Genomic DNA, 72,089 nt, shown 5'->3' on the forward strand with positions numbered 1-72,089 from the left:
AACAGGTATACTAATGCATTGTTGATGGTGTTGTGAACTGGTCTAATTATTCTGGAGAACAATTTGAAACTATGTCTATATACGGCTATATATTTTTTAACCCAGTAATACCATTGCTTGATCTGTATCCCACAGAGATCAATGAAAAAGGAAAAGGATTTATACATACAAAAAAATATCTATAGCAGCTGTTTCTATAGTAGCCAAAAGTTGGAAATGGAGGGGATACTTATTAATAGGGGAACAGATGAATAAGTTGTGATATATGATTGTGATGGCATAGTATTGTGTTATAAGAAATGGCCAAGAAAAAAAAAAAAGAAATAACAAGCAGGACAATTTCAGAAAATCCTGGAGAGACTTATATGAATAGATACAAAGTAAAGTGAGCAAACCCAATAAAATATTGTACACAGTAACAACAATATTGTAAAGATGATCATTTGTGAAATTCTTAGCTACTTTGATCCATACAATGATCCAATTCCAAAGGACTAACAAAGAAAAGTGCAATCTATATCCAGAGAGAGAACTGATAAATCCTGAATGCAGATTGGATCATATTATTTTTACTTGTTTTATTTTCTTTGCTTTTTATTTTGTAACATGTCTGATGTAAAATATATTTTCTATGACCTTACATATAGAATTAATATCATAATTGCTTGCTTTCTTGATGGATGGGGGAGAGGTAAAAAGGTAAAGAGAGATAAGGAAATAAATATTTTTTAAAAAATTAATGTTAAAATAAAGTATTATTCTTTTCTAAAGAAAAGTGGGTTATTGAAATTGGAAGCATGGTATAGTGGGAAGAATACTTAATTTGGAGTCAGAAAACGTCAACTCAAATCCCTTCTGATTCTTGGATTTTTCACATAATATCTTTTTAATAAACAGTGCTACTCCTCTCCTTCCCCCCTTTTCTACTCTGTTCTTTTTAAAATAAGATATGCCCTTCTGAACCACATTTCAATAATGAGTCAGATTCTTCTCACTCCTTATATTAACTTTGAGGTAAAATTGGTCTCCTTGAGTAAAGATCATCAATTGCTTATTATTGCATTGTGCATTTGTGCATAGAAATCTGAAGGTACATAGACTCTGTATATAAAATAAAAAGATACATTTTCAGATACATTTTATTTATATTAAATATGATTATTGAAAATCTGATATCCCAGATATAGATGAAATTAATGAAAATTGACATATAAAAAGACAAAGCAATTTCTTCAATAATCAGAGACATAGTTATCAAAAGAACCGTAAGTTATAGGCAACTGTATGAAAACTTTATTTTTTTTTGTATGAAAACTTTAAAAAAAACTTTCAAAATGCTTCAAATCACTAATAAGAGAAATATAAATTAGAATGATCCTGAACTATCATCTTATATCCTAAAAATGGTCAAACAACAACAAAAAAGAAATAGTCAAAGTGGTAGGGATTATGGAAAGAAAAACACCTACTTTACTACTAGTAAATCTGGGAAATGGTCAAATCATTTGGATTTCATTTGGGAATTATGCAATAAATTATGCAATAAATGTCCAAGTTCTCTATGCTCTTTAGTCCCAGCAACCACCCTATTGGGCACATATCCCAAGGAAGTCAAAAGATAGGATGTATATACATATATATGTATAGTATTGTATATATGTATATATAAACTCCGAGCAATTATAAAACCAGCAATGATCCTAGGAGAAAGGTTGAAACAAAGAGCTTCATCTCTAAGCAGAAAGCAGAAAGAGCTTCACCACTTAGCAGAGAGGTGACTAGGGAATAAGGTTATGCTTTACACAACAACCACTTCCCTGATACATTTGTTTCACTATTTTTCTTTGTTATTAGGGTTACTTCTTTTGCAAAAGGAAGAAGGGGGAAGATGTCTGGAAAGAACTGCAACATAAAACTAAAAAAGTATTTATAAAACATTTTAATACAGAAGAAATAGGGAGAGATTTATGTTCATGGGCTTAGTGATGATCCTTCTCCTAGACTCGATTTCCTATAAATTATTGTGAATCTTTGCTGCTATTCTTTTTATAATGTACCAACTACTTACAGTGATTGATTGTGGTGGATGTATGCCGATACTTTTCTCCCTTGCTCCTTCATTTGTATTTATAATGCATGACCAACCCCAGGAATTTGGGACAATGTTCTTAAACTGTTTCAGAAGTTTTCTAGGACACCATGGTAAAAAATGCTATCTACTTGCAGAGAGAGAACTGATGGACTCTAAGTGCAGATTAAAGCATACTTTTCCACTTTATCTTTCTGGGGGTTGGGTGTATTGTTATTTTTTGTTTTAGTGTGTTTTCTTTTGCAATATGACTAATACGGAAATATGTTCTACATGACTTCACATGTAAAATCAATATCATACTGCTTATGTCAAGAGGTGATGTGAAGGAATAAAAATCCTTGGAACACAATAAAAAATGCTAAACATTTTTAAGCTTCTAATTGAAAAACATTTAATGAGATAAAATTATTTTAAGAAGAAGTTATTTCATTGGCTTAAGAATTTCCCAGTAAGGTAACTCCATGTACTAGATGAAGAGGTTGCTAGATGTTATAGTAGACCTAGAGTCAGGAAGATCCGAATTCAAATCCAGCCTCATGCACTTAGATCAGTGATCTCTGTTTCCATATTTGTCTCAGTTTCCACATTTATAAAATTAGAATAATAATAGTATCTGTTCCCTAGTGTTATTATAAGGATCAAAAGAAAAACTATTTTTAAAGTACTATGCAAAACAAAGTGCTATAAACATGCTACCTATTTTGCTAGCTGCCAATAACTCTCCTATTTACTTTGTCAAGATTTTAGGAGACATTCTGTTTTCCAGAGCTAAAGCCCAGCAAGCAGGCTATGTGTGCCCTGAGCTTGGCAAAACAACAATCCTTTGCACTAACCCTCTGAATGCTTTCAGCCACAGGAAAATCCCAGAATTGATTCACGCCAGCATCAAGTGGTCTCTGAGCTTGAACAAGTAGTACCTGTGTAGTAGTATCCATGTTCTGGTCACAAAGCCCTGCTATGAATCAAATTTGTCACATTGTTGCTGTTGATAGTTAGGGCTAAGACGCACTATGCAGACATTGATATAAGTATCAGATCTCCCCCACATTGCCTCAGTCCCACTTACCCCCAGTCCCCACTAAACATGGGGCTCTGGAACATATGTACTTGGTTCTATTATTTCCCTCACTCTGATTCCTGCCTCTCCTGTTTCTAGCCGGTTTGTTTAATTCCTGAAATACAGGTTAGAGACTGATTATGATCTAGTTGACAGCTGATTCTGTAGCATGGTTTTCCATTTCCATTTCTATTTCTATCCCATCCTCCTAAATGACTGAGAGATCATTGAAGTCAGTTACCAAGTCTTAGCTGAATTCTATTTATGAAGACTCACTTATTATGGTTCAGGCACTAAGATAGGCACAGAGCACACTAAGATAAATGTTAGTCTATCAGATTAGCATTTATTTAACACCCACTGTGTACCAGGCATTTATCTTTGAGGATTGTATAATGTAGGTTGAGGAGACAACATTTATATATGTGCAATACAGATACAAGATAATTTTGAGAGTTGTGGGAGATAGGCTGGGAAGAAAGCATTATGAGTTTATGGGATTTTCTTGTTGCAGGTGGAGGTTGTGAACTAAACCTTGAAGGAAATTAAATTTTGAGAGGAAGAAATGAGTGAATAAATTCTAAGGATAAGGGGGAAAAAACTATTCATAGTTTCAGAGACAGGAGTAGTGGGTGTGTGAGAGAAAGTAGGAAGGCCAGTTTAGCCATACTGTTGTGAAGAGGGGATTGTCTAATAATGCTGGAATAACCCTTAAAAGTTGGAGCAGTATAAATACCAAATTATTTTTGTTTGTATTTGCTTTTGAGATAATAAGAAGTCACTGGAATTGACTGAGAGGGAAATGACATATTCAGATTGGTGCTACAGGAAAATCATTTGTCAGTTGTATGGAGGATAGGTTAAAGTGGGAAGAAAGCAGGTGGAAACCAATTAGGTCGATTTTATTGAGTAGCGTTTCCTAAACTTTTTCCATGTGCTTTTCACGTGATTCCAGGTATATAGGCATATGATATAGGCATACAAATCAAACATTTACTGATAGTAAATCATAATTTCATGAACTTCACATTCAATTATGAGATCCCATATGGGGTCGTGATCCACAGTTCAAGAAACTGGGGTACATAGGAAACTATTGTAGCATTAAAAATACGAATTTTGTAGCAATAGTATTGCAATAAATTTCAATAAAAATAAGAATAAAAACTAAAAAGGAAAAAAATGGTAGTAATACAGGCAAGAGAGCCTGAACATAGCTGATGGTCATTTGAGTGGAGATAAGGAGATAGGTGTGAGAGACTTAGAGGTAGAGTAAGATTTGGCAATTGATTAGGCATATAGGGAAGAAAGAGTAAGAGTCAAATTTAATGGCAAAGGTGTAATGGAACCAGTTTCCAATTCTCCTATGGGGTAGGAGAACTGACTGATACATTTTCAACATGAGCATTTACAACCCAGAAATCAGCAAACTACAAATCAGGACTTGATTTATTTTATGTTTTATTTGTTACCTATACACAAGAAACTGCTGATTGATAATACATATTAAACTTAAAAGGGCTGCATTGACCTTTTTATCCAGACTGTTGGTTGTTAGATATTTACCAGGACAGCTCTGAATGGTGCTTCCCCTCCCTTCTCCCTGTGCTTAATACAGTTTAACAAATAATTGTTGAATTAATAAATGAAGGAATCTTGGGCAAGAGCCTGAACAGCTCTGAGCTTTATTTCCCTCATCTGTAAAATGAAGTTAATAATACTTATGCTACTTACTTCAGAGGAAAACACATTTGTAATTTGTAAAGCACTATCAAAGTGAAGCTATTTTGGTATTTATTATTCATAAGACACTTATGAAGAGAGATGAAGAAGATAAAGTTGTAAAGATTTTACTGCTCTTATATACATGGAGTCATAGGATGTTAGGACTGGAAATCTTAGGAATTTTCTTGTCTAACCTTCTATACAAATGAGGAAATTGACACCCAGAAGAGAGAGAGGACTTTTTCAAGGTAACCCAGTTAGCAAGTGGAAAAATCAGGATTAGATGGCTCCTGTCTGCTACTTTGTCTATAATACTAGTTTGCTTTCCACTGTAAAATAAAGTTAAAAATTTGTGCAGGGTTCAAAACCACAGCTTTAACAGTATTAACACCAAGCTCTAAAGTTGGTATAAGAAAAGTAGAAATTTGAAGATTTTTTTTTCTTAATTTAGGGAAAAACAAAGTGCTTTTTGGTGGAAGTAGAATATATATATATATGATGAGGGAGTTTATGAACTTTTAGAGTAAGCTCATTTTTTTGTTTTTAACTTTGAGATGAAATAGAAGTTGTCTGACCATAAAGGATGCAGTAATGCCTTCATCAATGCAATTCCTTTATAAGATTTTGTCAGGAGTGAGTATAATTCTAAATTCATTTCTTCAATCAATCAATATGTCCCAGGCACTGTGAGTGGGGATAAGAAGAAAAGTAAAAGACAGTTCTAGCTCTCAAGAAGCTTATAATTTAAATGAGGAGAAAACACTCTAACAACTATGTTCAATCAAGCTATCACTAAGATAAATGGGAAATAACAGAAGAAGGCACTAGGATCAAGAGGGATAAAAAGATTTCTTATAGAAAGTGGGATTTTGTCTGTGATTTGAAGGAAACCAAGGAAACCAGGAGGCAGTCAGAGAATATGCCTCAAGTTGTTACACATAGCATTTTCTCTGAAGAACAACAGAGACTGGTATAATTGTATCAAAGAACGGATGGAGGGGATGAAAAGTCAAGTGTAAGATGTTTGGGAGTTGGGGACCAAAGAAGTGAAAAAGGGCTTTGAACATCAAACAGATTTTGTATTTAATCCTTGAGGATATTAGAAAGAACACTAAATGTTAAAATTTGTGGATACTTACATCAAAATGCCATTGTTAAAGATTCTATCTCTTTCAAGCAGGTTAACTTCATAAATTGTCCATTAGGGTAAGTATACCATACCAGGCACTGACCCTATGGCTCAGTGGATAGAATAGAGAACCTGAAGTCAGGAGGACTCATCTTCTGGAGTTCAAACTTAACCTCAGACACTTAGTAGCTATGTAATAGGCAAGTCAGTTAGTCTTCTTTGCCACAGTTTCCTCATTGTAAAATGAGCTAGAGAAGGAAATTGCAAACCATTTCGGTATCTTTGCCAAGAAAAATCCAAATAGACTCACAGAGTCTCACATGCCTGAAATGACTGAACAACATAGCTGTTAAGGACCATGCCTAAGTGAAGGGGCAGGTCAATTCTCCAAGAGCCTCCACAGCTGTAAACCATAACATCTGAAGGAGTTGCAAGGCAGCCTTTGCTGATGCAGATGTTCCTTGTGGACTGGGAAGGAAATAAATTGGAGGCAGAAGGAAGAAGGGAGAGGTCAGACAAGGCAACTGCCTCTCAGGAGAGAGGTCAGAGAAGACAACTGTCTCTCAGTCTCCCTGTATCATCATCATCATCATCATCATCATCATCATCCTCTCACATGAAGGAATCCATGCTACAGGTCTGAATTAGACCTCCAGCAGCCACTGGCAGATGGCTCCCGTATCTCAACACATAGCCACACCAATCTAGCTGATAACAAAAGCCAAGAGAATGGATAAGAAAAGGCTTTATTGCACACTGTTTCTTCCAGACAATTTTTCTACTTCCAGTTTTCAATGGTGTTTCCTCTTTTGAGTTCAGTGAAGTACAGTTATTTCATCTTTCACCCATTCTTCCAGGGATTACCTTTAGGCTATTCTGCTGATTTTATCAATAATTTAGTACTTGACTCTTGGTCTTTTTTTCCAACCAATTTCCTTCGATAATCCTCAAAAATCTGAATATTCATCTGAATATTTGAAAACCCCTTTCAAAATTATAACATGCATTTTTGCAAAGTTCTTATTTCCAACTAAAGAATTTTCCATTCTGCTTTAACTACACTATCATCCCAATCCAGATCTTGCCATCTTTTGGAAAGTGAAACAGAGATATGATATTATGAGTCTTTAAGATACATGGCTAGAAAATTTCACTATCTGACTACAACTTTCTTTCTACTTTACCCCACTCAGTCATACACATTCATGTGACCTGTGTGGCCTTATTTCTGACCATTGGTCCCTCGACCTATCCTTGTTTTTTAAGAATATTTCACAATTTATTTCACCTTTGAGATTTTGCATATATTATATCTCATGCTTGAAACTCTCTTCTTCTGTCCTTGCTCTTGGAACCTATATCTCTAATATCTCTACCCATATTTCTGTACCCATATTTCTGTCTATAGAGGAAGCTAGGTGTCATTCTAGGTAGAGTGTTAAGCTTGGAACTTGGAAGAAGAGTTCAAATCCTGCCTCAAGCACTTACTTATTAGCTGTGTGACCCTAGCAAAATCACTTTCTGCTCTTTCTGTTTCCGTTTGCTCATTTGTAAATGGAGGATAATAACAACACTCATCTCATGTAACACTCATATCATCTAATTTTACTGTATTTATTCATTATATATAAAAGATGTTTTATAAACTTTAAAACTCCATATAGATGCTAATTGTTATTGCTGCTGTTTTGAGAGTAATTATAGAGAATTTAAATGAAAGTGTACAAATACATTTATATCATTTTGGAACTTTTAAAGTTCTATAATTTAATCAGTATGGGTACTCACTCCACTGACACAACCAAAATTCTCCTTTAATATATACACATATGAATGATATACAACAATGACCCTATGTAAAGGATGGTGCTCGGAATTCTAGGCTAGGATGATGAAAGAATCTAACCTTTAGTAAGAGAAAGGAAATTTCTAGGGTAACACCAACTTGATGATTACTTCATGATTGACTTTAAATTCATGAATTTCTGTGCTTACAGATACTAGGCACTGGATGTTCTTGGAGGAAATTTCCTGATATGTCCTACTCCTTTCTGTTTTGATTGGTGACAGTTCATTATATCTAGCTGATCCAAGACCCCCAGATCATGTTTTGCTTTCAACGTCTTCATGTTGGAATCTCATCTAACCTATACTCTTCCTCCCCTGACTCATTCCCAAGTTTTAATTTTTGTTCTAGAAATAGTCATCAAATATGTACTACCATTGCTTCTGGAATGAATATGTCAATTATTTGCCCTATAACTCCACTCACCATGTCTGGAATTTCCAGACAAAGCAACCTTTTCTAGCCAACCCTTTCCTACATCTGTTGATACCTTCTATTATGTTGTCTTTGGAGGTGGGAACTGTTCTTTGTCTTTTTATTCCTAGTATTTAGCACAGTGTTTGGCATCTAGTACTTTTAAAAAATCCATTCATTTACTCCCTCACTCATTCATTCTCTTTCCAGATTCAGGATTCAGAGGTCCACAAGCATGCCAAAGAAATTCTCATTCTTTGTTAGAACAATGTTCAATAAACCATCACTGGTTGTGGTTGGATACCACTAGATACAAGACAGTGAAGAAGCAGAGACTGGTTGGCTTGACATTGAGGTGAAATTAGAGGTTCAGGGACAGTAAGTAGCAGTCCCTAGGAGAAGACTTCATCTGGTCCCGGAATTTCGATGAACTACATAATGAGCCACAAATGGTGTAGTGAGACAATATGCTTCACCACACTGATTGCAACATTTGGGGGGATGAAAAATATTTCTCTTTGGTCTATGGCTCTGGGAGCATCTTTTTCCCTTGGGAAAACTGGGATTGTAAACTTATTCAGTAACAGGGATTGTTGCTCCTGGGACTAGAGATGGCTAAACCTTAACTGAACATTAGAAGCTTCTTGAAATGTTAATAGCACATCCTTTAAGTCCTAGTTTTTTTGCTAATAAATGTATTCTTATAATGATATATGTAACATATAAAATATGCTTTACAAAATGCATTATATGTTACATTATTTATAATACCATGTGACATATAATGATATGTAATAATTATAATGATAGTACTTCACTTAGCCAGGTATATAATAGATACATAATAAATGCTTGTTGACTTGACTTATTTTCACTTTGGTGGCTATAAAAGGGATGAAGAGAAATAAGAATCTTAATGAGAAATGAAGTATGAAGTATTTTAGAAGATTTCTATGAGTTTTGAGTAAGGATAAAGGAACAAATCAATTTGTGATAGATTTATGAAATGTTGAAGGCAGATGATTTTACATTTTAGATTTTAAATTGAGTGGAGAGATATTTAGGCTATGATGAAATTGGGAGGGGTGCTTCTCTAATTAAGAAAATTTCCTAGACTATCTGTAGCTACAGGATTAGGCTTGTACGTAAATAAACCCTCCTATTCTACAGGTAGTGATATTAGCTACTCCTGCCATCACGATTGAAATCACCATCCTGTAAGAGAGAGAAGTTCTATAATTTCATACCTATCTAACTGTTGTACAAAAGAAAGGGAAAAGGGAGACAGGACACCCAAAGAAGGCTATGGGGAAAAGGCATTCCCAAGAATGGGGGCCTGAAGAGAGTTTGCTTGGGGTTCCATAACTGAAAGATTGTGCTACTCATGCCTGGCCCAAAGAAAGAAAACTAAATCTTGAGTTACTGCATAGTATATTACTGAGTTATGTATGTGCATAAAGAAGTTGGCACAAACAAGAGAACTGTTCAGTTCTGCACATATATATTGTATCTAGGAGATACTGTGACATATTTAACATGTATAGGACTGCTTGCCATCTGGGGGAGGGGGTGGAAGGAGGGAGGAGGAAAATCGAAACAGAAGTGAGTGCAAGGGATAAGGTTGTAAAAAATTACCCAGGCATGGGTTCTGTCAATAAAAAAGTTATAATTATTTAAAAAAAAAAAAGAAGTTGGCACATGTGAAAAGAAAGGTTTGCCAGAACTTTAATTTAAGAGAGATTCTTTAAGGAGAAAAATAAAATTGACTTTAAATTATCACAGTTAAAAATAAATGTAGTTGCTCCTTTTATTTTCCAAATCCTGAGTTCAAGAGTTTCTTAAATAGAGAATGACACACCAAACAAAATGAGGTCCTAATAACAGCTCACATTTATATGGCAAATTAAGATTTGCTAATTATTTTCCTTAGAATAAACTTACAGAGTAAGCATTGCAAGTGTTTTGATCCCCATTTTACAGATAAGGAAACTGAAACTTACAAAGAAATTCAAGGACCAGACCAGCATCATACACCAATTAAGCAGCAGAGTTAGGAATTGAGCCCAATTTTTCTGGCTCCAATTTTAATATATTAGACTCTAATCTCCAAATAGTCACAGTTTTTGAATTGAAGACTCTAGGACCCAATTTAAATTTAGATATATAAATAAAACAGAAAGAAAGATTTTTTTCTGTCTTAATTTATATGCCCTCTAAAAACTTCCTCCCTTATTTTGGTGGGTTGTTGAACATTGTTCTAAGAAAGAGCTGATTCTGATGAATTCTACTGATATAGAAAAGTTTTGCCTGTACCATAATCTGTTGTGGAAGGTCTGGCTCCTATAAGGGGGATGAGACTTTTTCACAACTAATAAAAACAAAGAAAAAATGTTGCAATCTCTGTCAGTGGAGGAAGTACTTACACCAAGAAAAATTCAAAGTACTAAAGTGATTTAGATACATTTATGTTTTGGTTTGAATTTACTCTTTGTTACTCTATTGATTTTTCCATTCCTTTATCATAAGCCATTTTCATTTATTCTGCAAAAGCATCTGTCACCATTACTAGTCAAAGATTGAAAATATTTTACAAAATAGGTTTTGTTCTTCACTAGATAGGTTAGATAGTATCAGTATTATTACAGGCAGGGAAGTCATGGCTTTACTTTTTCCTACTAAGCTAGCTGAAGAGATGGTTTCCTCGTATCTACCTAAAATAACATATCTGAGAAACTCTGGTACTCTGTCTTAAGAAAGCATTGTAACCATGGAAGAGGAGTAAGGGTGTATGGAAAGGCGGTAGTGAAACAATCATTGGTTTGGGAATCAGGGACTTTTAATTCTAGTGGTTCTGTTACAAATTGGCTATGTGACATGAGTAACGGTTCCCTTTCCTTTTACGTGCCTTGATCATCTCTAATATTAACAGTATAGACTAGATGATATCTTCTTGACATTTTTCCATCATTTTAGTTGTGTATGACCCTTTGTGACCCCATTTGTGGTTTTCTTGACAAAGATATTGGAGTGGTTTAGCCATTTTATTCTCCAAATCATTTTACAGATGAGGAAACTGAGGCAACCCAAATTAAATGACTTACTCAGGGTGTTTGAAATGTCTGAAGCTGAATTTGAACTCAGGTCTTTCTGATTCCAGGCAAATGATCTATCCATTTTACCATCCAGTTTGATGATCCTAAATTCTTTTCAAGTTCTAAAATTCTGACTCTATGAAAGGAACCCTATTTTCAGTTCAGACATCAACAGATCTCTAACAACAAATCTTAGGAGATAGTGAGTGGGGTACAAGGGTATAGCAGTGTGGAGTACAGTTGGTAATTGTAATAAGAAATACAAACTTTTAGGTTTAATCTGAATTATCAATACTTCCCCATCACTTTTTAAGTCTAAAAAGCCAATAAAATAACAACTTAAGTCCTGATTTGTAGTGATTGTTGATTTCTGAGTTATAAATGCTCACAGAAAATTAACAGTTGAATCCCTTAGGCCAATAACCAGAACAAGGTATGATTCCAATACATTTTGTTGGTAGGGAAGGAGAAGAGGAGAACACAAAAGAGAAAGGGGAGAGAAGGGAAGAGAAGGAAAGGAAAGAGAAAAGAAGGAGGGGAAAGAAGGAAAGGGAAGGGAAAGGAAGAAAAAAGGGAAGGAAGGGGAAAGAAAAGGAAGAATAGGAAAAGAAAGAGAAAGAAATAGAACAGAAAGAAAAAGAAATGAAAGGAGAGAGGAAAGAAGCATAAGGGAGATAAGGGGAAGGGAGAGAGGAGGAAAGAAGGGGGAGGAGGAGAGGGGAAGAGAAGGGAGAGAAGAGAAACAGGGAGATGGACAGGTCATAGAGGAGAGTTCTGACAAAAGACAAAAAAAAAAAAAAAAAAAAAAAAAAAAAAAAGTGATTCACTGGAAAAGGAAATTGCAAGCCATTGCAGTATCTTTGCCTAGAAAATCCCATGGGCAATATTAGGCAATATTAAAATGATAAAAGATATGACACTGGAAGAGCCCTTCAGGTTAGAAGGTGTACAACATGCTATTGGCAAAGAATGGAGGATTACTATGAGTCACTTCAGTATTAATGAAATGGCTGGGCCAAAGCCAAAAGGAAGCTCAGCTGCAGATGTATCTGGTGATGAAATGAAAGGCTAAAATAAAGAGCAATATCACTAAGGAATCTAGAATATAAGATCTATAAACCAAGGTAAGCTTGATGGGGTCAAACAAAAGATGGAGAGATTTAAAAATAACATTTTGGGTATCAGTGAACTAAAATGGACAGGAATGGGGTGAAATTAATTCAGATGATCATTGCATACACTACTGTGGGCAAGGATCCTTGAGAAGAAATGAATTATCCTTCATAGTCAATAAAAAGGTGAGAAAAACAGTGCTGGGGCATAATCTCAAAAATGACAGAATGATATCTAAATTCAAGGCAAAGCATTCAACATAATAGTAATATAAGCCTATGCTTCAACCACTGATGTCAAAGGAGCCAAAGCTGATCCGTTCTATGACAAGATGTAACATCTTTTAGAAATAATACTCCCCAAAATATCATATTCCTCATAGGAGATTAGAATTCTAAAGTGGAAGATCAAAAGGTAAGTGGAATAACAAGTCCTTGTCCTTGAATCTAAAATGAAGCAGGGCAAAAACTAGTAGAGTTCTGTCAAAACAACACTTGGATCATGGCAAACACTCCTTTTTAACAACTCAAAAAGGTGACATCAGATGGTCAATATAAAAATCAGATTGATCATTTACTTTACAGCCAAAAGTAGAGAAACTCTATACAATCAATTAAAATAAGATCTGGAACTGGCTGTGGCTCAGATGATGAAATTCTTATTGCAAAATTCAAAGTTGAATTAAAGAAGGTAGGGATAACTATCAGACCATATAAATTTGACATGAACAACATCTCATGAATATGAAGTAGAAGTGATGAATAGATTTAAGGGATTAAATCTAGTAGATAAAGTGCATGAATACTATGGATAGAGGTTCACTATGCTATATAGGAGGAAACAACAAAAAGAAGAGCAAGAAAGCAACATGGCTGTCTGATGAGGCTTTATAAACAGCAGGGGAAAGAAAGAAAACAAAAGAGGAAGGAAAAAGGGAAAGATATACCCAACTGAATGAAGAATTCCAAAGAATAGGAAAGCTAAGATTTTTTTAAAATGATCAATGCAAGGAAAGAAAAGGAAATAATAGAATGGAGAAAGACAAGCTATATCTTCAAAAAAAAATTAGCCATAGCAAAGAAATCTTTTATGTAAAAATGAGCATGATAAAAAACCAAAACAAAACCAAAAATAGGAGGGATTGAAAAGTAGAAGAGATTAAGAAGAGGTAGAAGAATATATAGAAAACTTTACTAGAATATCTTAACATTAAAAATAACTATAATGCTATAGGTCCTGATATACAATCAAATATCCTGAAAAATGAAGTCAAATGGGCCATAGGAAGCATTGCTAACAATAAGGTTAGTGGAGGTGATAAAATTCCAGCTGAGCTATTTAAAATTCTATTATGCAAGCAAATATGGAAAACTTAATAGTGGCTACTAGATTGGAAGAAATCAGCTTACATCCCAATTCTAAAGAAAAATAATGCCAAAAATATTCAAATTATAAAACAATTGTGCTCATTCCACATGCCAGCAAAGTTATGCTTAAAATTTTGTAAGCTAGCTTTCAGCAATATGTGAACTGAGAACTAATACAAGAGCACTCTGAATTTTGAAGACAGAGGAGTCAGAGACCAAATTGCCAACATTTGCTGGATTATGGAGAAAACAAGGGAAATCCAGGAAAGAAATCTACTTTTACTAAAGCTTATGATTGTGTGGATCAAAACAAAATATGGCAAGTCCTGAAAGAGATGGAAGTCACAGATTATCTTACTTGTTTCCTGAGGAACCTCTATGTGGACTGATTAGTTTAAGATTGGAAAAGGAGTATAACAATCTTAAATATTATCACCTTATTTATTTGATTTATATTCAGAGTACATCATGTGAAATGTCAGACTGGATGAACCAAAAACTGGAGTTTTCTAGAAAAAAATATCAACAATATCAGCTATGGAGATGATACCACTCTGGTGGATGGCAGAAAGTACAGAATTAAAAAGCTTCTTGATGAGGAAGAAAGAGGAAAGTGCAAAAGCTAGCTTGAAGCTTAACATTAAAAAACTAATTAACTAAAATCTTAGCAACTGATTCCCTTTACTTCCTGACATATGGAAGGAGAAAAAATGAATACTGTCAGATTTTATATTCTTAGGTTCAAAGATCACTGCAGATGGTGACTACAACCATGAAATTAAAAGATGCTTTCTCCTCAGAAGGGAAACCATGGCATATTTGAACATCATAGTAAAAAGCAGAAGTATCACCTTGTCAACAAAGGTGTCTGTACAGTCAAAGCTATGGTTTGTCCATTAGCAATGTATGATTAGACTATAGGGAAAACTGTGTACTACAGAATCAACACTTTCAAATTATGGTGCTAAAAGATTTTTGAGAGTCCCTGGGAGACAAAAGAGATCAATTTGGCCAGTATTTAAATTAATTCAGACAATTCACTGGACAGTCAAATATTAAAGTTGAAGCTTAAATACTTTGTAAGTTGTATTAAGAAGATATGACTCATTAGAAAAAATCTTGATCTTTTTTTTTTTTTGAAGATGATATGATGATATAATCAGAGAATTCTAGAAAAGCATCCAAAAACGTACTGGAAACCATTCACTCCTTTAGCAAAGTTGCAGGATATAAAATATACCCACACCAATCATCAGCATTTCTATATATTATTTTTTTTAATTTAATAGCCTTTTATTTACAGGATATATGCATGGGTAACTTTACAGCATTAACAATTGCCAAACCTCTTGTTCCAATTTTTCACCTCTTACCCCCCCCCTCCCTAGATGGCAGGATGACCAGTAGATGTTAAATACATTAAAATATAAATTAGATACACAATAAGTATACATGACCAAAACATTATTTTGCTGTACAAAAAGAATCAGACTCTGAAATATTGTACAATTAGCTTGTGAAGGAAATCAAAAATACAGGTGAGCATAAATATAGGGATTGGGAATTCAATGTAATGGTTTTTAGTCATCTCCCAGAGTTCTTTTTCTGGGCATAGCTGGTTCAGTTCATTACTGCTCCATTGGAAATGATTTGGTTGATCTCGTTGCTGAGGATGGCCTGGTCCATCAGAACTGGTCATCATATAGTATTGTTGTTGAAGTATATAATGATCTCCTGGTCCTGCTCATTTCACTCAGCATCAGTTCGTGTAAGTCTCTCCAGGCCTTCTGAAATCATCCTGTTGGTCATTTCTTACAGAACAGTAATATTCCATAATATTCATATACCACAATTTATTCAGCCATTCTCCAACTGATGGACAACCATTCAGTTTCCAGTTTTTAGCCACTACAAAAAGGGCTGCCACAAACATTCGTGCACATACAGGTCCCTTTCCCTTCTTCATAATCTGTTTGGGATATAATCCCAGTAGTAACACTGCTGGATCAAAGGGTATGCACAGTTTGATAACTTTTTGAGCATAGTTCCAAACTACTCTCCAAAATGGTTGGATTCGTTCACAACCCCACCAACAATGCATCAATGTCCCAGTTTTCCCACATCCCCTCCAACAATCATCATTATTTTTTCCTGTCATCTTAGCCAATCTGACAGGTGTGTAGTGGTATCTTAGAGTTGTCTTAATTTGCATTTCTCTGATTAATAATGACTTGGAGCATCTTTTTATATGACTAGAAATAGTTTCAATTTCTTCATCTGAGAATTGTCTGTTCATATCCTTTGACCAAAAATGGTCAAATTGGAGAATGGCTTGATTTTTTATAAATTAGAGTTAATTCTATATATTTTGGAAATGAGGCCTTTATCAGAACCTTTGACTGTAAAAATATTTTCCCAGTTTATTGCTTCCTTCTAATCTTGTCTGCATTAGTTTGTTTGTACAAAAACTTTTCAGTTCGGTATAATCGAAATTTTCTATTTTGTGATCAGTAATGATCTCTAGTTCTGCTTTGGTCCTAAAGACCTTCCCTTCCACATGTCTGAGAGGTAAACTATCCTGTGTTCCTCTAATTTATTAATAATTTCATTCTTTATGCCTAGGTCATGAACCCATTTTGACCTTATCTTGGTGTACGGCGTTAAGTATGGATCAATGCCTAGTTTCTGCCATATTAGTTTCCAATTTTCCCAGCAATTTTTATCAAACAGTAAGTTCTTATCCTAAAAGCTGGGATCTTTGGGTTTGTCAAAGACTAGGTTGCTATATTTGTTGACTGTTTTATCCCTTGAACCTAATCTATTCCTTAGCCAATACCAAATAGTTTTGGTAACTGCTGCTCTATAATATAATTTTAGATCTGGTACAGCTAAGCCACCTTCATTTGATTTTTTTTTCATTAATTCCCTTGAAATTCTTGACCTTTTGTTTTTCCATATGAACTTTGTTGTTATTTTTTCTAGATCATTAAAATAGTTTTTTGGGACTCTGATTGGTATAGCGCTAAATAAATAGATTAGTTTAGGTAATATTGTCATCTTTATTATATTTGCTCGCCCTATCCAAGAGCATTTAATATTTTTCCAATTGTTTAGATCAGACTTAATTTGTGTGAAAAGTGGTCTGTAATTTTGATCATAAAGTTTCTGATTTTCCCTTGGCAGATAGATTCCTAAATATTTTATATTATCAGTAGTTACTTTAAATGGAATTTCTCTTTGTAACTCTGACTGTTGGATTTTGTTAGTGATATATAAGAATGCTGATGACTTATGTGAGTTTATTTTATAACCAGAAACTTTGCTAAAGTTGTGGATTATTTCTAATAACTTTTTAGTAGAATCTCTGGGGTTCTCTAAGTATACCATCATGTCATCAGCAAAGAGTGATAATTTGGTTTCCTCATTGCCTATTCTTATTCTTTTAATCTCTTTCTCAGTTCTTATTGCTACAGCTAGCGTTTCTAATACAATATTAAATAGTAACGGTGATAGTGAGCAACCTTGTTTCACTTCAGAAAAAGAAATAGAACAGGCAATTAAACAACTCCCTAAGAAAAAATCCCCAGGACCAGATGGATTTACATGTGAATTTTACCAAACATTTAAAGAACAATTGGCCCCAATGCTATATAAATTATTTGATAAAATAGGGAATGAAGGAGTCCTACCAAATTCCTTCTATGACACAGACATGGTACTGATACCTAAACCAGGTAGGCTGAAAACAGAGAAAGAAAATTATAGACCAATCTCTCTAATGAATATTGATGCTAAAATCTTAAATAAGATATTAGCAAAAAGACTACAGAAAATCATCTCCAAGATAATACACTATGATCAAGTAGGATTTATACCAGGAATGCAGGGCTGGTTCAATATTAGGAAAACTATCAATATAATTGGCCATGTTAATAACCAAATTAACAAAAACCATATGATCATCTCAATAGATGCAGAAAAAGCATTTGATAAAATCCAACATCCATTCCTATTAAAAACACTTGAGAGTATAGGAATAAATGGACTTTTCCTTAAAATAATCAGCAGCATCTATTTAAAACCATCAGTAAGCATCATATGTAATGGAGACAAACTGTAACCATTCCCAATAAGATCTGGAGTGAAAAATCTTGATCTTGAGAAAGACTGAAGCCAAAAGGAAAAGGGGATAGCAGAGGATGAGATAGATAGCATCATGGAAATAATGAACATAAGCTTGGACAGGCTTCAGAAAATAGTGGAGGATTGAAGGACTTAGTTTATGTGGTAATGAAGAGGAGAGCATGATTAAACAACAACATACTTATCAGACTTGCAGATGACACGGAACTAAGAGAGATATCTAACAATTAGATGTCAGCCTCCTCACCATGGTGTAAACTTTTGTCTCCCCATTTCTTTATTTCACTTCTCAACCCCTAATTTCCAGTTCTGGAAATATGAATCACAATCAAAACAACTCTGTCATTTTTCCTATATGGGGTAGTGTCAATCTGCTTTCTGATGTTCCTACTATTCATGGAATATTCTGTTTCCAAGGTACCCTTCCTGGCATCCACTCACTTATGCATATAGTTTTTCCCATTACAACCTTAAGTCTCAATCAACCAATCAATAAACATTTATTAGGTGCTTACTCTGTGCCAGACAGTGTTCTAAGTGCTGAGGATCTAAGAATTTAGTGTTATTTTTTGCAAAAAGAGTCAAAAGACAATTTTTGTCCTCAAGGAGCTTACAATTTTTTGGAAGCCACCTCCAGGGTGAAGCCTGTCAAAGCTTCTATATTTGTATCTCTAATATTTAGCACAGTGCCAAGGGCAGAAAATGTCCTAAATGAATCATTTTCCTCATTTATTCATAATTAGGACCCCCAAATAATCTAGAAGATGGAATTAAATCCAATGAAACTAGAATTGATAGGGGAAAATGTGATGTTACACTAGTGTAAAAAAATCAACTTAAGAATTACAAGGGAGAAACACACATAGAGAGCAATTCATCTGAATGCTTTAGGATTTAGAAAAAATTTAACATATAAGTTTAATATTTGAGTCATTGTTATGATATGTTAACCAAGAAAATATATTCTTAGGCTATAGTAACAGGCATATTCAAGATTTATTTGGGGGGGCAGCTAGATAGTCCAGTGGATAGACACACCAGCCCTAAAGTAAAGAGGACCTGAATTCAAATCTGAATTCAGATAATTAACACTAGCTGTGTGACCCTAGGCAAGTCATTTAACCCCATTGCCTCACTAAAAAAAAAAAAAAAAAATTACTGGGCAATAGTCCCACTGTACTCTGTTTTAACCAGATATATTCTGGAGTATTGTGTTCAATTTAATTGTGACATTTTAGGAAAGATGTTGATATGTTCGAAGACATTCAGAGGAAGATCAGCATAATTGAAGACCCTCAATATTAGGCCATACATAGAGAAGTTTAAGGAATTTGGACTGTTTAACCTGGAGAAGAGAAAATGTGGGGGACACATAGTATCTTTCTATAAATACTTAAGGACTATTATTGATCACAAAATAGAAAATTTTGACTATATCAAATTAAAAAGCCTTTGTACAAACAAAACTAATGCAGGCAAGATTAGAAGGGAAGCAACAAACTGGGAAAACATTTTCACAATTAAAAGTTCTGATAAAGGCCTCATTTCCAAAATATATAGAGAACTGACTCTAATTTATAAGAAATCAAGCCATTCTCCAATTGATAAATGGTCAAAGGATATGAATAGATAATTTTCAGATGATGAAATTGAAACTATTTCCGCTCATATGAGTGTTCCAAATCACTACTGAGCAGAGAAATGCAAATTAAGACAACTTTGAGATACCACTACACACCTGTCAGATTGGCTAAGATGACAGGAAAAAATAATGATGAATGTTGGAGGGGATGCGGGAAAATAGGGACACTGATACATTGTTGGTGGAGTTGTGAATGAATCCAACCATTCTGGAGAGCAATCTGGAATTATGCCCCAAAAGTTATCAAACTGTGCATACCCTTTGATCCAGCAGTGTTTCTACTGAGCTTATATCCCAAAGAGATACTAAAAAAGGGAAAGGAACCTGTATGTGCCAAAATGTGGCAGCCCTGTTTGTAGTGGCTAGAAACTGGAAACTGAGTGGATGCCCATCAGTGGGAGAATGGTTGGGTAAATTGTGGTATATAAATGTTATGGAATATTATTATTCTGTAAGAAATGACCAGCAGGATGAATACAGAGAGGCTTGGAAAGACTTACATGAACTGATGCTGAGTGAAATGAGCCGAACCAGATCATTATATACTTCAACAACGATACTGTTTGAGGATGTATTCTGATGGAAGTGGATTTCTTCGACAAAGGGAAGATCTAACTCAGCTCCAATTGATTAATGATGGACAGAAGCAACTACACCCAGAGAAGGAATGTAATGTAAACTGTTTGCATTATGGTTTTTCTTCTGAGGTTATTTTTACTTTCTGAATCCAATTCTTCCTGTACAACAAGAGAACTGTTCGGTTCTGCACACATATATTGTAACTAGCATATACTGTGACATATTTAACATATATAGGACTGCCTGCCATCTGGGGGAAGGAGTGGAGGGAGAGACGGGAAAAGTCGGAACAGAAGTGAGTGCAAAGGATAATGTAAAAAATTACCCAGGTATATGTTCTGTCAATAAAAAGCTATAATTAAAAAAAAAAAAATACTTAAGGACTACTTTGTGGAAGAGGGATTTGACTTGAGTTGCTTGACTTCAGGACAGAACTACAAGTAATGAATCCAAATAAAAAAGAAAATTATGGTTTGATATAAGAAACAAAACTTCTTAACAATTAAAGCTATCCCCAAATGAAATGAATGTACTCAAGAAAAAAAAAACATTGGAAATATTCAAGCAATTACTTGACTAATTGCTAGATATGTGATATAGAGGATTTTTTTTTAAGATATAGGTTGGCTTAGTAGTCTCTGAGATTCTGTGAAAAACCTGATTATACACAAGAAGAAAAAAACAGTCTGAGTGCCAGCCCTGTTTCTCTGTTTTCATATAGCCACATTCTTTGCTTATGTCTGGATTTGTTGTATTGATGTATTCAGAGAAGGAATAGCCAAATTGTCTCGGCATAAACATATAACTTAAATACTAATATGCTTCAAGGTCTAGAATTACTAAAACATGGCAGAATTTAAACTGGATTACTCTTTGCTCCAATTCCTTCCTTTGTTGCTCACTTTCCCTTTTGAAACTCAAGAACAAAGGCATCACCCACAACTGAAATTTTAGATTCAGCACTGAAAATCAAAACAGCAGATACCTATTGGAATTCCAAGTATCAACTTTACCTGTTAATAGGAAATTGAAGTTAAGAGACAGTGAGTATTTCCAAACAACTCCCTGAGGAATATATTAAGATTTTGTGCGTGCTCAAGTCTGTGCATCTGTGTTCTGGATATTCAGCGTGTTCTTATTTATTTGTTAAAGTGACAGGAAAGCAATCCTTATAGTTTATTACTAATGATAAGGGGCGGTACAATAACTTGAAGTTGAAAATGTGGAAGTTTGCTGGAATTAGTCTTTGGGATCAGAGATGTCCTGTCTGCATCACCCTGTTGAAAGGATTTGATTTAAATCACAGTGAGTCTTTGGAGCCCCTTTGATCTCAAAGTAAGAGAAAAATCAATCAAGAGTGCAGCAGCACTTCAATGTTAATTTTGAAGCTGAGATACAATCCATATAAAGTGAGGTGGCTCATGGGAGAGATTAACACATTCTTAAAAAAAAAAAAAAAACCCTCCGGATATTGGAACTTTGGATGGACTAAGCTGTCAGAATGACAGGTCTCCTAGATGTCTCTTTCAATGTGAAAGTAGTATAGTTTTACATCCCCAGAACTGCCCGACTGGCCTCATCTCACTTTTTACCTTGTACTGGTATTTCTTGATTATTGTTTCCATCAAGGGCTATTCTTTAAGAAATCATACCTTAGTGTGAGGAATTGTATGGGCACAGGGCATATTTTCACTATGACTCCTATAACTAAATAGATTGAAAGCATTTATTAAGTGCTTACTATGTACAAAATGCTAGAGATATAAACACAAAAGTAAGACAGTTTGTTTCAATGAACTCACATTCTAATTTAGATAATATTTATGGAAAGTTTTAACTATAAGTCAGATGGAAAGGTCTCATGATACATAGGGGACAATGGTAAATCAGATGATAATGTCTCTTCTTTAAGGTCATTTCCATTAACAAAATATTATCAGTTTCTGATGTGGATCCATTTAAAAGTGCAGAGGACTTTCTTGGCAAGAACTTTCTTTTATATGTTTGTTAATAAATGTGCACAATTACCAGGCTGCATCCCCCTAAGATTTGTTTCCCAGGATGATGGCTATGGATATTGGGCTTGAAAAAATTGCTCTTCCAAAGGCTCTTGAGTACTTGGATTCTGGGCTGTCTCCACAAGGCTTAGAGGGGTGATGATGGTTGAGATGATGGTGGTGGTCATTTGACTTGCCTAGCTGTCTTTATATGTCCCTGTCTCTTCTCCAGGGTGCTTTGCTGCTTCAACTAGACTGGCTTGCCTCCCTGTGAAAAACAGTGGTTTGGCATTTGTTGGAGATGGTTGGAGAGCTCCCATGGGAGCTGCCTCCTTAAAAAGTCTTCTTCCTGTGGTTCTGTCTTTTTTAGCTCCACGCCTTATAAATCTGTCCTTGAATACATGTGGTATCCATTGGGAATTCTTACAGGAAACCACAGCAGAGCCATGAAAAAAGAATGAGTCTTAAAATTTGCTTTTGGGTTGGAGGCCAGCAAAGGATTAGAAGGAAAGTATATTTGGTAGTGATGGTGGTCAAGTAAGTGTGAGAGAAAGGAAGGACAGGAAGCAAGCCAGGGTATAGAACTATAAAATCTAAGGCTATTTCTGTGGTTTAGAGGAGATTCAGGCATTTTAAGAAAATCAGTGATTTTTTTTTTTTAACTATATAAGCCTATAATGTTTCCTTCTTCCTCCTTCAAATTCCTGCATGTTTTATCTGGATAGTTGATAAAGCAGAGTACCTGATATTTACAACCTGCAAAGTTGTTTTTCTGCCTGAGGGTATTTTTATCCATGAGGGGAAAAGATGTCTATTCCTGTAAATCTCCAACATTACATGCATCAGAGAACTAAAGGAAAAGATTTTTATCCTCTTGAGGCAAATGCAAATAAGTCCAGTTCCTCATAGCTCTCGTTTAAAGTCACCTCATAAACAGAGAATCAAAAATAAGCTCCTAAAATGGATTGTTTAGCACTGGGCAAAACTATATTTGTATATACATACAAATACACACATACAGGAAAACACAAAATACAGGTATATAGTGTATACACATTATGAGTGATTTGAGGAAAACTCCAAAGGAAATACATAGGCAAATTTTAAAATCCTTTAAAAATAGAAGGGAAAGGGAAAATTTTTATCAAGCCATTCCATGGAAAGGGAAAATCACAGGCACTTGAACAAAATTATCCTTATTTTTCTTTCCTTTCTGTATAGGCTTTTAAGAAAATGTCAATGATAATATAAAGAAAAATGTCAATCCTCAACTTTTTTTAAAGAAGAAATAAGCACTTTTAAAAACTAATTAATAAAGGATCTGAAATATGAAAACTTCCACTGCAGAATACTAGTTTTACCTTGCAAAAATATATTTCAAAAAGTATATTATCTGTGATAATATTTCCACATTCATTGTCTAAAAAAACCACTTCATGCTAAAAATCTTCTATTCTTCTACCAGTCTAAATATTAAAGTTTAGTCATTATTTGATAGGAAAATCTATTTCAAACAGAGTGAATAACTCCATCTTGCATCATAATTTTATTTTATAGTTGAATTTTAAGGTACTAAAAGGTACTCAAAATACATACAATACTAGCATCATAAATGATTTCATAGTTGGCATTTTTCCTCACATTTCCTTAAACACCATCTAAAATTCAGATTCTCTAACAGGTAGGAAAATGCCATATTTTAACTATGCCATCTATTCAACTGCTGTAATTATTTAAAAAAAAAAGGTTTTAGAAAATTTAATTGAAATCTCAATATCTCCAATAAGGTTTTAAAAAAATGTTTGAGACAATTTGCAGGTAGAACAGGCAGAACAAAAAACATTGCACTTGACAATAGCCATTTAAATTTCACATTTTTTTATGGATGTTACATAAAGCACGAAAGATGTTTTGTAATAAGTAAACTGGACAGTTTTTTTTTTTTACAGTAGAGTACTTTTTCATACAGGATATTGTTTACCATTTTAAAATCCTCTTGATAGGGTTCAAATACACAAAAATATGAAGGCTGTAACTCCCTTGAGAGACTGCTTTATAAATCTAGGGCAGATCTCAGTGGTCTGTTTTCTTTTTCTTTTTTCCCTTTGAATTTCTCCTTGATATTCTTGCTTGGCATTATTTTCAGCAAACAATAAAAGAATCAATTTCAGATTTTAATATTATAATTACTATCAAGTGAAAAGTCAGTAAGTATATTTCACCTTTTATGCTAGAAACCCAATAAACTGTTACCTTAAAATATTTGGGTCAATGTGAGAGTACTAATTGGCTTTATGTAAACTATATTATCTCTTCTCTTCATTACATAAATGTTTTTGGTTTAGCATGCTGCTTTTATTAAGGTGACAAAAATATCCATAATTTAGTTGAAATGAAAAAATATAAAAATTTACACTAATGTAGCTGCTTAGATTCACTTGTATCTATTATTTCTAATTATCTTTAATGATGCATAAGTGTGAAGATGGCAGAGTAAAGGTAGGAAGTTACTCAACCTCTCCCCAAAAGGTTCCAAATTCCTTTAAATAATGACTCTAAACAAATTTTAGAGCATCAGAACACCCAAAAAGACAGAATGGAACATTTTCCAGCCAAAGTCAACTTAGAAGCTCAGCAGAAAAGATCTGTAGCAGCAGGGTGGGAGTCCATTGGGTAGTTCTGGTACTAATGCAGCCCTGGACCCAACTGGCCCCAGCCCTAGTCAGGGCCCAACCTTTGAATCAGCAACAATATGGTGGCTTCCAGACACCAAAGAGAAGCTGGAAGGTCAGCAGAAATGGTCTGTGGAACCAGGGTAGGAGCCTTCTGGGCTGTCTCCCTCCAGGCCTGGAACCCAGCATCAGAGAAGTGGGACCTCTGAATCAGCAGCTGGGCTTCTGGACCTCTCAGTCCCAGGGACACCAGGGAGAACTCAAGGTCTGTGGCAAGCAGTAGGGAGTCTGGTGTGCAATCCCATCATAGCCCAGCTCAGCACAATAGATTTGACAGCTACAGTGGAGCTGGGACACACCGAACAGCTCCAGGGCAGAAAAGAATGCTTGTGCTCAGATTCTTAGGAGGCTTTCTCAAAACATCTGCACAAAACTCCTGAAGCTTGGGACAGTGACCCTCCACTGAGGAAACAGAGTCCTACTTTAACAAAGAGTTAAAAGCAGAGGAACAGGCTAGGAAAATAAGCAGAAAACAAAAAAAAGTTTCTGACCATTGAAAGTTATTATGGTGACAAGGAAGATCAAAACACACTTGGATGATAACAGTCAAAGCTCCTATATGTAAAGCTTCCAATATAAGAATTGGACTCAAGACATGGAAGCTATAGAAGAATTCAAAATGGACGTTGAAAATCAAATAAGAGAGATAGAGGGAAAATTGGGGAAAGAATTAAGAGAGGTGCAAAAAGAAATACAAAAAGCTAATGTGGAGAAAAATGCCTTAAAAAGCAAAAATGGCCAATAAGGAGGTACAAAGGCTCACTGAGGAAAATAATTCCTTAAAAAGTAGAATTGAGCAAATGGAAGCTAATAATTTTATAAGAAATCAAGATACAATAAAGCAAAACTCAAAAAAATGAAAAAAAAACAGGAAAAAATATGAAATATCTCATTGGAAAAACAATTGACCTGGAATATAGATCCAGGAGAGTTAATTTAAAAATAGATCCAGGAGAGTTAATTTAAAAATTGATCATGACCTGAATGTCATGGTCAAAAAAGGGCCGGAACATCATCTTTCAAGATACAATCATGGAAAACTGTCCTAATGTTCTATGAGTAGAGGATAAAATAGAAACTAGATACTGAAAGAATCCACCAATCACCTTCTGAAAGAGATCCCAAAATAAAACTCCCAGGAATATTATAGCCAAATTCTAGAACTCTGGAACTTTTCTCAAAGAAAAAATATTGCAAGCATCCAGAAAGAAACAATTCAAGAACATTAGAGCCACTGTTAGGATAATACAGGATTTAGCAGCTTCTATATTAAAGGACCAGATATATATGATATGATATTCTAGAGAGCAATGGAACTAGGATTACAACCAAACATCACGTACCAGCAAACTGAGTATAATCCTTCAGAGGAAAAGATGGACATTCAATAAAACAGGACTTTCAAGCATTTGTCATGAAAAGATCAGAGCTGAATGGAAATTTTGATGTTCAAATATATGACTCTGGAGAAGCATCAGGAGGTAATCAGGAAAGTGATATGATAAGGTACTTAATAAAGTTTAGTTGTTTACATTACTACAATGGGAGTATGATGCTTGCAACTCATAATATTTTCATTATTATGGCAGTTGGAAGGAGTATATATAGACAGAGGGCATTCATGTGAATTGAATATGAAGGGATAATATCTTTTAAAAAATATGATGAAATTAAGGAGTGAGAGGGGAATGTACTGGGAGAAAGGGAGAACCAGGGAAACATTGTACATAGCAACAGCAGGATTGTACAATGATCAGCTGTGATGGACTTGTTTTTTCTCAGCAGTTCAGTGATCCAAGGGAATTCCAATAAACTTTATTGTAGTAAGTTTATTTATTTTTTAATATACATTGCTTTATGCATCATGTTGGGAGAGAAAAATCAGAGCAAAGGGGAAAAACCATGAGGGAGATTAAAAAAAAAAAAAAAAAGAAGAAGAAGGGAACATCGCATGTATTGATTTACAGTCAGTCTCCTTAGTTCCTTTTCTAGATGCAGATGGCATTTTCTTTCCAAAATTTATTGGGCTTGCTTTGGATCACTGAACCACTGAAGAGAACAAAGCTTTTCATAGTTGATCATTGCACATTCTTGCTGTTACTGTATACAGTATATTTTTGGTTCTGCTTGTTTTGCTCAGCATCAGTTCATATAAACCTTTCCAGGACTTTCTATAATCAGCTTGTTCATCATTTTTAATAGAACAATAATATTTCATTACCTCCATGTATTACAACTTGTTTAGCCATTCCCCAAATGATGAGCATCCACTCATTTTGCAATTCTTTGCTATGACAAAAAGAGCTCCTACAAACATTTTTGCACATATGGGCCCTTTCTCCTCCTTTATATTTATGTATTTCCTTGGGATACAGACCCAGTAATGGCACTGCTGGGTCAAATGGTAGGCACAGTTTTATGGTCTTTTGGGTATAATTCCATATTGCTTTCCAGAATGTTTTTGTCATTTAACAACAACACCAACACCAGTGTCCCAGTTTTCCTATATTCCCTTCAGCATTTATCATTATCTTTTCCTATCATCTCAGCCAATCTGAGAAGTATGAGGTGTATCTCAGAATTGTTTTTATTTGCATTTCTCTAATCAATAGTGATTAAGAGTATTTTTTCATATGACCATAGATGGCTTTAATTTCATCCTTTGAAAATTGTTCATATCTTTTGACAATTTATCAATTGGGTATTGACTTGTACTTTTATAAATTTTACACAGTTCTTTATATATTTTAGAAATGAGACCTTTTTCAGAAACACTAGCTGTAAAGATTTTTTCCCCAGATTTATACTTCTCTTTTAATCTTGTTTCTGTTGGTTTTGTTTGTGTAAAATCTTTTTAATTTAATGTAATCAAAGTTGCACATTTTGTCTTTCATGATGTTCTCTAGTTCTTTTTTGGTCATAAATTCCTCCCTTCTCCAAAGTTCTGATAGGCAAATTATCCCTTGTTCTCCTAATTGGTGTACAGTATCATCCTTTGTGCCCAAATCATGTACCCATTTTGATCTTATTTTAGTATGGGGTGTGAGATTAGGTCTATGCCAAATTTCTGACTTATTTTCTAGTTTTCCCAGCAATTTTTGTCTAAATAGTAAGCTCTTATTCCAGAAACTGGAGTTTGGGGGTTTATCAAATACTAGATTGCTATAGATCTTGATTATTGTATCATGTGTATCTAATCTATTTCACTGTATCACCACTCTATTTCTTAGCTAGTAACAAATTGTTTTGATTATTTCTGCTTTATAATTCAATTTTAGGTTTAGTACTGCTAAGCCACTACTTTGTATTTTTTTTTCATTAATTCCCTTGATATCCTTTTGTTCTTCTAGATGAATTTTGTTATTATTTTTTCTAGTTCTATAAATTAATGTTTTGACAGTTTGATTGGTATGGCACTAAACAAGTAGACCAATTGAGGTAAAATTGTCATTTTATTAATTAGCTTGGCCTACCCATGAACAATTGATATTTTTCCAATTGTTCAGACCTGGCTTGATTTGTATGAGAAGTATTTTGTAATTGTGCTAATATACTTCCTGGTTTTGTCTTGGCATGTAGACACACAAATATTTTATTTTGTCTACGGTTATTTAAATGGAGTTTCTCTTTCTGTCTCTTGCTGCTGGGCTTTGTCAGTAATAAATAGAAATGCTAATAATTTCTGTAGATTTATTTCATATTCTGCAACTTTGCTAAAGCTATGGATTGTTTCCGGTAGGTTTTTGGATGACTTTCTAGAATTCTTTAAGTATATCATCATATTATCTGCAAATAGTGATAGTTTTATTTCCTCGTAGCCTATTCTAATTCCTTTCATTTCTTTTTCTTTTCTTATTGCTAAAGCCAACATGTCTAGTACAATGTTGAATAATAGTGGTGATAATAAGCATTCTTGTTTTACCCATGATCTTATTGGGAATGCGGCTAGTTTGTCTCTATTACAAATAATGCTTGTTGTAGATTTTAGACAGATACTGCTTATTATTTTAAGGAAAGCTTCCTTTGTCCCTATGTTCTCTATGTTTCTAATAAGAATAGGTGCTATATTTTGTCAAAAGCTTTTTCTGCTTCTATTGAGATTATCATTTAATTTTTGTTGGTTTTGTCATTGATATGGTCAATTATGATAATAGTTTTCCTGGTAATAGTTTCAAAGGGATTGAACCAACCCTGCATTCCTGGTATAAATGCCACTTGGTTATAGTGTACTATCCTGCTGATAAGTTGCTGTAATCTCTTTGATAACATTTTATTTAAAATTTGTGCATCAATATTCATTAGGGAAAATTCTGTAATTTTCTTTCTGTTTTGGCCCTTCCTGGTTATCAGTGCCCTGGTATCAGTGCCCAATTCCAATAAACTTTAGATAGAAATACCATCCAAATACAAAGAGAGAACTAGGAAGACTTGATGTAAATTAACATATGCTTATGTCTGCTTTTTTCTTTTTCTTCTGATTTTTCTCTCCCAATATGATTCAAAATGAAATACATTAAAAAAACCAAAGGTATCTGTATAACAAAAAAAAAGTTGTTTCTATATGTAACTGGGGAAAATAAATTTAAAATAAAATAAAAATAAAAACATATCACTCTACATATATGTATGTGCATGTATATATGTACACATGTATGTATACACATACAAATATACACACCATTTGATTTTAAAAAGAGATAGCATGCTGTAAATAAAAAATAAAGATAAATGTTTTCTCCTGTCTCTTCAATAATACTTATTTCACTTTTCTCTGAACAATGACATGTTATTTTAAAAATTATTCATGTACTCCTCTTCATTTCTAATTCCTAATCCAAATGATGCAATTTTATCACTGTTCATTTTCTGATTTTTCAATACTGAGCTTAAAAATTTTTTTTAATTTCTTTTAGTAAATATTTTCCAGTCAGGGAGCTAAGTCCACTTTTTAAAAAGGTGATACAACAGAAAGTAGGACAAAGCTTCCTAATTGCTTGCCTATTTGACTTTTCCAACCATATTTTTTTTTCTGGCTTAGGAATAGGATCATCAAAGAAATCTCTATCCATGTCATCTTCATGAGACCATCAATCACCTTTGTTTTTCCCATTCAAAGCTATAGTGCTTAAGGAAGAACTAAGTTTTGTTTCACTAGCTAACAGATGAAGATTTTTGGTCTTTCTTTTTAATGAGGAGATACTTGTATAACTGATATTTCAGTGGTCTTGGTTTTATATGAGACCTTGTCATTTTTCCTTCTGAGGATTTTGGTGGAGAATGTATATCAGATGGATTCAATACTCCCTTCCCACTAAGCAAATTTTTTTCTTTTTTGCTAACATTGTCAGCCTTCTGCTTCAACAATTCCTAAATCTTGGGCTAAATTCTCTCAAGCTTCAAGTCTGGCACTGTGCTTGTTTCAGGCTGAAAAATGGCCCAAGTGAAGTTGAGATTGAAAAACTGAAGGAATTCTGCACAAGCTTTGCCACTAAATGACTATCTTTGGTATTTACAAAACACGTTTTCAAGTTTTCATTGACTTTCATTGTTTTGCTTTCTAATTTTTTTTCCTTGTTCTTCCACTGCTAAAAATTTAACTGCCTGTAGTTCAGCCTTAATCCTATTGAGGACCTTGTTATTGTGTTGTGTCTGCACTAGCAATCTCACATCTCTGTGTTCTCAGTAGCCGATGTCATTGCTACAGCCACTATCATGATTCTCAACTTTTGCAGGGGTAATATTCCTAGAAATTTGCACAAAAGTAAAAACACGAATGTTGATTCATTGAACCTATGAGAAATAGGGGGGTTAGGTTCCTGTACGCACTAAAAAAACCATAATCTTTCACTAAAGATTCTTGAAAATATATTTTTCTGCATATAATTCTTTATAACAAAACATTAATTCTGATAATCTGTAGTTTTCCTAACATAGTAACCATAAAATGAAGTACACAAAATAAAACTGGTAACAGAAAACATTTTTTCTTGCTAGCAATTTTCTAGAATTTTGTGACCTTTTGTACTAACATCTCAGTAAAAACCATTATTTTTAGACAATATTCCCTTTTCATAATAAATGAAATCTGTAGTACCATAACTAATGTACAACAAATCAAATTCTTAAAATTAAAATTCTTTTTAAATCTGAATTTTAACCTTCCATTTTGTCAGATGGCAGTGTGAGAGCATTGTACTGTATACTGTAGTAAATGTCTCTGTCTTAGCCATACTCTGAAAACCAAGGAAAAGGTTGCAGATATTTTTTAATAGCTGCTGTCAGAAATCACTATGTCTCAACATCACCTCTGATACTCTATCCTTCATGGCTGGTAGATTGCATTGGAGATCATGAAGGATGCACCAGTTTGAAATTATCTGTCAATGATGTCTGCTTCTGCAGCATTTAAGATCTTTATGGATCTCCCTGCTAATAGTGACTGCAGACATTCTGGTATGAAGTTTATCTAACACTTTTATTTTTTCATTAATCTTCATAGCTAACTTTGCACACTTGGGCTTAGAACCTGAAGGACTTGCTCTATACTTCGGGGGAATAATTGCAATTTGAGTTTTAAAGGCAAACAATAAAAATATGCAACAAATAAATGTGGAGCTCTTTGCAGCAGTAGAATGAACAAGACCTGTGAAATATCCAGTAATATACCAGCCATTCCATAAACTGCCTAGATGTTTTTGGGGAGATAAGATAACTGCTTGGACCACTGTGAATTCCTTGAAGATAGGTAACATGTTTAATAATTTTTTCCATCTCTTCTTGTACCTAATACAACATATCAATAATATGAAAAAACAAAATATAAAGATTCAAGAAAGATTTATTGAAGAAGTAAAATTCTTGCTTTGTGTGGTTTTTAGAGTTTATGCTATGCTTCCATACATATGTATATGTGCATATATTTTGTACTTATATATATGTGTGTGTATATACATATATACACTACATTATTTGTAAAGCTGGAAGGGAATTTTGAATTAAACTTTTCATACTGTTGACATACTTTCAGGCAAAGGTAAACTGTTTTGCTCATGAACTCTAATGCCTGCAGTTTGTCTGATTCTCTAAAATATGTCCTAGAAATTCTTACTCCCCGATTAGTTTCCTTTGCTCTCTTATCCTTCACAGTTGGTCATCATTTTTGAGCTTTTACTGAGGAGGAGGTGGTGAGGGCTTGAAGTACTTTTGACAGTACTACAAAACATTGAACCAAAGAATCTTGAAGAAACTGATGCAACCAGTCCTAAGTGCTGGTTTGTTATAATGCAATTATCTCTGTTTCCACTAGTTCCTTCCCAAGAATTTAAAGATGCAATTAGTCCACCCCAAATACAATTCTACAAAACCTTTCTTTACACTTTGAAGACCCTCCAACTATAATACCATTTACTTGTCTATAAGCTCAGAGGTAGGACTTATTTAAGCAGGATTTATTACTCTATATAAAATAACTGGAATTGCCCTGATTCTAGAGCTGCTAGTGAGTTTTGCATAGAGTGAAAATAAACCTAGGAGTCTTAGCAAGAACTTGATATAACAACACAACAAATTGTGGGTCTCATAAGACTCTAATGGGCTCCCTCCTCCTACTCTGACCTGAAGACCACAGTGCCTGAGGATCTCTACCTAAACTACTGGTTATATTCCTTCCTTATCCTTTTCTTTCCCATTCTGAAGTTGTCAGTTCTGCCCTCAGTTGGGGGAAGGTTGTTGGAGGATTGATTAGTCTAATTGGAAGTGTCAGTCTTGGCCTTGTAGGAGAATGGTCAACTTCCTCAGTTTTGGAGGTGGTTTTCCCAGTTTGGGAGATAGATACTGCCCTAATACTCCCTTATTCCCCTTCCCTCATCCTCTATACTACTTTGGGTTTTTCAGTTACACTATGTCACATTATCGAATATCAGATAAAAAGGCCTATTGTTCCAGCATTGAAGGATTCATCTGATTCACATGAACATTTAATGTCATCAATTGACCCCAAACACATATACATGTATATGTATATATATACATACATACATATAATGTATATATACAAGCACACACAAATATATACTTAGATATAAATATATGTTTATATAATTAATTTCTTCTCATATTTAGGATTTATTAATTTTTGAAGAGACATATTAAAATCATCTTCAATTGCTTTCTTACTATCAAAATTTTTTGCATTTAAGATATCTTTTCCTTTATTTAAACACTACATCATTCAGTGGATATATATTTAATATTGATATTGTTTCATTTTTTGAAATATGCCTGAGGCCATGACACAGGCCCAGACTTCCTATTCCCTTCTCATTTTTTATATTCTTTCATTATCTCTGGTTTCTTGTAAGCATAATTATGCATTTTCTCTATTCCTTGTCTTTTTTTTCTATCACTGTTGTTTTATCTAAAGTTAGGCTTACATTTTTGGCTTTTTGTTGTTGTTGCCTAAAACATATTACATTTTATTCCTTCTTTTATTATTTATTCTTTATGTTTTAGGTATGTTTCTTTCATAGAATAAATTATTGGGTTGTATTTTCTAATCAAATCTGAAGCTTTATTGAACAGTGTGTAGAATTCTGGACATGAAGTCATGAAGACCTTTATTTGGATCCTGCTTGTATGATCCTGGCTAAGTAACAACCTTCAGGAGGCTTGGTTTCCTTGTCTGTACAAGAGAATATATTTCACAGGATTGTTGTATCAAATGGGTGAGGAAGAGAAAATAATAAGCATTTATAAATCACCTACTATGGCAGACATTGTGTTAACTGCTTTACAATTATTATTTCATTTAATTCTCAAAATAAACCCTGTGAGATAGATGCTATTATTATTTTCATTTTACAGTTGAGGAAACTGAGACAAACATTAATGTCAGACATGTATACTTATGTTGTATTTAATTTATACTCTAATATATTTAACATGTATTGGTCATCCTGCCATCTAGGGGAGGAGGTGGGGGGAAGGAAGGGAAAAATTGAAACAAAAAGTTTGGCAATTGTCAGTGCTGTAAAATTACCCATGCATATAACTTGTAAATAAAAAGCTATTAAAATTTTAAAAAATAATGTCAAACAAATAGTCATTAGACTTAAACTCGGGTCTTCCCGAATCTGGGCCCTTATTCTATCCACTATATGGCCTCTAGTCAATTAATAAACTTAAATATGTAAAATGCTTTTCAAACCATAAAACAGTACATAATTGAGCCATTATTATAATCTATTTTGCCCCCTTGGTCCATTTTATGGATGAATATAGAATTTAGAAATGGAAGGGATCTCAAAGGTATTCTACTCCAATACCTTCCTTATTTATATGAGGGAACTGAAGCTTAAAAAACTGAGATGACTTGCCTATAGTATAGATACACATAGTAAGGGGCAGAGTTAAGGCTTGAACCCAAATTTCTATGATGTCAAAACTATTTTTTTCTGCTGAAACTCTATGCCTTCACTATTGAATTTGTTTTTCTCCATCAAAATTTGTTATTAAAAAATAGAACATTATAATTTGATTTCCTTGAAGTAATTAGATATCATTTTGCTTCCCAGAAATATCATTCTCTTTTCACTGTCCAGGCTAAGTCTCCCTGATCTATTTTTTCTGTCAGTGTCTTTCCCTCCCTCTTTTCTTTGACTATCTTTGCCTCTGTCTATCTGTCTGTCTATCTGTCTCATTGTTTAGGATCCCCCTTCCATCACCACCATCATTCCAGCTCTTTATTTAAATAGCAGAACAATCTTATTTTATTTTTTTTTACCAATATTCTCATATAAGGTATGATTTTTAAAAGACAATAACATTTTCTTCTCACCTATCCAGATTGGATAGATCTTCTCACCTATCCAGTGTGGATCCAGATTCCACCTATCTCTACTCATCCTACATTTTCATTTGCCTCATTTTTGGTACTTTATTTTCAGAAATATTTATTCCAGCTGAATTATTTAAAATCATAAAAAACCCACATTGTTAAAATGCCGCACTCAATATCCCAGCAAATTTAGAAAACTTGATGGTGGTCACACATGACATAATGAATGAAGGTCTAGGTCTGGAGTTGGAGGACCTAATGAATACATTGACTAGAATCCCTGATATGTTTCAGTTTTGCACAGCTAACTTTCCATAGAGTGAAAATAATGGCTGCCTTAAACACACAAATGCACACACACACACACACACACACACACACACACATGAGTTCACCTGCCTAATGACAGGCTGATCTTATCTTTTAAACTACTTTTATTACAAACGCTGCTGGTTTAGACACAGTTTTCCATCAACCTCTACCTCTGATGGATGGACTCCTTGGTTCCATCTCACTAGGCAGTCCCAAGGTCATTGAACAGGACCCCTAATCATGTTATTGTGAAACAAAGGGGCAAATTTGTTTCTCTCACTCCCTGCTGAGACATTTGTTTAATTTTTTTAGGCAAAGTGTATGCATATAAACATGTGCATACATACACACATGAACACACAGAGGATCCTTTTACAACAAATATACTCTGCTTCAGTAATTTGATATAGTAGATTATAAGAATTTGAAAAAAAACAGAGACTTAGGATACAGTAATAAGAATGTCAACAATTTGACTGCTAAGAAAAATTAGAATCTTCCCTTTACAGAATGCTTTTTCTATTAAATCTGGTTCTTCAGATGATGTGGAAAATGAAATAGAATGTGAGGAAAGTGCATGAATGGAACTGTATAGTGAAGAGAAGAAAAACTTTGAGTGACATCTAGAAGCATGTCGTTGGGGTCACACTGGGGTTTTGTCCCATGGCAAATTTATAGAGTATCTTTCTCCCTGGTCTTTCCCCCTTTACCAATAGTGTACTCATACCTTAAACTACTTTTATTTATTGCTTTGTAGGCAACTCTCCCATACACCCAGAAGTACGCACACAGACACAAATTTCATTTCTTCTCCTTAGCAGTAGCTTATTATTCATCAGCTGAGATTCTCTGGGGGTATCCCAGGTCTTTGCTTTCTCCTCCTGGCAGTGATATCCAAAGTAAGCCTCTCTCTGACACTATTATCCTCTGCCCCAAGTAAAAAAAATTGCTAGTTGTAACTTTGGTACCATGAAAAGGCTAGGAAAAGCATTCACAAAGTAATAGAGAATAACTTCTCTGTTCTTTCAGGGCATGTCATCCCAGAAGGAAGCCGAGTCCTTCACAAACATGAATTCATTTACTTGAATAATGCTTTTATATAAGCCAATTTTCTTATTTGCACTTGCATAGTTATTTGTATATGAAAGTGTTAAAGAGAAGAAAAAATCATTTCTCCTTTTTATTTCATCCTTTCTTTATACCTATACTGTCAATGTCCCTTTTTGTTTTTGACTGATATTTTATCTTCAACAATCTGGAGTTCTATAAAAATTTAATAATGTTTCCTGGTCATTCTTTAAGACCTTTTTGTTACCTCCTGTATCATATTACCTTTGCATAAGAGATTGTAGCTGAGAATTCCTTTCTGGGCAATTCATTCTTTTCTTTTCAATGCCTCAGTATGATTTTTTTTTCACAATCATTAGATGACAGGTGATTCAATTCAGCATTTCTTCTAGAATGCCTTTAATGTCCAAAGCATCTAATAAAATACACAAGGAACCCCAAGCTTCCACTTCCCTTTGGTACATTTTTAATTATAGGTAGTAGAGTGCTTGGACTTTCCTGTGCTCCTAGAATGTGTTTAATCACCCACAATAGCTTCAGAGGTCCAGCTGCTTCTGTCATCACTCAAACTAAGGAGACTCAGGTGAACCAGTGAGCAAAGTAATCCACATGGGTTTTAACTGTGCTTGTTTAGGATTATAGTCATTGTTAAAAACCTTTCACAAAGTTTTTGATTTGATTTTCTTTTTCAAAAAGAATAACAAAAGGTCAACTAGCTAAGCTTGTTTTTTTCTCCCATCATTATAGATACCAATCATATAAAGAATAAATTAAAATCTTATAATTTATTTTACAGTTTAACTTGGATTTAATGGAATTGGAAAAATGAGACTTTCCAGAAAGTGCTCTTCTATCTTCTTCCATTATTACACTTAAGCCATGAACTTCCATTTGCCTTTGCCTTTAGGCTCCGTGCTAAGCATTTTTAGGGAGTGGTTCTTAATTTCAATCTAGTAAGAAATAGAGAAAAGCTTCCAAGTTGAAGCAAAAAGTAGTCTCCATATAAAAGTTTCTCTTTTTTACATTTAATTTAATATCAAAATCTCTCCCCACGCCAAAATGGACATTTTCGTATACAAATTAAAACAGGAACAGAGAACTGAATGTGAAATTGTGTGTCTATCACATGCAACTTGTTTTAAATTTTCAAATATAGAAAATTATTATCCTTTTGCTTTCAAATTCTTATACTTAACCTATTTTTCTGAACTTATTTTTATTCTCTTGTGTTTATTTTTTTTGAATGCTCCAATGATCCTCTTTTGTTTTTGTAACTGTTATAAGCTCCATTCTCTTCCACCGTCCTAATTCTCTCCAAGTAAAAAATAATAATTTTTAACAAATATAGGTAGCAAAGCAAAACACATCCAAATGTATGCTGTGTCTAAAAATGTATTCCATATCTTACACATGGGCTCTATCATCTATTATTCAGGAGAAGTGTACCTTATTTCATCATCAGTTTTTTTTTTTTTTTAAATGTTTAGCTGATCATTTCATTTGAAAGAGTTAAGAACTTTTTACTTCTCTTTCTATATCTTTGTATCAGTTCATACCGCTCTACTCTGGGTTTTTTTTAAAATAGAACTTTCTTAATTTCTCATGGCACAAATTTTTTTTTATGTTTATCTAGCATAATTTGTCCAGACATTTCAAAATTCTACTTTAATAGACAGAGAGGCTATAAATAGGCATATATATATATATATATATGAGCTCTTCTCTGCTTTCTTTGATCTCTTTATGGTAGAAATCTACTAGTAATATCACTAGGTCAAAGGGTAAGTACCGTTTAGTGACTGCATCATTTTATTTTATAGATCCTCCAATAGTGTTTCAATGTAACTATCTTGTCACTTGTAATTTTCTCTTTGTCATCTTTGTCAATATGATAGATGTAAAGTAGAACATGAGCTTTTTAAAAATATGTATTTTAAAATTATTAATAATTTGGAACATTATTTCCTTTTGCTAATAATAGCTTGGATTTCTTTCTTTGAGAATTATCTGATTATTTCTACTAATGTCTTTCTTAGTACTGACATCATTTAAGGTCGTCCAGTTCCTTGCCTTGATTCTTACCTTTTTGCTATATGTACTCCGCCTAATGAGGAGGATCTTTTGAATTTTTATTAGTGTAGTAGATACCAGAGAAACCTCTTGAATAACATTAATTCAAAAATATTATTGATCAACCAACAAAAAAAATAATTAAATGCCTTCTATATGCCAAGTACTGAGGACATAAAACCATTAGTCTTTGAGGATAGAAAGCTGAAAATGAAATAGTCTCTGCTTTTATGGAGATTATGTTATCTTGGGAAAATCAACTTTTATATACATATTTACATACATATGCATATATGTAGATAGATTAGATAAGTAGACAGATTAAATAGATTGATAGGTAGATAAATAGAGTTTGTTCTGTGATTTCACTGATATAGGGTACCTTGGTAAGGAGCCTTCTTTTACTGCTATAGGTCAGCAACATCTCTGAAACTTAAGCACTTAACATAGTGTCAAACACAAAACACCTAGAACTTAATAAAGGTAGATTGAATGATTGGTTAATTGGGTTAGTCACACCAATGAGAATTTAATTTAATTTAATTCAAGTGAATTGCTTAGGATCTGTATGGATCAGAGGTAAGACTTGAAACCAGATAATCTGGACTCTAAAACTAATTCTCTAAGCCCTACACTATACTCTGCCTGTCTTGCTCCCTAACTCTCACCATCTCTGTTTCTGTCCATTTTTGTCTATCTCTCTCATACACAAATTAACATAGCAAATCAAGGTAGTTTAGGAGTGGCGGGGGTCAGCAATTGGAAGACTTAGGAAAGATTTCACGTAGAAAATAGTGACTAAACTAAGACTTGAAGGAAATAAGGGATTCAATGAGAGAGAGCTGAGGAGATAGAATATTATAAACATGAGAGATGACTAGAGTAAAAACACAGGGAAGGTGCAGTGTTGAGTTTGGGTAAAAGCAAGAATACCAGTTTGGCTGGATCACAGTGTGTGGGAAAGGGAACAATAGAATAATTTCTATCTACTATTGAGAGTGAAATTGTCTTGATAGGGCTTTTAAGAAGATAGAAAGAAGATTAAATTGATTGGGAGTGAATTTAACAATGAGAATTTGAGGATGACATGAGGAATCTACTGGGCAATAGAAAAGAGGCTAACATTGATCATCAAGTTTGGTGAAGGAATAAGATATCTAACAGTGTAAAGTTACAGACAGATCTTATGCCTTTCAAAGAGCATTTAGGTGCTTGCTTTGGCAGCACATATACTAAAATTGGAACGATACAGAGAAGATTAGCATGGCCCCTACGCAAGGATGACACGCAAATTCGTGAAGCGTTCCATATATTAAAAAAAAAAAAAAAAAAAAGAGCATTTAGCCCACTATCCATGCCTATATGCTTGTTTTTCTTATTTTGCTTAGTCTTTTCAAGTTATTAGGTCAGGTTAATGTGTATTAAACACAAATGATCACTCTCAAAGATTCATGTGAGGTATTAATAATTGACAGTGAAGAGAAAGGTATATATAGATCTAAAAACAAATTACTATGGAAAGGTCTATAAAGGTCAGAGAAATATGTTTTAGGATAACAAGAAAGACAGAATAGTGGGATGTGGAGATGAGTGAACATAAGTGAAGTGAACACTAGAGAATGCCCAAGGTACTTCCACTCCTTTTGTCAGAAGTATTAGCATAGATAAGTAGGGCAAGCACTGATAAAGAGACAGTGCAATGGATAATCAACTTCAGTCAGGAAAGATCTGAGTTCAAATTCTGTCTCTAATATATACTGACTATATGAACTTCAGTAAGTCACTTCATGTCTCAGTGCTCCAGATTATTATATCCAAAGCAGGTGCTGATCTTATTAGAGATACTTTATTCACAGAGTATTGCTTAAATCAGCTGTGTCAAACTACAAACCACAATAGGATATGGAGATTTGTGGGCTGCACATTCCCTTAGAAAACCACAAATTAACATTGTCTATGTTGTATTTTTTTTGTCTTGTTAGATATTTCCCAATTACATTTTAATCTTATCTAGATCCACATGGGAATTTAGTGGACTTCATGATGCCCATAGCTCCATGTTTGATACCTTTGATCTGAAACAATGAAATCACATGTCCCTTATCAAGATCTTTTCTTGAAAAAGATTTGAACATGACCTTTCAGATGTAATCTGATGAGGGCAAAGTATAGGGGAAGTAGCACTTTATTCTTGACATTGAGATTTAACTTGATAAAGTGATATATGTGCTATATTTGGAGTTAGACGTAATCTATGTTTTTTGCCTCCAATATTTGCTCCTATCTACAATGAAGGCATTTAAACTAACTTGATGAAATTAAGGCACAGTTATAGAAATTCCTTGATTTAGCATTCTAATAACTGTTTTTACTAAATGAGATTAGTTTGTTATGACTTGTCTTTGATGAGCATAGATGGCTCTTAGAGATTGAGAATGGACCTGATTTCATTAATACTAAAAGGGAAAGCCTAGATGAAGAAATTTCTACCAAAAAATACACTCTGGTACTTTATCTGCAACTTGTGTCTTAGAGATTTGCTTAGCATACTCACAGTTTAAATGACTTGCTTAAGGATACACAGCTAGTCTAGGTCAGAGCTAGAACTTGAATCTAGATTATCTAAGGTTTGAGGTCAGCTTTCAATTCACTCTATCAAGCTGGTTCTTTTGTAGAGATTTATAATTTCCCTTTCTATATGCTTATAGGTTATCTCTTTAATAATATTGTTAAATTTTGCCAATAACTGAGGTTAATATCACTGAACTATAAATTAAAGAATTTATGTTCTGCTATTTTGAAAAATTGTGATAATTTTTTCATGCCATCTCCAATCTTTTAGTATTTTTCATATTTTCCAAAGTTTTCAAAGATCACTAACATCATATCAGATATCACATTTTTAGTTCTTTCATTATCCTGGGTAATTTGAAAATAAAGGAGCAGAGCTTAAATCCCATCTTTGACACTTACTACTTGTGTGACTTTGGGCAAGTCATTTAACTTTTCTCAGTCTAAATTTTATTATGTACAAAAATGAAAGTTGAACTAGGTGATTTCTAAGGTCATTTCTAATAATAAATATATAATCTTGTATAGTTAAACTTAGAGATTTAAAATCATAGAGTGTTCAGGGTACTCCCTTCATGATCTTAATTTTATTTTGGATTTGTTTTAACCTTCTGTGCATAAAGATTATTTGCCTTGGTAAAGAAAATGGTAAGAAAATAAAAGTCAAGTAATACTATCTTTTTATTATGGTCAGTTATTTCATCTGCCCTGGGCAGCTATCGTATCCTTTCTCTTAACTTTATCATAAGTGGAAAAGCCCTTTTATTTTATTTTATTTTATTTTTTTAACGATTAACACTGCACACAATTTAATCTGAATTTTAACACTCCTGACACTATTCTTAGAGGACAATGCTACTCTTTTAGATTCATGTTCATTTTATACCACTGCGATATTTCTTGTACATCTTTGTGGGTTGTTTTTTTTTTATATAAGTCAATTAGTGAGTTCTCTGTGCAATCACACCAGTCCATTTAGATATCTCTTTCTTTTCATTAACAGAATAATTTATAATCATTATATCAAAATTTTGTTTTTTAGAGCATTCCATTCTCCTTGGGTTCACTTTCCCAATAGAATCTTAGGTGATGGGATCATTTCTAATCTATCCCTGAATGCTTTGAAATATCTTTACTCAAAATCAAAATTATACATCAATTTCTCCTTTTTTTTGCTGAGAAATACAAGATATGGTTGGTTCTATTTAACCAGCCTCTTCCTTTGCACTGACTAGAATCATTAAGATTTGTCACTTGCTCTATTTTTTGGAAGACAGAGAAATCTAATAGTGGTGTTTGCAAATTTTTTATGTTCCCTACTATTATTACATATTCTCTAAGACATATTTGTTATTTATTTTATGAAGTTATTATCTATTTTTTTTTCTTTCTGGCCCAGAAGTCTATAGTTCTTACTGTAAAATATCACTTCTGCTTCTCCTTCCATTAATTTCCATCTAATGTTCTCTACCATTAGTTATTTAAGAACATCAAGTTAATTGGCAATTTCACCTTTCTGAAATTACTTCATGTTCTGTTTTTGTATTTATGTACTCAACTGCATGTTTTACTTTCCTGAGTAGGTATTATTTCCTTTGTTTTTCTTTTTTTCTTTATATTTCCATAACATAGTATAATGAAAAACATCACTGCACGTGAAACTACAAATCTATTATTTACAACTTGCTATTCTTTTTAAAGACGTAATCAAGTTATCATGTAAATTTCTTTTTTCCCTTTCTTCCCTCCATTCCTACACATGGCTGCCATTAGACACAAATCTATGTAAAATTATTCTATATATACTTCTATTAATCATTTATTTCTCTTATATCCTCTATAGTTAATTTGGGTATCTATAGTATGATTATAACATAATATTAATAATTACACTATAATTATATTACTTGTAATATTTATAATTTAAATTTATAATTATTATATTTATAACACCATTGTGTTAATATAATTAATAATCATAATAAAAAAATTATTTATTCAAAATTGTTCTTAAACAATATTGCTATTACTATATATAATGTTCTCTTGGTTCTGCTCATTTTACTCTTTATCATTCAATATGTCTTCCCATACTTTTCCAAAATCATTGAGCCCTTCCTTCCTTCCTTCCTTCTTCTTCCTTTCTTCCTTCTTCTTCCTTCCTTCCTTCCTTCCTTCTTTCCTTCCTTCCTTCCTTCCTTCCTTCCTTCCTTCCTTCCTTCCTTCCTTCCTTCGTTCCTTCCTTCCTTCCTTCCTTCCTTCCTTCTTTCTGAGGCAATTGAGGTTAAGTGACTTGCCCAAGGTCATACAAGTAGGAAGTGTTAATTATCTGAGGTCATATTTGAACTCAGGTCCTCCTGACTTTAGCGTTGGTGCAGTCCTATCATTTCTTATAGTATAGTAATATTCCTTCACAATCATATATTACAACTTGTTCAGCCATTCATCAATTGATGGGTATCCCTGCAATTTCTAGTTCTTTGCCAACACAAAGAGAGCTGCTATAACTATTTTAGAATATAAAGGCTCTTTTTCTTTTTTCCAAATCAGCTTTGGAAATAGACCAAGTAGTGGTATTGTTCATTCAAAGGGTATGGATAGGTTAATAATCCTTTGAGTATAATTTTAGATTGCTATCCAAAATGACTGGATCAGTCCACAATTCCACCAACAATGAATTAGTGTCCCATCTTTCCCAAGCTGCTTTGTACATCTAAGGTGCTTAATAAATATTTCCTGAATTGGTTTTTTAATATTCTCTTCTTTAGTTTATGGGAATGCTTTACATGAAAATAACTTTTTGTATAAAATTTTCTGCTCCTTTTTTATATAGTTCTTTTGAATATTATACCTTTTTAGAGTATTGCTGATGATCAGTTATAACCCATTAAATATAAAGTATACCTACGAGAAAGAATTTATTTCTTTATCCTAAGTTTCTATATTTTAAAACATTTGTTATCCATTCCCTCTCTTCCCCTTTAGATTCTTTTCTGATTTATTTTCCCCTGGAAGCACATTTTCTATTAGACTTGGGTTTCATCATTTCCTTTAGCAAAGTAGAATTGTTTGTAATCAGGGATTACCGAGAACTGAAGGTTAACAGAACAAGTGCAAAAAGTCAAAGTGAGCAAGTGGAAAGAACATTATTTAAATAGTTGAATATTGGGTGAAATCTGCACAGTCAGTAAGGGAAAAAAGACAAATTAGGAATGATGGACTAGGAAAATATGAAGAGATTGGGGGACTGAAGATGTGAAAATGAAGAAGACAATGAAATGAAGATTTAGTAAGCAAAAAGATAAAAGACATAGAAGAATAATGGTCAGAGAAGGGAATTTCAGAGTTCAAAAAAGTTCTGCTTTCCATATATAGGCTCTCTTCTCATTTCAATCGAGGTTATTCCCCAAATAAAGGATTCTTTGTGCCTTCTTGTGTGTGATTCTACTATTCACTGAATTCCCTTCTGTGTTCTCAATAGACTTAACTTTGCCTTCTTTTCTTTAGCAAAACTTCTATTGATTTTAAAAGCAGTTTTGCCTGAACTGGGATTGGACCCCAGGAGTGTGAAATCAGTGAATCCACAATTTTAATGTCCGACTGGGACTCCATTAAATAATCTCCTACCTGAATAGCTGTATTTCGGTAAATCTATACTATAGCATCTAATATTACTAGGGAGAAGTGAATAAATTGCTCACTTTTTCATGGAGAGATATTAACTCTTTCTAGGTATGGGGATATTATTTAATACAAAGGCAAAGTTACTTAGTAAGTAGAGCCTAAGCTAAATATATCTGCCAATTGCATTTATCTATAAAGAGTTGCACTATTCTAGAAGGCCTTAATAAAACAATCTATAATGTTTAGCATCTTTACTGTATATGCTGCCAAGGAGAAAGAGTTCATTGCTTAATATACAGATACTCGGTGGGAAGAAGGACGTTGTTACTTGTGATTTACAGAGGAAAAAGCTGACGCACAACAACATCATCTCTACCCAACCATCACCTTGGGGAAAAATTTACTGGCTTCAGAAAATGAACAGTTTCCATGTTCCACTCAGTTAAATATTCTGCATCAAACTTTTGTGTGCAGCTCCATTGGAGGTATATTTCACACAAAGAGGAATAATGTGAGAAGAGAAAAGGGAATTGATTAGCACCAAACTGTATATTTGGAAATGTTGGGCCTTTGTTAAGTTGATATATATAATTTAAAATCCCAATCAACAGCATTTTTTCTTAATTACTTCAGAGCCCATTGGAAGAAAAGAAAGAAGGAAGGAAGGAAGGGAAGGAGGGATGGATCTGCAATGCTAATGTTCAGCATAGCAATTAATTTGTCTAAGTCATTTGCCTTAGAACTCTGCTATTCTGCTCTGTTTTCTAGCACATGGAATAGCAGTATGAAATTGTGAAAGGGGTACCATATTAGGAAAAGGAGACTACAGAATAAGTCCTCACTGACATTTACTATGGGCAAATAACTTACATTCTTTGGATCTCCATTTTTTCATCTGTAAAATTAGAGTATGAGTAGAAAATCTGAAGATCAGTTCAAATGATCTATGGCTCTAAAATATACTTGTATAAATATTGAGTGGATTCCATTTTGCTAGATTGTTAGAGTTTCTATGCTGAACCTATTCAAATTATTAATCTGTTTGAATTCTGCTCCTGAATTCAGGAACGATAGCTCATTCTGCAGCTGTTAAAATTTTTATTTTTTCTTAAGTTAAACATCATGAAAATTTCTAAAGAAGACAAATTTCTGAATTAGATCTTTTCTCCTTCATACTTAGATAAAAGCCCCTTATACTAACAGAACTAGATCATTCTTTGATTGTTATTAGTCAACAAACCTAATGTTAAGTATAAGGGGCTTCATTATTATATAAGCATTTCCATTATTCATATATTTTTCTTCTTGACCATAACTCCTAATCATGAATGATGATTTCATGGGGGTAGAAAATGGAAGTATAGAGAAAAGATTTATAAAATTTTTAGTTGTATAAAATTCACTGAAAAGTTTGCCTACTTCAAAATGAAATTCAATTTAATACTCAGTACTTCAATATTATAGGCCCCTTAAAAATTCAAGCATTTCAATTAAACTTGCAAGGTTTTTAAACAATCATTACTTAGAAGGTGAAAATAATATAGATTACAAATAGAATGATGTTTTCTTTTAATTATTGGAGATAAATGCAGCACAATGAAAGATTTAAGAAATAAATACTCAAATGGATATATAATCTCATTGATTTGGATATTACCAATCTGATTCTTATAATCTTTCAAACTCTTCCAAAATTAGAATGATGTATAAGAAACAAAGTAATTATAATTATTTTTATAGTCTAAGGCAGCAAGAACTTTAGCAAGGTAACAATAATCTGATGAACTAATCATGGAGAAGGAGCATCCCTAATTCCAAAGGAATTCTTTGAGCACTACTTCCTCTACCAGACCTCGTACTCTACCTGGACTACGTAATGTAGCCCACTGGTTTGTGCTCTGGGAGTCTCTAGGTAAATGCCTCTTCATGATTAATTGAGCTACTCTTCAGAGAATAGAATTAATCTGTTCTTGAAGCCTTTCTAGTTTGGTAGAATCTTCTAGAATTGGAATTATACTAGCACAGCTTTTAAGAACCCAGATATATTTCTACATTATGATAGACTTTTGTGGAAAACTTCTATGTGTACTTAATGTCTATATCTACATCTGTGTCCTATTTATATTTATATATCAATATAGAATTATATATGAAGTTTTCTAAAGGAGAAATACAAACTATCAACTTGGATAAATACTTAAAATAATCACATAAAAGCAAATTAACTGATAATTGTATCTATCAAGTTAGAAAAGATAGTAAAATATGGGAAATCTTTTTTTTTGGAAGGGTTATGATGAGACAGACATAATTCATTGTTCAGTTATTGAAAATATTTTGAAATTAGGCAAAAGAAATTGTAAATTGCTTATGCCATCTGACCCTCATATTATACTATCGATTTCAAGGAGGTTATTGTTAGCAATAAGAGAATAAAAACAAAATCAATCATAGCAGCATTATTTGTAATAAAAAACCACTTGAAACAAATATTTATCAAAATGAGAACCTTGTTTTCTCTCAACTGGAATGTGCAATTCTTGAGAAACAGAAACAATTTCATTTCTTGCAGTTCTACAGGCAGAACCTAGCAGGCATAATGCCTGCCACATTGTTAACATTTAAATACTTTCTGATTCAACTGATTGATTGAATGGCTGAATGCATCCTAAGTATAAAATGGAATAGAACATTATGGTCTCATTAGGAATGAAAAAAATTCAAAAAATCATAAAAAAGACTGGTATGAAATGCTGTAGACTGAAGAAATCAAAGTTGAAAGAAAAATATACACAGTGAGGGCAACAATGTAAAAAAAAAGTCCTAACAAAATTGTAAATACAAAAAAAAAATTAAATTGGAAAAAAACACCAGTTAATATTAGCACCTTACTATTGAAAGAAAATACATATTCCTTTTTTCTGTAAACAGCAAACCAACTGTTTTGGGGCAACCTATTTTTTAGGTAGAAGTGAGCTGAAACCAGCTTAAACTTGATTGTTAAATTTTCAATGTGAGTTTTTATGCCTCTGAAATTGGCAAATGTTATAAATCAAAGATTGATCTGTAATTTTGTTGATTGTATAAACTTAAGAAAGAGATGGAGAAAATGTCAGTAATATACATTAAGGTCAAATATGTGTCCTATGTACCTATTGGGGAAATAGGGGGAGGGAGCTGTTTGTTAAACATTTACCAGCTCACTCCTGTTTGAGTTTGGGTGTTTGTTGGCACTTTTGTGCCAAAACAAAATGTATCCACAAATTATTTTAAAATACATTAAGAATTAAAAAGATAAATTAATAGAAGATCATAATACAGAATCTTATGATAGTAATATATTCAAGAAATACTTAGAATATCAAACATACACTACATATATTTATATATACATGCATATCTATCATATAAACATATAACCACTGTGTTTATATAATACACATTCTATGAATATCTTGGTGATAAAACCCCAGATTAATCCTTCTAAATGTAGAAAGTGTATCTTTTGAAAATGAATACATCTTTTTCATTGTTACAACTGGGAAGTCAGGCTTGGAGCAGACTACATCAGGAAATGAATCATATATATTTTTGTGACCCTGGGCAAGTCATTTAACTCCAATTGCCTCAGGAGGGGAAAAAAAGAAGATGAACTTATCTCACAGGAATCACAAACTGATTCAAGAAGAATATTCTCCTTACTTTAAAACTTCTCCAATCCACAACTGACCATTATAAATTACACATTAAATACAAAATGCTTTCTGGGGTATTTTCATCTTATGAATATAAAATAGATATGTTCCAGCTAGGAGTACAAAATCATTTTAAAAAGAAAAGAATAGTATTAAAGAAATACAAGGTATTTTAAGAATAACAGGTACCGGTTGCATTGTACAAGTGACCTACTTATATTGGCAGATCTGAAATATATTTCTTCAATATTGATACCTTATACAATACTTCACATCTATATTATTTTACAAAGTGTTTTTAATATTCATTATTTTATATGACCTTCTTAACAATACTATGAAGTAGGTAGAGAAGATATTATTATCCTTACCTGACAGATAAAAAATCCAAGCTGAAAGAGATGGTGTAATTGCTCAAGGTCAAATAGCTCATAATTGACCTGGTCAAGGTTTGAAACCAGAATTTCCAATTATAAATTCATTGTGCTTTCCACTATGCTCCACGCTGGCATTCTTCTATCACATAAGAAGCTTATACCTTCATAGTCTATTAGGAGACTAATTCTATTACAACTGTATTTTTAAATTTAATACACTTTAAGAATAGTTAGGTTTACATCATACTAGCTAGAATTTACATAGCATTTTAAGGCTTGTAAAGCATTTATATGTATTATTTCCCTTGATCCTTACAATAAACTTATTATTATTCTCATTATTTCAGATGAAGAAACTGAGGTTTACTGCCTAGGATCACATCAAACTAATCAGTGTCTGAGACAGGATTAGATTTCAAGCCTTGGTAACTATAAGTTCAGTATACTACTCATTACAGTGCCTCACTATCATCTTATCTTATCTCTCCCCTTTCCCAAAGAGCCATAATTTTTTTAAAATAAAGAATAACAGAGAACAGAAAAAAAGCTGTTTTAGTAAAATTAAATAGCACATCAGTTGAATCTAATAGTATAATCAGTATTTCTCATCCATAACCTCCTACTTCTTCAAAGAAGGGAGCAAAGCATATTTTCCTATTTCTTCTTCAGGGACAACTTTAATTAGATTACTTCTCCATCATTTCAATATCTTTTTTGTATTCTTTCTATTTTTGTTGTTTTAGTCATACTGTGCATACTATTTTTCTCTATGTATATCACTAACTAATCACTGACAGGGTCAAGGGTCAGACTCAAATTTTTGCTTATTTTGTAATAGTTAACATAACTTTTACGCTTCTCTGTATTCATACGAATCATTAGTTTTGGCACAGTAAAATTACACTGCATTACATATCATTACATGCCATAATTTATTTAGCCATTTCTCAATCAATAGACTTTTTTTCTAATTTTTAAAAATTTTGCTTCTAAAAAAAAGTGCTACTATAAATATCTTTGTGTATACAAGAACTCAATTTTACCTTTGATTTTCTTAGGGCATGTACCTAGGAGGGAGTTATCTGGATCAAAGAGTTTGGATATTTTAGTTACTTTATTAGAATAATTTGATTCCCAGAATGATTGGACCAATTTACATGTCTACTAACAATGTGTTAGTCTCTTTCTGCAGCCTCTCTAAGACTATTTTCATCTCTTGTCCTCCTTGATAATTTTCTGTTATGCAATATGTGTATGCAAACCTTAAAGTTTTTTGGCTTGCATTTCTCTTATTTGTGTATATGGTTATTCAAAATTTTTCTTTTGAGAAGTTTGTTCATATCTTTTGACTACTTATCTATTGAGGAATGATTCCTGGTCTTATATATGCAATGACTTGATATATACATGGTGAAATATCAAACTCTTATCAGAAATATTAGAAGCAAACTTTTTCCTCCTTCAATTGATTCATTTCCTTCAAAACTTGGCTGCATCAATTTTGATTGTAGTGACACTTTTCGATATCATGTTTGATATCGAAATCATGTATGATTTTCATGCAATTGAAATTATTTTATCTTTTTTTTTTTGGTTGCCTCTATTCCTTCTCTATTTTTGAATTTTTCTCCTCTGAAAGATACCAGATCTAGGTCTTTTTCAATTGTTTTTTATTCTATGATTGTACAGGGCTGGAACTCTGAGAAATATGCTTGAAACAAGGTATTAACTCAATGGAATTGATGAGATAACGGTTCTCTAATTCACATATGTACTTATGTATGGCGATGCAATGGTTCTCTAGGTCACACATAATCTGTATGCTGTAATGATGCAATTACAATAAGATATATAAAGGCTAAGAAGGACTGGAAGAGAGACATTCTAACTTTGACTAGCCTCGTGGAGGCTGTCCTGCCTCCTGCCCTCTTGCACTAAGATCAAGTCTGGTCCCAAGGTCCTCCAGAAAGCTAGCTGCAAAACTACATGTGACCTTTAATATTCTTGTATCTATTTTGAACTGATTTTTATATATGCTTTAAGAAGTTGGTTAATTTCTGCCAAATTGCTTTCTAGTTTTCCAGCAGTTTTTTAAATCACATGTAGAGTTCCTTTGTAACTCATACTCTTTGTTTTAGTAACTTTTAGCTTATTAGTTCCTGATTCTTCATTCTCTAGTTTGTTCTTTGATTTACTTTTCTATTTTTTAATCAGTCTCATTTTTCTAATGACCTAAAATATAGGTTTGGTATAAAGCACTGGTAGAAATTTAACTGTTCTCTAGACAGAGAATTTCAAGTATTGGAAATAACATGCTTGGGAATATAGAATAGATCAGTGTTATGAAGCAAAGAGGGTAAAACTAGAGTAGCTACAAGTTGTGAAACCAAGCCTCAAGGGCTAAACAAAAGGGTTTAAATTTGACTTGTGCAGTAGAAAACTACTGATGATTTCTGAGCAAAATAGCATAAAAAGCCAGATTTATATGTGAGAAATATTATTATGATCTTGATTAAAAGGATAGATATATCCTTTATAAGCTTATAAGTGATATAGAAAATATAGTAGAGAAGCAAAAGAGTGGTAAAAATTCAAGGTCTTTTGTTGATGGTTCATTTACTTTTATGTTATATTTAATACAGATCTTCTTGTAGTCAAGCAAAACGAATTCTTACATTATCTGAGCCAAAAAAATGTATCTCATTTTGCATTTTAAATTTATTTTGCTTGATGATGCATATTTATTTTCAAAACTTTTTTTTCAGTTCAGTGAGAAAGCATTGTTTTGTCCTTCATTTTTGAAGAGGACCAATGGCATTACAGGATGATGTCTTCACTTGTACATGAATTGGATTTAAGTGAGGCAGAATTGCACAGTCATCAGCTTCTTGTCTCTTTTGGAGTCATTGAACTCCAGTTGTCAAGACAAAAGTTAAGATGACTAATAATGGCCTGGAATGCAGTGGATTACCTTGGCATCTTTAATGTTTGATTAAGCTCTAAGTATTCCATGGTACTTGCTTCAGTTGCCTTCATGGACATTGGGACAAATTGTTCTTATCTGCCCATTTTATCAGGAGAAAATATTCACCTGATTTGGATAGACACTGCCTCAAGTCATCAACAGGCTTTAAGCTGGGTGAGAATATAGAAGCGAGATAAAACAAACACTTGCAAATGAGAAAAAAATTGACCAAATTAAAATTTTTAAAGTGAACACTTAAGTCAAAGTTGAGACCATTTTTCTAACTCCCATTTTTGCCACTAGGAAGCCTTATGAACTTGGGAAATTCACTTTCCTTTGGATCTCATTTTCCCCTAAGCAAAATGACAGAAGTGGGTCACACTTTATGATTTTGTGAGATATGGAACCAGGCACAAAGAGATTAAGTGATTTACTACAGAGTAACCAAGATTCTGTAACCAAGATGGCATCATCTGATTTTAATCAAAATTCTTTTTTACCTATAAATGTTATCAATAGACATTTATTAAAAACTCACTACATGTCAAGTGCTGTCTTAAATGCTGGAGGTATAAAGGAAATGGGAAAACAATTACTGTTCAGAAGGAACTTAAATTTTAATTGACTCCCCAAAAACTATTTTGATGACCTAGAAAAAATAACAACAAAGTTCATATGGAAAAACAAAAGGTCAAGAATTTCAAGGGAATTAATGAAAAAAAAATCAAATGAAGGTGGCCTAGCTGTACCAGATCTAAAATTATATTATAAAGCAGCGGTTACTAAAACCATCTGGTATTGGCTAAGAAATAGACTAGTTGATCAATGGAATAGGTTAGGTTCAAAGGACAAAACAGCCAATAACTTTATCTAGTGTTCGACAAACCCCAAAACCCCAGTTTTTGGGATAAGAATGCATTATTTGACAAAAATTGCTGGGAAAATTGGAAATTAGTATGGCAGAAACTAGGCATTGACCCACTCTTAACATCGTACACCAAGATAAGGTCAAAATGGGTTCATGATCCAGGTATAAAGAATGAGATTATAAATAAACTGGAAGAGCATAGGGTAGTTTACCTCTCAGACCTGTGGAAGAGGAAGGAATTTATGACCAAAGAAGAACTAGAGATCAGTATTAACTACAAAATAGAAATTTTTGATTATATCAAATTGAAAAGTTTTTTGTACAAACAAAACTAATGCAGGCAAGATTAGAAGGGAAACAATAAAGTGGGAAAACATTTTTATAGTCAAAGGTTCTGATAAAGGCCTCATTTCCAAAATATATAGAAAATTGACTCTAATTTATAAGAAATCAAGCCATTCTCCAATTGATAAATGGTCAAAGGATATGAACAGACAATTCTCAGACGAAGAAATTAAAACTCTTTCTAGCCATATGAAAATATGCTCCAAATCATTATTAATCAGAGAAATGCAAATTAAGACAACTCTGAGATACCACTACACACCTATCAGATTGGCCAGAATGACAGAATGACAGTGAAAGATAATGCGGAATGTTGGAGGGGATGTGGGAAAACAGGGACACTGATACATTGTTGGTGGAATTGTGAACACATCCAGCCATTCTGGAGAGCAATTTGGAACTATGCCCAAAAAGTTATCAAACTGTGCATACCCTTTGATCCAGCAATGTTACTACTGGGCTTATATCTCAAAGAGATACTAAAGAAGGGAAAGGGACCTGTATGTGTCAAAATATTTGTGGCAGCCCTGTTTGTAGTGGCTAGAAGCTGAAAAATGAATGGATGCCCATCAATTGGAGAATGGTTGAATTAAATTGTGGTATATGAATGTTATGGAATATTATTGTTCTGTAAGAAATGACCAGCAGGACGAATACAGAGAGGATTGGTGAGACTTACATGAACTGATGCTGAGTGAAATGAGCAGAACCAGGAGATCATTATATACCTCAGCAACGATACTGTATGAGGATGTATTCTGATGGAAGTGGATTTCTTCGACAAAGAGAAGATCTAACTCGGTTTCAATTGATCAAGGATGGACAGGAGCAGCTACACCCAAAAAAAGAACACTAGGAAATGAATGTAAACTGCTTGCGTTTTTGTTTTTCCTCCCGGGTTATTTTTACCTTCTGAATCCAATTCTCCCTGAGCAACAAGAGAACTGTTCGGTTCTGCACACATATATTGTATCTAAGATATACTACAACCTCTTTAACACGCATAGGACTGCTTGCCGTCTGGGGGAGGGGGTGGAGGGAGGGAGGGGAAAAATCGGAACAGAAGTGAGTGCAAGGGATAATGTTGTAAAAAATTATCCTGGCATGGGTTCTGGCAATAAAAAGTTATTAAAAAAATTTTTTAATTGCGATAACATGTAAATGAATCAGTACACAAAAAGAGGAATGCAGAGTAATTAGATGATATCTTTAGAAGGAAAGCACTAGCATCTGAGGGGACAGAGGGAAGTTTGCAGAAAAGGCCACCAAAGAAAGGAAGTAGCATTTGGGCTGAGTCTTTAAAAAAAAAGCCTGGAATTCTAATAAGTTCAGGTTTAGAAAGAAAGCCATCTCAAGAATGAAAGATAGCCTTTCTAATGACTTAGAGGTGGATGATAGAACACTTCTGTGTAAGGAACAATAAGCCATTCCATATAGATTGACCATAGAGTATATGGAAGGGAGTCATATAAAAGACTAGAAATTCTAAACAGAAAGCTTTAAAAGCCAAACAGGAGTTAATAGTTGATCCTAGAAGGAATAGGAAGTCATTGGAAATACACACTTTCTATAACAAATGTGATGATAAGTATACAATATATAGTCTGAGGTGCTTTTGCTAGGTTTCCCTTTCAAATATTCTAAGATTCTTCTTATAATTATTCCAAGAGAAACATCTATATGGAGTATTGGACTTAACTGTAACCTGGTTTTTTTTAAGTGCTCTGGAATTTCAGCCAATCTAAATCTCTTGAAGGAGCTCATGTTAGCCACTGACCCTTGAAAGGACATTACACTTTTAATTGTAGAACATGACCCCCATCTTGAACTGATCTACCTTCTTATCTTTACAGGCTTACTAAGGCAAAACTTTTAGACAAAGAACTCTTAGAACATAGAACATATATAGAATTAAGGTTCTTAGACAAAGATTCATGAGAAGATACAAACAATCGTGGCATGGGATTAAAAGGCATAGGCATGTTGGATGATAAGCACCATTGGCAATAGTAGCTACATCCTCAAGATCACAGATTCAGCAAATTATCAGAGTAAGTATCTTGTATGTTTAAGAGATGTTAATTATGTAATTTCTCAGTGATGTGCTCACCACTTGCTTTGCTACCCCTATTCTAGGCATGCTGTGTACCATTTTTTTCTCTCAAGGATATTCAAGTCTTCAGTACAAGATGGTTAAATTAGTAGCTTCCACCACTTCCCTCACTATTCAGGATGGAGTCATACTGTGTTATTTTACAGTTACACCCATGTATGCAAGAGACATAATGGAACACTTTATTTATTCATTCATTCTTTCATGTTCATTCATTCACTTAAAATGAAATCTTTAATTTTCTCTAGATCTATATTTCAGTATTACTGGGTAGGATTTTCCTCCTGAGGAAACTTCTTCCCACCAAGAGAAATCAGTTACTCTTCTGCAACTAATAATCTTAAAGAATTATTTGGGGTATTAAGCGATTTGGTCATTTTCCCAAGTTCACATTGAAATAGAATTTGAACCTTGCCCTTTCTTTCTCTAATTAATGCAAAGGTTGCTTTTTATCCTATGCTTGGAAGCCTCTCTTTCCAAATTCTTTTAGACTTTTAGAATTCCCTGGCTTCTTTCAAGACTTAGCTCAAGCACTATTTCCTTCAAAAGGTCCTTCTTGGGCTTCCTACTGCTAGTGCCTTCACCTCTAAGGCTTTTTTCCTTCCAATCTATTTATTTTGTATGTACTAATTTAAGTATCCTTTCTCCATTAGAATGTAAGCCCTTGAAGGTGGGCAAACTTTTCCTTTGTAACCTATATACATGATTATAACATGTACTTGGAATATAGTAAGTGCTTTACAAATGTAATTAATTAATTCAACCATTAATTGTCTATGCTTCTTCTCCTGAATTCATTAAAGTTGCTTCATATTCACTTTTACAATAATCTGTCTTCAGTCTGTATATAGATTCCTCATCCACCCATCCCCTGTATTCTTCCTATACCACAGATCTTTGTTTAAGGCTCATGTGTTTACATTACAAAAATTCCCATAATGGCCATGGACTAGATAATATGTCACAAACTCAGCATCCCACAGTTGTGTATCCTCCATAAAATTCACCTTAACATCATTTCATTGGATAGAATATACACAAACTTCCCAAAATTCAGTCAAGGGGCCGAATTACCCTTTTGTCATAATCTCCCCTTTCTCACCTCTCTTGAAGTCCTAGTGATCAGGATTAACTTTTTGAATAAGGTAATGTAATCATCTATATGGTTTGATTGGAAAGGGGGCTATCATTGTCAAAATACTTCCCTTTGATGGGTGCCATAATGAATGAAATTTTACCATTAGAGTTTAATTTCTTTGAATTCTTCTCTCCACTTAAAAATCCCAATATTTCTGATGTGATCTATGATATGGGGTTTGTCACCCAATGATGGCAGGCACCAAAAGTTGGGGTTTGGACATGTGAAGAATTCATAATGGCCATTCTGTTTAGCAAAAGGTAGATTTATTTAGGGGAGTAGGTCACAGACAAAATGAAGGGATACAACAGACACCCGGAATGGCAAATAAGGAAAGACAAATTCCTTAGTGGAACTCACAATTACCCATTAGAAAGGGAGCACCCTATAAAGTGTAAGGAGGAGAAGTGGAGTTGAGAAGCATAGTGGATAGGGGGAGATACAAGGTGGTATGGGGAAGGGAGGTAAAAGGAGAAAGACACCATGAGACAGAGTGACCATCGGTTGTTTTATAGGGCAAATTGATCCTCAGAGACATGACTGGGATTCCTGACAGGACATGACAAGGTGAGACTGCTCTAGACCTTTAAGAAGGTGGGTTTTAGGAGTTTGACATATCTTGGATTTCAGTTGGACCACCTCCTCAAAGGATGGAATCACGGAGATAAATTGATCTCTAAGTGACCTGACATAAAAATTTAGGGCCTCCTCCAGGAAAAAAAAAAAAAATTCTTAGAGTTAGGAAAGATTTTAAGGGACCATATGGTCCATCTTCTTATTCCAACCCAATTAATCAAAGCAGGAAAAAGCACCAAAATTGGAGGGGAAGGACAGGAACTGAAAGTGGGAAAAAGACAGTGACAGAAAAGGTTAGGATCTCATCTACTATGCAATATAATCCAGAATTAACCCCATCAAGAAGATCAGAATATAATCACCCCCTGTCCAAGGGGAAAGTGAAAGTTAAGGTTCTTCTTGAGTTGAGCTCAGTTCTGACCAAAAAAAAAAAAAAAAAAAAAAAAAGGCTAATAATAGTCAGAAGTGTGCTGGGGTTGCTCATAACCAGTTCTCAGAAGACCCCTAGTTAAGTTTTTGGTGTGAGCATTTATATCTTGAAAATCCTCAAATGCTACAAATAGTAGCATTTGTATTATTAGTTGTCTAGACTTAAGAAATTGAGAAAATTTTAATAATGCAGATTAAATTTAAAAGTGTGTTTTGCATACATTCTTCCCCAAGGAAACCAGTTGTTAAACATTTACTAGCATGTTCCTGTGAGAAATGAATGGGCATTTGTTTGGTTTCCACAGTTGTAAATGTTGAATTGGAGAAATGGGATTTGTGTTGGGGGTTTGAAATCTACAGGGACATGGGAGAGTGGTCAGGGATGGAGGTTACCTTCCCCAAAAGAAAGTACGAATGTAAACTCCTTAGGGGCAGGGACTGGATTTTGTAATCAGGAGTGATTACTTGGAATTTGAAAAGAATCTTTTGTTCTTTGCCCCTAACTTTCCTCTGAAATCTTCCCCTTCTAATGGAAGTTCCTTGGGATCAGGGACTGGATTAAGTGGGAAACATCCTGCCCTATTAAGCATTTGATAGCTTCAGGCATTCTTAAATCACATTTTTAGAAACTACTCTTTAGAAACCTCAGCCACTAGGGAAAGGAAACTAGAGGTTAGGGAAGGGAGCTAGCTCGAATTAGGGAATAAAAAGGGATTACCCCTTGCTTGTGAGGGTGTCTTTCTCTCTCAAACCGCACTGAGTGTCAGAGAATGCATACCTTTTCTCATGTGAAAGAAATAAATTCCTTTTTGCCTTTCCTAAGACAAGTCTCTGGTTAATTGAAGGGGGAGCAATGATCCTTACCACACACTCCTGACTAAATATTTCAAGTGGTCAGGGTTACCTGTAGTAACCCAAACAGATGCTAACCCCAATAATACTGATGAGGTTCAGAAAGGAAACCCCAGGAGGTTGAAGTCACAGACCAGTATTGTGAGGTGTCTCAAAAGAATTTGCAGGCTTGAACCCATCTCCAAGTCAAAGGGCAAAGTTTGCTGTAATTGTAATGCCACTTGAAGCAGGCTAAATTCTAAAAGCATTTAACAAAGAACCAGGAGCAAGATGACAAATATATAGGAAAAGACTGAGAGATCCAATTCTTCAAGTCTCTGATAATGTTAATTTTATAACCCAGAAGTAGGATTGAGGAGTAGTCTATTAGCTATAGTCCCAGGAACTTGATTACTGTTATATTTCCCCTAGAAGCTATACCCTCTTAATACCATTTATGGTATTAAGAGTTATTCAAAGCATACCATAGTCATGTACACACATGATTCACATACACATGTCAGGCCTGGAAGCATAAGATATTAGTGGCAGAAGGTACTTTTAAAATAGACTCTATTTCCCAAATAAGGAAACTGGGACCAAGAAGAGAGTAGGGAACTTGCTCCAGCTCATACAAGTGACAAAGCCCTGAATATTCTGGGTTTCCTCACTCTCAAGTTAACACATCTAGAGTGTTTCTCTGAAAGAGGGGGAGTTAAATAAAATTCTTTATTTCCTTCTTACCAAGGAGTAGCTAGGTCAAATATAAGCATGGCTAGCTTTGGGGGTTTGCGAAAATTGATTTGTAGATTCAAATGAATATTTAATCTGGGCATGATAGAATTGAGAAGCAAATACAGGATTCACAGTTCTTTATTCCACATTTTAATAACCCCGTAGTCTTCACTGCTGCTGAACGTCAGGTTTCTATCATGGAGATTAATAAGGAATTAAATAAATCCTTAAATTTTTTTCTTGAGACTTACATCTTATGTTTTAAAGAATTTTTGTTGTTCAGTAATTTTTCAGTTGTGTCTGGCTCTTCAATGAACCCATTTGGGGTTTTCTTGGCAAAGATACTGGAATGATTTGCTATTTCCTTCTTCAGCTCATTTTATAGATGAATTACATAAAGTTATTTAAAAAAAAACTCATAGAGACAACATGATTGCACTTGAACTGGCCTTGCATTTTGATTATTGTTAACAGAAGAATTCAGGAACAATACACTTCAATTTCCACAGTAATTACAGCATATCAACAATGCTGCTAGGCTTAGACAATTTTTAAAATATCTCACAGAAGCACAAGGAAGCAATATCCTCCAAGAATAAAAAGCACCTCCTTGATTTCTATGTATTGCTGACATGGAGAGTAGTGGAAAAAGTATTGGATTTGGAATTAGAAATCCCGAGTTTGAATCCTGATTCCTATTTGTTGTGTTTCTTTGTCAAGACACCTCACTGTTAAAACCTCAGCTTCTTTTTCCTCCTTTGTAACATGAAGGTTCATTAAAAGATAGTTTGTATCTATTCTAAATTGTTGCGATATTATATCATGAGCTCCCACCTCAGTTCTTTCATACAATTATACTCTGAATTCCAAGGACTTTTCATCAAGAGGATGAATAGAAATTTTTTTTTCCAGTTTTCTGTGGGACCATGTCTTTATCTTCATGTTGGCCATTGTCTGTCTTGCCACTGCTGCTGCTGCTCCACCCTCCAAACCTGGCCGACAGAGAAGGGTGAAGTTTCCTAGACTCTGGCTGTCATCCTCATCTACCCACACTCTACTTCCCAGTAGCCTTAAATTATAGCCATGGAACCCCTAGTTTAACTTTAACTTTAGCTTGCCTACAACTATTCTTTGGCCATTTACAGATTATGTTTCCTGTAATCCAATTCACTTCTTCCAGTTTTCCTTTATGTGTTCTCTTCTACCATTAAAATAAAAGATTCTTTTGCTTGAATTTTTTTCTCTTTGACTGACTCCCTCTCTCCCTCCCCACAGTGCAGGACCTGGTATATTGTAAGCTTAATAAATGCTTTAATTATCTATGTATGTGATCCTATTCCTAGTGTGCAGAAAAGCTTTGACCTAATTCATTTCTGATTTGGGTCAGTTTTAGGAGCAACCTGGTTCTTACCCCCAAATCTCTCTCTCTTTATGCCTGTCTCTCCCCCTCTCCCTTCGCTTTTCCTCCCCTCTCCCACTCTTCCTACTCTGCATTCCTCTCTCTTTTGGCTCTCTTTCTTTCCTTCTCTCCCTCCCCTTTCTTCTTGTTCCTCTCTCTCCTTCCTTTGTCCTTTCTCCTCTTTCCTTCCTTCCTGTCTCTCCCTCCCCCTTCTCTCCTTGCCCTCTCCTGGGGGCTCATCGTATTGATGCTAAATAGTGCAGATCAAACCAAATCAGCATAGCCCACTGAAGCTTAGAATTCCTGAGGTCAAGAGATCTGCTGTCCTCAGTTGTCCTGATTGCAGGGCTACAGCTGAGCACCACCACAGCAAGTTCAGTTTACTCTTAAACATTATAGATACAAAAATAAAGATTCTAAATATTATATTAATTATAATCTAAAAATAATGGCGGGGGTGAGAATATGGTGGCTATAGGATAAATAGCAGGAATCATGGTGGGGTTTTTTTTTTTTCATTTTTAAAGACATTTCAATTTTGCCTTAGCTAGTGACAATTTTCCCTGTAAAATAAAAGTTCAAAGCTGGAAGCAACCTTTGATCTAGGAGAAATCTCCTACTCCTTTTGAATCCCATTAGAAACCATTTATTCCAAAACTTCTTACTCCCTTCTATATTATTCATTTAGAAATCAAGTCATAGATAAGGAAAGATATTTGCCTAATGTCACACAGTTTGTTGATAGCAGTTAAGACTAGAAATAAGGTGTTTTGACTCCTACTTCAAATTGCTTTCCACTATAAAATTCATCCCAACAAGAATATTTTCAGAAGGTCATGCTAGCAATAACTGTGACCATTAGTTTCATAAAATGTATTTTTATCCTACAAAGCAGATTTCTTGTTTGTATGTATTTATGTTTGTGTGTGTGTATGTATGTGAGCGTATTTGTGTTTTGTTCTGAGACTAGGTCACCCTGTTGCCCAAGCTAGAAATTGAGAAGCCACTCACAGGTCCAACCCTCTTGCTGATTGACGCAGAAGTTTTGACCCCTTCTCAGGTCTGAGGGTACTGGTACCAGACACATGACTAGCATTACTCAATGCAGCTCAGAACTCCTGAGTTCAAGGGATTCACGTTGAAATGATTATAGGCCTGTGACATCATAGGCAGAACAGTCAATCTTTTACAATTAAGTGGGGAATAATAAATATTGTAGGAGGTAGCTGGGTGGTGCAGTGTTTAGAATGCCAACCCTGGAGTCAAGAGGACCTGAGTTCAAATGTGACCTCAGATACTTTCCCTTGAGGCACAGATACTTACTAGCTTTGTGTTCTCAGGAAAGTCACTTAACCCTGTTTCCCTCAGTTTCTTCATCTGTAAAATGAACTGGAGAATGAAATGTCAAGCCACTCCAGTATCTTTGCCAAGAAAACGCCAAATGGGGTTCATGAAAAATCTAACATGACTAAAAAATGACTATACAATCCCCTGTGTAATTCCTTTTCATTCTTATTTATCCCTTTAAAGTTCTCCTTTTTAAAAAATGGGAAAAAAAAAAAAAAACCCACCACAACAACTTTTCTATTCATTCTGTAGTCTTTAGGGACTGTCCCTTACGAGGTCAAGTCTCCACTGACAGTAACACTTATGCAGAGTTGCCTCCAGTAATTACCCAGTGGCTGGTTTCTTTTCCTCAAAAGCCTGCCATAGTCTGTTCTTGCTAAGTATTCTATTCAGCTTCTCTCAGCCTAAATGGATGACATAATGCTTGGAAGGAGTCACAAAAATGTGAATTAATAGTAACTGAGTTGGTGCCTATCTCCATAGCATAGTTTCCCTTTTCTTTTAAGTGTTCATGGCAATTGTATTTAGATATTTGGAGCCTAGTCTCTCAATCAGTTTAAGATATTCTGTATTTATCTCATTGTCCTTGCATTACAGTGCAGGTAACATTCGTTCTGTTTTCATATAAACTCGGGGAGTATTTGGAGAGTATAACAGTGTTTCTGTCCAATACTCTTTACTGGTACAATTATAGTCTAGAATTTGGGCTGCTAGCATTTTAAGCTTGTTTGTCTGATTAAGGATTAAGATAGAGCTAAGTATTAGTAAGGCTCCTGGTACAGAAGTCGATGTTCCTAGCAATGGTTGCTTATAAAGGAAATCTTTTCAAAATCAAGCTTAGAGCCCTGTAGTTTTCCCTTGAGGCACTGGATCAGAATGGTTCCATATATCTCAGTTCCTTCATCATGGGATGAGTGGAATGAGGGGATTTGACAATTCAATTCATTTTTAATATGTACAACAACAACAATAACTAATAGTTAACATTTATATGAGGCTTACTATGTGCCAGATACTGTGCTAAGTTCTTTAAAATTATTATATCATTTGATCCACACAACAACCTTGAGTGGTAAATACTATCATTATCCCCATTTTACAGTTAAGGAAATGGTGACTATGTAAAAACAAATGGGATTTTTATCTATAGTTATCTAATGACAATCTGTTACTAAGAACAAATTATTCATTCTCCATTTAGTAAATGGAAATAATAATAAAACACAGGGATTTTCTCTAATTAGAAGGTTCTCAAGAATATATTCTCTTTTTTCACTAAATGGCATTTTATTTTTTTCAATTACAGTTATAGTTTTCAACATTCCCTTTTTAAAAATATTTTTCTCCCTTCCTTCACTTCCCCATTCCCAAAACAGCAAGCAATCTGATATATGTTATACATATATAACATTTTAAACATATTTAAATATTAGTCATGTTATGAAAGAAAAATAAGAATAAAAGGGGAAAAAAAAACATGAGAAAGAACAAACTCCCAAAAAGTGAAAATAGTATGTGTTGAGCCATATTCAGACTCCACAGTTCTTTCTCTGGATGTGGATGGCATTTTCCATCTCAGGTCTATTGAAATTGTCTTTGATCACTGTATTACTGAAAAGAGTTAATTCTGTCATAGTTGATGATCACAGAATTCAAGTCTATATTCTCAATTTTAATTTCTTTCCTGAGCCCCAGAACCACATTTCCAGTTGTCTGTTGTCCATCTAGATGTCTTTTCTATTCCAGAAATTCAGCATATTCCCAATCTGAGTAGTTTTTTCTTCCAAAACTATTCTCCTAATTCCCTTATTCTGATTTACTACCACACTAAATTTCCCAGTTAAGCTTAAGACATTTTTTTTCCTTCAATAGTTTTCTCTTTCCCACTCCTCTTAGTCCTTTAAACATTCAATAAGTTACTAAGTTTGGTCTGTTTTTCTCACATAGCCTCTTCTCTTCATTCCCTTTCCTGATAGGCCCTCATTACCTTTAGAGTAAACTTCTACAGTAGTCTCTTAACTGGTTTTACTGTCTCTAATTTATCTTTTCTTCAATATATCCTTCAAAACACTCATAGATTGATCTATAAGTCAAAAATCACTTCCATGTTTAAGAAACTTCAGTAGCTTCTGATTGCCCATCAAATTAAGTCCAAACTTCTTAAGCTTAGAACTCCAGGCCCTCCACAATTTAGTTCCCACCAACCATTCCAGATTTCATGAGCCTTAACATCAGCCAAACTGCATTCAGTTGCAATTTCCCCAGAAATATCTCACAATCTCTCGCCTATATGTTTTTGATCATATTGTACTTTGTAGCAATAGATCACACAGTAGAAAGAGCATCAGGATGACCTTAATTCAAATCCAGACTCAGACATTTATGAACTAAACCTAGGCAAGTCACTTAACCTAAGCTTGCCACAGTTTCCTCATCTTTAAAATGGGGTTAATAATAGCACTTATCCCCCAGGATTGTTGTGAAGATCCAATGAGATAATATTTGTAAAATGCTTTGTCAACCTTAGAACACTATATACTTTTGATATAGTCATTTGAAATCTTAACTTTCCTTCAAGATCCAAGTCAAACATAATTTCCTCTTTGAAGACCTCCCTGCTTCTGATGGTCAAAGGAGATCTCTTTCTCTTCTGAATTATGTTAGCCTTTATGTCACCTTTTTTATATATTTATCATGTTCTATTTTGTATTACAGCTATTCTGTACCTGTATTATTTTTCCTTAAGAACTGTAAGTTCCCTAAAGGCTAAGATAGTATCATTTAAAAAAATTGTAAGCTCCTAAAAATGATTATTGAATCTCAGAACATAAGAGAACTCATTTATACAGTAGTTGTTGGATTGAATTTAATAGATAAATTAGAAATAGAATTCATATAATAAGAATATTTCTTTTATAAGGAAATTCCACATAAAAGATGCTCAAGGACTGTGCTAAACAATAATCTAGTACCCAACATAATTCCTTTACATCCTAACTATGGATTTTGGTGATACTCTATTTTACACTGGATTCCTACTGGGTACAATACAAATACCAAGCTATTAAAGATCCTTTTCTGATTTAACATTTTTAAGTGTTCAGGTTCAAAACCAATTTAGTCTTGTCCATCTCTGTTTATGTTCATTTCTGCTGTTCTTTTGTTTAGAACAAAGTGGATAGAATGGCAACTAAAAAAAAAAAAAAAAAGAAAATAATAAGTGGATATTACCCCTGAAGGAAAAATAAGGATGATCACAGTTGTATCATATTGAATATGACTCCCTTAAGATTGTGCCTGGTGGATTTTATCTTGGCAAAAGTCAAGGTGCCCAAAGTCAGGACAGGCAGAAGTGTTCTTAAGACCTCCTGCATCAAACCATCTAACATATGGTCATAACTATAGGATGCTGTAAAAAGTTAACAAGAGATGCAGTGATTCTTTTTGAGTATAAATGTCTTGCAGCCAGGAGTTTAGGAGGAAGACATGAAAGCTAGTCAGTAAGCTTTAAAAGATCACTGAAATCACCTACTTCCTCTATATGAAATGCCTACTTGCTAACCAACATCAATGGGAGTTTGATTTGTTTTTCCAGAAGTCCCTCTTATGATCAAAGATCCTCACATATGAGACAGTTGGCTTGGGTTAAAGGTTTATTCTGTGACTGTAGAATAGAACAAAGGTAACTATTGGCTCTCACAATAACTGGATTCCTGAATTTGGTCTCTAATTAATTGAAATATCAAGGATCTGAGACGTGAAAGAGAGTCTAGTTGTGAACCAAAAAAATCTTTAGTGTACAATGGTATGAATAACTTTACATCTATATACACATATATAAATGTGATATTATGTCAATTATATTATCAATAATATTAATATCAATTACCAATACAGTATTCCTAACTCAATTATTGAATTATAATCATTAACCTACAAACTCTAGGGTATCAATTAAAGAGCAGAAGAAAGCATTTTAAAAGTGTGGCAAATGAAAGGCACTGTTCAGAAAAATAAAAGGAAACCTTTAACATGTTGATTCTTTCCTTATTTTTGTGATTCAGAATGAGTTTCCTTGTGCTGATGGTCTTTCATTTTAAAAAATCATCCCTGAGAAAGGGACCCATATGTGCAAAAATGTTTGTGGCAGCCTTTTTTATAGTGGCAAGAAACTGGAAACTGACTGGATACCCATTAGTTGGAGAATGGCTGAATAAGTTATGGTATATGAGTATAATGGACTACTATTGTTCTGTAAGAAACAACCAGCAGGATGATTTCAGAGAGGCCTGGAAAGATGATTTTAAATGAACATGAACTGATGGTAAGTGAAATGAACAGAACCAGGAGATCATTGTACCTGGCAACAAGAAGATTATATGATGATCAATTCTGATGGACTTGGCTCTTTTCAACAATAAGATCATTCAGACCTGTTCCAATGGTCTTGTGATGAAGAGAGCCATCTACACCCAGAGAAAGGACTTTGGGAACTGAGTATGGATCACAACATAGAATTTCACTCTTTTTGTTGTTGTGTGTTTGCATTTTATTTTCTTTCTCATTTTTCCTTTATGATTTGATTTTTCTTGTGCAGCAAGATAATTGTATAAATATGTATGCCTGTATTGAATTTAACATATATTTCTACCATGTTTAACATATATTGGATTACTTGCCATCTAGGAGAAGGAGTGGGGGAAGGAAGGGAAAAATTGGAATACAAGGTTGTGCAAGGATTAATGTTGAAGAATTATCCATGCGTATGTTTTGAAAATAAAAAGCTTTAATAAAAAGAAAACAGACAAGCATGGGAGCTTTTAACATATGTTTAATCTCATACACTTTAAAATAAAAGGAAGACATATATAACAGAGTCATAGTTTCATGTACAATTCTCTTTTTCTCCCTGTCATTGTGGAAAACATTTTATTTGATGTTGGTTAAGCATAGAATTAAAAAATAAAAAGAAAGATAAGGAAAAAATCATCCCTGAGGCCAAATTTGGTATAATAATTATAGCTTAAAAGGATGAAACTAACTTGCTTAGTATTATAGATCTGGAAATGGAAGGGACTTCAGAAGTCATTTAGTCTAGTCCTTATATTTTACAGAAGGGGAAACTGAGGGCATAAGAGAGGAATTAAATGAGTTGTCCAAAAGCACAGAGATAATAAGAGTAAGATACAGGATTTGAATCCAAGTCCTCTTGACTCAACAATGAGTTCTCTTCCCACTTCCTTGAACTCATGATACCATCTTTCCCCCACCTGTATTTGTAAAGGGGGTATCTTGAATACCTGGAATAGACCATCTTCTTTCTAATCTCCATCTCATACAATCTTTAGCATTCTTCAAGGCCTGGTTCAAGTACTTGATCAAGTACCCTACACAAATCCTTTGCTCAATCCCCCAAGTTTTTTAATTTGTACTGTTCTTTCTCAAATCACCCCAAATTCATCTATATAAATCTTGTAGACTCTTTGGGGCATTATTCATTCATCAATTTATTTATTTTTCATTTTATCCTGTTTTTCCCAGACCATGGTGCAATATCTTGCACGGTGTAAATGCTTAATAAGTGCTTCCTGAATTAACTGAATTCTACTTTAGCTGGGCTAAATCAATTATAATTATAATCAATTATAATAATTGGTTTTATTATTCACACAATACTATTGTCAACAGTATCTCTTTTGAGGGGCAGCTAGGTGGCAAAATGGATAAAGTACCCTGAAGTTGGGAAGATTACTCTTTCTTAGTTCAAATCTGCCCTCACCTACCTCTGTTTGCCTCAGTTTCCTCATCTGTAAAATGAGTTAGAGAAGGAAATGACCAATTACTTCAGCATTTTTTCCAAGAAAACCCAACAATGGGTCATAAGTGTTGTGAACTGCTTTCTAGAGTCCCTAAGTTGAGGTGACAAAACATACCGTTGCTTTTTAGAGCTCCCACACTGGGGTGATTAAATATACTCCTCAGGAGTCCTGCCTCATCACTTCCCAATGCCTTTTGAATTGGGAAGTCATGAAATTTTAGAGTTGGAAATTTTAGAGTTACAGAATACATATACATATAGTATATGTATTCAGAAGTCAGTGCTGAGGCTCTTATAAAACAAAAGTCTGAGAGTGTGTGTGTGTGTGTGTGTGTGTGTGTGTTATTTATTTTTATTATGGGACTTGTGATTTTATTGGCATAAGGAACTCTCAGTGAGGAAAATTCCTCTCCAATGCAATTTAAGGTCTCAGAGAATTACCTGGGGAATTGAGAGGTCAAACTATTTATTTGCCCCAAGTCACAAAGCACACAACAGTATGTATGATAACCAAGACTTGAACTCAGGGCTTTATGACTGAGACTGGCTCTCTGTTTCCTATGTCTGCTGCTTTTCACACAGTTTTTCTTTAAGGAGGTGAATATGAATAGGAAATAATTTTGGCTGATAAGAAGAGAATAGATTTACTCCATTTTGTTTTCCTCTTGTATACCAGCATTAAACTGCTCAAAAATTTCATAATCTTCTTAGTATTCAGATTTGACGCAAAGAAATATGCGAGCAAACCCCATAGAAGTTGGACTCGATAGTCTGCAATGCAGAGTGATACATGGAAATCATCACTGTCCTTTTCAGAAAACAATGTTTGATTAGCTTCCTCTCCCTTGTAGAATGTATAACACTATTTGAGAGTCTTTTATGAAATGTCAGGATAAAACTTTGTGACAAATGAAAACAATTCCAAGTTAAGGATATGAAAAGGATCAGTGTTGAGTATTCCTTATTAATAAATAATTGTGGACTCAGCTTTGACATGGCATTTGGATGTGTGATTAAGCTGAATCCAAGGTTTAGAAATTACAATTTTATGGATGTTACATTCTAATAAAAGTAGCTTGTACTTATATTTTTCCAGTGTTCCTGATGCCCCCAGTTTCTCTTTCTAATCCCTTCTGTCCTTAACCCAGACACTCCTCCACTATATTTTGAAGTTGGTAAAGTTTGTCTTCAAACATTCAATTTCCTCCAGTTTTCTCTTCAGAGAGATATAACATAGAGACAAGAACATTTGACTTGGGCTCAGAAGATTTGTCTTCAAATCCTAACTCTCAAATTGATTAGCCATGTGATAATGAACAAGACACTTTCTTTGAGCATTTATTTTCTCAGCTATTAACTGAGGATAATCAATATATCAATCAACAATATTGAGCTATGAGTACATCACAAACTGACAACAGGGATTTGGGGAAATTAGGGCAGTTAGGTGCAAAGTAGATGAAGTACTGGACCTAGAGTCAAGAAAACCTAAATTCAGATCTGCCTTCAAATACTAACTGTGTGACCCTGAGCAAGTCACTTAATCCTGTTTGGCTTAGTTTCCTCATATGTAAAATGAGCTGGAGAAGGAAATGGCAAATCATTCTAGTATCTTTGCCAAGAAATGCTATCATAGTTAGACACAACTGAAATGACTGAACAGCATCAACATTTAGGTACATCACTTAAGCTCTTAGTGCCCCAGGTAATTCTCTAAGTCCATCTATTGCAGAGCAGGTGCCAATCTACACCTGTAGAATTTCTTCAGTTGGTATTACCTATACTAACAAAATAATATATTTGACATGAAAAATGCTTGCACTTTCTTCTTCACAGGACTTACATAAATGTGAGTAATTGTTATTATTCTCTAATATGACTAGCCAACATTCAGAGGCCTAACTCTGGCCCCATTGTAGGTCTGCTGTTTTAATACCTATAGTTCTCTTCATTACCATCTAACCTTTTGTCTTGGGTTTCATTCCTTTAAATCTCTCAGTTTCTAATAAACACAACTTTACTTTAATGTTACTTGATGGTAAGAATTCCTTCCAGGAACATTTATATTTTAGAAATGATTTCTAGAATTATAAGGGTTTAACTTAAAAATGAGTCACAAATGTTAAAAATCAACTACTCTGGAAAAGCAGATTGAAAAAGGGAGAGGATTTCCTTGTTTTGTTGATGATGGTGATGGTGTTGGTTATGCTGCTATATTTCGCTAGAATTTCTGAAATTATGCCATCCACACAACTAGTAAGTCTTTTTGTAAATCTCATCACTACCTTTTCCTACAACCTTAAATCCCTTCCAGATCACACTGGGTTATGCTAATGATATAATTTAAAAAGATCCTAATAATATACATTGTTTAATTTGAGGAGTAAGAAAAACAAAAGGCCAATGCCCTTGATTAAGGACTTCAGAATTCTTGTAGTCCGAACCTCCTAAGGCTCACAATTTAAACATGCTAAGGTTAGCACTGTACTCATGCTTTATAAACAGAGAAACTGAAATATAGAGGACAAGATAGACCAACAATAGGCTAGTGGCAAAGGAATTCTTATTCCCTGCACACAGATCTGTCCAAAGGTTTATTCTGTTACATTAATTATTTAAATAGTTATTATCTATGTTTGTTGTTCTTGCCCTGAGGAAACTGCTGATTTCTGCTTATCTGTATAACATCTTGTGGCAATAATCAGAATTTGTACAGAGCCTTTTTTGTGGAACTGAAAGAACATTATCCTACTTAATGTTATCATCAACATCTTCATGAACTAAGGAAAAAATAGATTTAAAAGCATATGTATTTTTTTTAAATTAAGAATTGAAGAACCAAGAAATGTGGGCTAATTTAAGTAGCAAAGTGGATCACTAGAGAAAACACCACACTTAGGTATCTATATGTCTTGGCTAATGCAATTTTCATCATATTACCTTATTTTCCCCAAACTGTTTTAAAGCAGGAATCCATGAATAATTGAGATTGTCTAGCAATATTGTTTACAGAGTAAGATTTCTACCAAAAGCTTGATCAGTAGTGACCAATATGGAAGGAATTCTCTGAGTTCTCTGAACTGTGATGAAAGGAGAAAGATAAAATAGACTTGGCATTAAAATTGAAGATAAAACAGGAATTGAGGACAAATTATGAAGAAAGGCAGAAAATACTTGAATAGAGGGTTGCTTCTTTCTTTGATTTCTATCCATTCATGCAAAATTATTTATTGATTTGGGTGAGATTTTATATTTCTAATTGTTATGCGTAGTCCTTCAAAAATTCTTTAGAGTTGACATGATCCAATTTCTCCTTTTGGAGGGGGAGGTTGGTAAAGTGAAGGTTAAGTGACTTGACCAAGGTGACACAGCTAGTGAGTGTCAAGTATTTGAGGCCATATTTGGACTTGTGCCCTCCTGACTCCAGGGCTGGTGCTTTATCTACTGCACCACCAAGTTGTCCTGATAATATTTCTCTAAAAAGAAAATGAGGCAAAGATCTTTTTCTTTCATTAGTAGATGTGTAATCTTCATTTGCATATAGAGTCATGTACAGATATTTAAAGAACTATGAAACTATATTCCTGGGTGCACCCAAAGAGATCCTTAGTTTTTCTTGGAAAAAAAAAAGAAACCCTTAGTTTTTATTTTGGAAACTATCTTTGTTATTCACACCTCCTAATGGGTCTTTCCATCTCTATTCTCTCCTAATCCACCTCATCCAATTAATTTTTTACAATTTCCAAAATAATCTTCCTTGTATATAGTTCTGGCTAAATTGTTCATCTGCTCAAAACTTTTCAGTGGTTCCCTGATCAACAAAGTCCAATACAGTCCAACTGACTTTGGATTAGAGAATAAGGCCCTTCAAAATCTGAATCAGCCTTACTTACCCTTTCAGTTTTATCTCAAGCAATTTCCTCACACACACTCTGTACTCCATCCAAGTTAGAGTACCCTCTGTACCCTGAATACATTCTCAATTTCCTTATTTCTTTTTCTTTCCTTGTTTGGTTTCTTATTCCTAGACTTTCTTCCCTATAGTCACCTATGTATATTCAGCTTAACAGAAAGGGCTTTTTTTATTGAGATACCATAGAGGTTCAAAAATCTTTCAGAATATGAGAACTTTAGAAATCACATAGTCCAACTTACTCATTTTATACATGAAAAAAGAATGAAAAAAGCATGGTAACTGCTTTGCTCTCAAAAGAACATAGACATGGCTACAAAGGAGTAAGAATCACACAGAAAGGACTATGAACTAAAATACAAGAGATTCAAATTCTAGCCTTCAGCTCCTTTTGTTTTTCTGTCTGGAATAATAGCTCCTCTGTATTGTCTGGAAGTGCTGTCCAGTGCTGAAACCTTGATTTCTCTCTCTTCAGCAGAAGGAATGATTGAAGGAAAATTGAATGGCACAGTGGATAGAGCTCAGGGTTTGGATTTAGGATGACTGCTCTATTAGTTCAAATCTAGCCACAGACAGCCGTGTAACCCTGGGCACGTCACTTAATCCTGTTTGCCTCAGCTTCCTCATATGTAAAATGAGCTGGAGAAGGAAAGGGCAAAACACTCCACTATCTTTGCCAAGAAAACTCCAAATGTGAGTCATGGAGTTGGACATGACTGAAGTGACTAAACCACAACTCCAGCAGAAGCCACATTTAGCTTCTCTAAGAGGTCTATAGAGATCAGAAGCTTTGTGTGTCAGATGCAGGATAGTAATTCTTATTTGCTAGGAAAGTTTTCTCAAAGCCTAACCAAGCTCTGACTTGGTAAAATTGCTTTCAGTGTGACTGAACCTCTAGGGATACATAGCTTTGATTCTTTTTGGATGATTTATCTTTCTATCCTAAGAATTAGAAGAGGTTGTAGAGGTCCCTGCATCTTGGGAATTTATGGGAGGTTAGACTGTTTGAGCTTCTATTAGTGAGGTTGGGAAAAGGGGGCACTGACTTCTCAGCAGATCAATATAATAAGTGTTGTGCCTTAAATTGTTGATTGGTCATAAATTAATTAATCCTCACACTCAATTGTAAATT

The 72,089-nt window shown here is 34.0% G+C and overlaps 1 non-coding gene and 1 pseudogene across 1 annotated transcript; one reads left to right on the forward strand and one right to left on the reverse strand.

Annotated features, from left to right (window-relative positions):
• Positions 1 to 29,661: 29,661 nt before the first annotated feature.
• LOC100925500 lies at positions 29,662 to 51,522 on the reverse strand (annotated as a pseudogene).
• Positions 39,422 to 39,528, forward strand: LOC111719414. The gene has a single exon (XR_002769563.1). It is a non-coding gene; the product is annotated as a U6 spliceosomal RNA (small nuclear RNA).
• Positions 51,523 to 72,089: the final 20,567 nt, after the last annotated feature.

This window comes from Sarcophilus harrisii, chromosome 1 (assembly GCF_902635505.1).
Source record: "Sarcophilus harrisii chromosome 1, mSarHar1.11, whole genome shotgun sequence".
Classification (NCBI taxonomy): Eukaryota; Metazoa; Chordata; class Mammalia; order Dasyuromorphia; family Dasyuridae; genus Sarcophilus; species Sarcophilus harrisii.